Genomic DNA, 71353 nt, shown 5'->3' with positions numbered 1-71353 from the left:
TTCACCTGGTAGAGAACCAACAGTCCTCTCTGCTTACACTGGAAGAGTTGAGTTTTCTGTGAATGATTATTCTCTAAAAGTGAAGAATCTACAAGAGGCAGACAGTGGAGTTTATACTGCACGAGTGATAGGGAAAAAAGAGGAATCAACTGAATACAACGTCACAGTTCAAGGTAGGTTTGTGAACATTTCAGACACTAATAGAGAGTTTCTGCTGTCATGTTTCTAAAACATTTCACACAAACCTTCCATCCCCAGATGCAGTGTCTCCAGTTAAACTGAAGGTGGACTCTGTGTCCAACAGCTCAGACTCCTGTAACCTCACTGTGACCTGCAGTACACAGGACTCTCACATCAGCAGCACTTTTAGATGTGACACCAAAACCTGTAGTCAGGAGGGAGGAGAGCAATCAGAGGTCACAACATCTGGGGCTTCTCTCCATGTCTACCTGGTGAATCACTCAATCATCTGTAACCATAGCAACCAGGTCAGCTGGACCAAAGACATTGAAATGGCTGAACATTTCTGCCCCCAACATGCTGGTAAGACAAAAACAACCACTACTAAAAACTTTTCGTTTTTTACTAAAGTTTATTTTTTTTTTTTACTAATATGAATAAATATATTTGTTTTTATAAGTTGATTTAAAGCATTTCTGATTCTGATTTTGATTTTGCATTTGCTTTGGGAATTTGAACATCTGTTTCCCATGCCAATTAATACCATTTGAATTGAATTGAAAATTGATAACAACAATTAATAGACTCAGTTAAATGATGACCTGACACATTTCTTTTGACTAATACAGTGTTACTGTGTTTGCCAATGAATTTGCTATTTGTCTCTTTTACTAAATTACAGTAGAGCATATAAACCAATTTTGTTTCATAAAATTAACCTAAAACTATCATCATGGTGTTTAACAATAATGCACAAACAGTCCGTAAAAAACTGTACAGTAATGGAGTAAACTACAAAGTACACAAAATGTTATTTCAAATACAGTGAGAAGAATAACTGATTTGTTGCTTCCACTCCTGTTGTTGTAGTGTCACAGTGTAGATCAGTTTTGTAATGAAACTATGCTGTTTTGTTGTGTTTCAGGTTCAGAGTGTGTCTCTGCTGGTATCTCTGTGTGTCTGGTGAAGACTGTCGTGTTGTCTGTCGGTCTGATCATCATGGTGTCTGCCGTCATCAGTGTTCATATCATGGAGAAGCTCAAGAAGCACAAATAAACGATTCTCTACCAACCAATTCCTTAACTTTATTTTCACATCTCAAAATATACAAACCACGTAAACAAATACATTCACTGAAAATGTTGAGGATAACACAAAAAGGTTAGAAAAATAACTTTCCATGTCCATGTGGAGCAACATGTATCCCACATTCTTTAGTTAAAGGTACCCAGTGGAGTTTTTGACCTCTAGCAGCATTATGGAGCAGTTGTTTTATGAGTGAGTGAGTCTCTGTTTTGTTTGTATTGTGTATGTCCAAGTCTGCACATTCCTGCCACTGATTTCATGCTATTTCACTGACGGACAGTTGGTGGCTGTAACACACCAAGAAATGTAAGTAGAGGAAGTAGAAGTCTGCAAGCCAGCAAACGTGGATGTAACCAATACAGGATATACAATATTTGTAAAAATTGGCCGTTGCAAATGTTTTAGGAGGGAAATGAAAATAAAACAAATGCTGTTAATTTTTCTTTGATTACCCATTGATTCTACCCAATAATGACTGTGCTTCATTTGTAAATAAAATAATTGTACAGAGATGACCATGATAGAAAATGCTTTTATATTATATTGAAAAAAGAACAACAGCATACAATAAAAAGCCTCGATCAATACACTTTATGTAATACTGTGGTTCTAGTTACAATGTTCTCAGAAAGATTTATAAACATTTAATAAAATGCAATGTTAATGTGAGCAAAACACTGATAATTGACAATATTTAATCTTTTTCTTTAACTAAGCAAAGCACTTTCTGGAACATACACCATTATTGGACACAAGTTAAAGCTGTAAAATTATCTTTTATGAATTAATGAAGCCAAAAGATCTTGTGTCACTGATCTCTTTTTACTTACTTTATACTGTTAAACTACATTTCATTGTCTCAGTACCTGTACACAATGACAATGACAATAAAGTTTGAATCTAATAATGTGAGTTTTTTAGCAAGAAATCGATCAGAGCTTGTCAGAGTCAACAGAGGGACCATTGATACACTGAATGCACAACAACAATAAATAACAACTCTACAAGGATAAATCATTTGATTTTAAATGGGATTTTCAGTTGAAGTCTGTTTTTAGAAACAATAAATTATTCAAGTACCTATAACACCGTATATCCCTAACAGGAAATTATTTACGTTATTTTGCAACTCTCTGTATGTAAACTATGATAGATACTGTACAAGGTGTGAAGATGGTGAAAACTGTTTCAGGAGCTGGCAGGCTTTTCTATCTGAGAATACAGGCTCTCTGGTAGAGGGTCGACTTTAGTCTCAGTGGGTCCAGTGTGAGTTCCCACCATGGAGTACACTGTAGAAGGATCTGAAGCATCATTAGTTGGATTTGGAGGCTGGACCACAGCTTCCATCTGAAAAATACATAACATACAACATTTTTACAAAAAGTTACCATTTTTACTTTACACTGTATTTCTAATGGTGTTGACATACTGCATCAACATGTGAAGTAATCTCACTATTAACAGATATCCACCAAGAACTACAAAATTTTTAAAATGAGAGGAATGGTTTTCATAACATTATACTATTTTTTTAGGCATTTTTCATCAAGAGCAGTAAGGCACTGAACATTGTTTCACTGTGTCCAAAAAGAGGTGACAGTTAACAACACACTACAGCTAGAACTCAAGCAAATAAAGAAAGCATTCACACGGCTTTGACAACACATGCAGTACGTTGCATTTATAAAAAGATGGAAAATTACACAATTTCTCTTCTTGAGTGCAGATTTCACAAAAGAGTCTTCTGCTCACAATATTCTCACCATTCAGTGTGTAAGAATATGCAGAAGTACAACATTTGTGGCTCAGTATGAAGTCACGTTGCCTGTGTTGCCTAATGTGAGCCAACAAACAGAAGCAAACAGAGAAGAAAATACAGGACTTAAAGTAAAAGACATTGTTGCAGTATTGGCTCTTTGTTCTTAATTAATAATTGTATGAAGAGTTTTGAGAACACAACACCTTTTGGAACATGTATTTGCTGTTTTAGTGTTTGTGGCACTTACAGTATTCTCAGAAATTGAGCTTTTGTTTCTAAAACTGCATCAAAATGATGGAAAAACTATAATAAAACACAAGCAAACAACACGTGAGCAGAATAAAGAAACACATTGCAGATTGAGTGGATGGTGCATCATCAGGTTTATCTGGTCAGAAGCAGGACATTTGAGCACAAGGAAGCAGCACAACCAGTGACGTGTGCATGTGGGAGAAAGCAACACGACCTGGAACAGCAGGTAGATGCAGAAGTTAGTCGCGAGGAGTCACAGGTCACGTACAGTAAATATCACCACCTTGTCAGTAAAATGTATAGTGACTGGAGCGGACAGGGGTAGCCAATAGAAGTATGTGAGGCTCCAGCTTTTGATTTTGAAAACATTTCCAGTCTCAATTGGTAAATTGTTAAAAATCAGAAAAATTCTGTTCCCTGGTTTGTCTGGTTAGTTATGTGATGCTAAAAAAAACCTTGTCACTTACCTCACTTACCTCTGGAACTGCATATATCGTATTTTCTGTGTTCTCTTTTTTATCTGCAGGTCATAAAAAATACATGTTGCTTTACATGAGAGCTTTACTTCTACTACTTAACCACATTACATTTACATAACTTTAGCTGCACCTATACATTTTGGATGTGTCTAAATAACTCCACACAGCAGCACACTTTAAAGCTTCTATGTTTAGGATTTGTATTTATTGTGATGCCAGTGATTCCTAGAGCTGATGTTCCATTTCCTCCCCCCTGGGATCTCACCTGAGATCTGCCCAGGAGATGCTAAGGGTGAATGGGCAAAACCATAAAGATCGTACCAACTTTAAGATTGTCTCATTTTTTTACAGTGAAGAATCAGTTCTGGTAATTGACTAATTTGTAATATGCAATAATCACGTTAAAAAAACAACTACATATAGACTACATATAACAGCGGCTATGGTAAAGAATGAACAATGTTAATTATACAATTACTGTAATTGCATTTTCTAATAAATGGGGATTGTATAGTAGATGATGAACTTCACTAGGAGGCTGTACAGTAAACAAATAGGATTTAAAATGCACACCTGGACATGTTCTTCTCTTTCGACGATAACAAACTGCAGAGACAGCAAAAATGCAGAGAATTGTAATGGTAACAACCACAATGACAATGACAATGTGGCTGTTGCGGGGTGGTCCAGACTCTGTAAAGAAAAACAAAAGCCAGATTAGAAAATGCTGACTGGTTTAAGTCAAACAACATAAATACTGTTTACAGACTGCAGTTTTAATTATACAGGTTTATTGGTAAAATACCTCATCTGTAAGATAAATAATTTAATAATAATTAGGTCACTAAGGTCAATAAACAAGAAAAGGTAAATACCACCTGTCTCTTAGTTTTACGAGGCCACCCAGGTTAAGGTTAATAATGATAGCTCGTATATATTTATATTACAGCTGAACAGAAAATTCAACTGACCTTTTAGCTCAAAAACTAAATGATAAGGCTCATCATTTTTAATTTTACAAGTTTTCACTCAAATATAAAAAATCAGCTTGAAGTCGATTTTATATCCCTCCCCTACACAGTTGGGTAGGGAATATAAGTTCTTATATTTCCAGTCCAAGAAGTTCACAACACTTTACAGTGAAATAGGTAAATAGTTTTTGTAGTAAAATTTGCAACATTTAAAATTCCAGACTCATTATTGTTCAACACAGTGAGGTAATTTCCGCTACGATAACTCTCATGCTTTCTGTACTTTCTACTTTAGGTTTATTAGTAGTAGTATACAATTTAGGGGTTTATTTCAACCCTTTTCACCATACAGGGTTGATTAGCAGGTTCATAACTTATTGACTTGAATATATAAAAGTTTACTTAAAAAACAAAATGCTCACAGTCTCTAAGTTGAACCTAATTCCAAACTGTACATATTATCAGCAAGTGCTTTGTCTTTCAGTCTTACCAGCAAGTGAAGGGCAGAAATCTTCAGTCATTTTAATGTCTTTGGTCCAGTTGACCTGGTTGCTATGGTTACAAATGATTGAGTGATTCACCAGGTAGACATGGAGAGAAGCCCCAGATGTTGTGACCTCTGATTGCTCTCCTCCCTCCTGACTGCAGGTTTTGGTGTCACATCTAATAGTGCTGCTGATGTGAGAGTCCTGTGTACTGCAGGTCACAGTGAGGTTACAGGAGTCTGAGCTGTTGGACACAGAGTCCACCTTCAGTTTAACTGGAGACACTGCATCTGAGGATGGAAGGTTTGTGTGAAATGTTTTAGAAACATGACAGCAGAAACTCTCTATTAGTGTCTGAAATGTTCACAAACCTACCTTGAACTGTGACGTTGTATTCAGTTAGTTCCTCTATATCCCCTATCACTCGTGCAGTATAAACTCCACTGTCTGCCTCTTGTAGATTCTTCACTTTCAGAGAATAATCATTCACAGAAAACTCAACTCTTCCAGTGTAATTAGAGAGAGACTTTTGGTTCTCTACCAGGTGAAAATCTTACTAAAACGTCCTTTTTTTTGAAGGTCCACACAACAGAAAAAATTTCCTGAACAACATCAGCTTTCATGACATTCAGAAGAACATCATTTCCCTTCTGCACAAACACAGGAGTCTCAGCACTGGACCCTGTAAAACACACATAATACAATAAAGTTACACACAATATATGATTACTTAGTCAATACTGAATGTAACTCCATTCTTACTATATGTCTAACAAACTGGATCATCTGTTGAAATGAAGAAGCCCCTTCATCTTATCATGGTTCATCAAGGGTTGGAAAATGGATTGAATGGAATTGACTTTGACTTTAGACACAACTTACGATAGAGAGTTTAACAAAGGTCCAATGAGAGTAAGATGTTACTTACTTACTTACTTACTATTGTTCTTTTCAACATAACAGAGTCTTTCCATTCAGTCTCTTCTGGAAAACTGGAGATTTTATTTTACCCACATTATTGTTCACCCGTTCACATGCAATTTAACATATAAACTTAAAACTATGAGAAAAAGGTAAACATGCAAACTCCACACAGAAAGATGGATTTTAAATAAGGACCATGTGCCTGTTTATAGTCCTTTTAAATTATTCTAAAGGCAAATGTTTAGTTTAACCACTATCTTTCTCTAACCTTAGCAAAGCTGTTTTAGTCACCTAACACTAACCACAGAGGTACAAAATGTTGTTGCTGTCATATGAGTTCTCTTTAAAGGCACTGAAAGACTTTATATAGTTCCATTTGTGTTTAGAAAAGTCAGTTCTTCAAAATAACTCCAGAATGACACTGCTTGCTACAGGTAATGAAATAAATAATTGACACCGTGGCCAAAATTTCCAATTGGTGTGTGTGTGTGTGTGTGTGGGGGGGTGTGTGTGTGAGAAAAAAAATACCGAAACACCCCAACTCCCCCCCCCCAGATTACATAGGTCTAATAAACATCATACAGAAACTGTTCTTAATGTTTTAATCTGGATAGATAAAGGAATATAAAAAAATGCAGCACCTTCTGTTTCATAGGTATAGGATATTGCCAAGACTTATCTACATCTGGGATGTATGAGCATTTTCAGAATTTCAGTCCAACAACCGACGTTAGCTCACATTTGCCTGTCGCTGAGAGTTTGATTGACAGCCTGGTGGTAGCAACTGCGGTGATCACGTGGCGAATCAACACAAGGCTCATTTGAATATTAAAATGAGCCATGTGTTGATAGGTCACGAAAATGTAACCAATGAAATTACTTATTTTGACAGACATTTTTAGCCAATAAGTACTAAACTAACAGGTAATGTGTCAAAAGGCGACATTTTTAATTATTTTCTCAAAAGGAGGACAAACGAGTGTCCGGCTTAAGGCTGCAGCCGGACAGGGGGTTTAAAAGCCGGACTGTCCGGCCTAAAGCCGGACGAATGGCCACCCTAGTACTTCTGTAACTGCCTTAAATTCCTTATTGCTTTACATTCAGACTGCGTTGGAGGCTCCTGTCACAAAACCAAAGGCTGTATGGACACTTGAGTGGACTGAACCATCAAAATGGACTGATCTCCGGATTCAGCAGAATATTTTAACTTTTTAACTAATAAATTATGTGATTTTATATTTTACCCTTGGTCTGGGCCAGTGGTGTTTGGTGCAGCTGTTCCCCAACAGAATTCCCTGTGGTTCACACGGCCCGTGTCTTATCAATTTGTATTTAGCCGCCATGTTAACAAATTGAGAGGTGCGTCTCACACATGCTGCGGCTGCAGTGATGCTTGGAGAGCAGTAACTTTCCACTGCGTTTTCTGTTGCTCTCTCTTGGGTAAAAAAACAATATGTGTGTGCTTTCAGGTTATTACTTTTCACATTTATGTTTAAATTACATATACATATATGGCATTCGATTTTCATGAACATTATACAAAGAATAGTTTATGTGGGAACTGTGTGAACAAGCCCATGAACAGACCAAAGACAAAGGAAGTGGGTTAGCAGCAGTTATATTCCGTTCACCTGTGAGTTATAAGTGCAGCAACACTTCTACAAATATGGACAATGAGAGTCTCTCTTCTTCCACATTACAATGTAATATCAGTTTGCATTGTATGTTTCATTTCAATAACTGCTGTAATTACTGTAGCCTAATTCTTTGTTTGTGTATCTCTCTTGGTTATAAGGAGGTTTCAAGATGTACTGTAATCCATCATATACAGTAAAGCAAGGTTTAAACTGCTTGGTATTTTGTTTCTAATCTAATCTTTTTATGTTAAAGACACATACCTAGAATATACGTTCTATTTTTTAAATCGATTTTAACTGTAATGATTCCTGTTTACATTGGCTGTGAGGAAATCCCCTTCTGGTGTAACGTTTATGTAAAAAAAAAAGCTCTGTTCAATTATTTCCAAACTTCAAGGAAGCGGTAGTAACTCAAAGGCAAAACCTCATACAAAAAAGGCTATCTTTTCAGTTTCCACACAAGGCTGAGTCCTTGCTGCACTGGCCTAGGGAATCCGACCTGCAGCGTGTGTATCATCCTTCTCTCTCTCTCTCTCTCTCTCTCTCTCTCTCTCTCTCTCTCTCTCTCTCTCTCTCCACTTTCCTGTCACTCTTCAGCTGTTAATATCAATTAAAAGCGATAAAGCCCCCAAAAAATTTTAAAAGACTACCATTAGAAAATCCACTATTTAGCTACGTCAAACTGCTTAAATTTATCATATGCTATTGGTTGAATCAGAAACACTGAGAGGTAATGTGTGCAGTTGTTTTGGAGTTATGAGCCAAGTGATTACACCATTTGAGATGATAATGGTTAATTATCCTCACCCTCTGATCTATATTCCACTTCTCCCATACTTCACTGATTTAGTTTGACAGTACAAAAACCAGATTTTTAAAATAAAAGGAGGCAAAAGAGGGAATATTAATTAAATGGAAAAAGTGTGTTTTACCTTGCAGTTGACACAGATACACCAGGAAAACAGCACACACATACGAACTGGGCTCCATTCTGACATGTGGTAAATGAGGAAGTGCTCTGTTTGTTAAAGTAACTGCCAGCCATGGGGAGGGGGAACCACAGCAATCCGGATGTAAATGTGTTTATATATATATATATATATATATATATATATATATATATATGTATATTATATATTGCACAGCGCTTCACGTATACAATAGTACTAAGCATTAACGTACTGCAAATTAAGTATGTAGTTTGTTTAAACTTTTGTGTATGCAAGAAATGCCCGGACTTATATGATGAGTATACGGTGTAAGCTTACTGCACATACTCAACCGCCCCATAATGCATTGCGTCTCTTTTGACTGGACGGTTTTAGACACAGCCACAGACAAATGCTAAGATAGCAACCTTTTCCTCCTCCTCCTCCTCCTCCTCCTCCTCCTCCTGACATGCATTCGCCCCCTCAGCTCTGCAGCCTCCTCTTCTGCTTCACAGTAAAATTTACCAACGAGCTGCTGATACTGGCCGCTCCATCTGTGATAGTAATATTTACCTTCATACTTTACTCTACTTTTAATCAAGGATAAACAAACAATATCCTTTAGTGCCCATCTCACCTCCTTTTTACGTTAATTTGACTGAAAATAATATTTGAAACTATTACTTTGAGTGTAAGAGGTAATGTTGATAATAAGTAATAATAATACATTGTACAGTGTTTTTTTAGGAACTCAAAGACTCTTCAGATGAGTTAATTATTGATTTACATTGGTGATAAACTATTTTCATTCAGTGGTAGCTCGGACCATAATGTGGTGATTAGTCTGGAGTAATCAGTCACTAATACAGGGACGACTTATGTTATACTCCAATGTGAACAGTCGGCATACTTGTCCTATTTTCACATGGACATAATTTTTTTATTGAATCAATTTTTGCTTTTTCTTTAGTGTCATGGCTTGGAAATCTCTCTGTAGGCTGATTGGTGAATCACAGCTTAACCCAGAATCCCTGTACAGCAGATAACCAGCTCAATTTTTATTGACTCCCGCCCTTCGCCTAGGGCTCCAAAAAGACTAGGGACGGCTCTGATGATCAGGAAATCAACAATCAGGGGGCATTTTAAAAGAAACTTGTTCTCAAAAGTGTAACTACAACTGAGGAACTGGGTGGACTGTCAGTCCATGGGATCAAGGTAAACATTGCAGTCTGGTGGTACTAAGTAGAGAGTTAGCAAAAATTAGTATAAACGCATAAACTCCTGCCAATGATGCTTCTTGATCAGTATTCATTTAAATATAAGCGCAGTGGTTTCACAGACTCCCTCTAAAAGCAGACACTGGGGGAAGTGGGCTGTAGAGTAGATGTAGAGTATGTCAGCGTTGGGCTGAAAGGATCCAGAGTGATTTAAAACAGTAGAGGGAGTGTTGAGCCATTAGCAACCCACAGAATAAGATTTATTTTTCTTTCTGTTCTGATACTGGTCGATGAGAGAGCGAGTATGTGAGAACAAAAGGGAGAATTATGAGTCATGGTGTGACAGTTTCATTTAGGTTCACCCAGTTGCAGCACTTGTAGCCATATGTCTCAGATTTTATCATGACACTAGTAGGGTGGCCATTTCCTTCACATCAAAAAGGAGGACACTTTGCATACACAGGGACACGCAAGCAGATATTTGTTTGGTATGATCCGGTTTTACATTTTAATATGTTTTTCCACCAGATTACATAAAGGTGCATACACATACCACATAGCTAATAATAAATATACAAGATACAGCTCATGACAACGTGCCCTTCCAATTCAGATTACATAGGTCTAATAAACATCTTACAGAAACTGTTCTTAATGTTTTTATCTGGGGATAAAGGGATTTGCCTATACATCTGAGTATGAGCATTTTCAGAATTTCAGTCCAACAACCGACATTAGCTCACATTATGTTCTCTGTGCTGAGAGTTTGATGGACAGCCTGGTGGTAACTTAGCAACTGCGATCATGTGGCAAATCAACACATGGCTCATTTGAATATTAAAATTAGCCATGTGTTGAAAGGTCAATGAAATTACTTATTTTGACACACATTTTTAGCCAATAAGTATTAAACTAACGAGGTAATGTGTCAAAAGGCGGCCTTTTTAGTTATTTTCTCAAAAGGAGGACAAATGAGTGTCCCTCTTAAGGCTGCAGCCGGACAGGGGGTTTAAAAGCCGGACTGTCCGGCCCAAAGCCAGACGAATGGCCACCCTAGTACTTCTGTAACTGCCTTAAATTCCTTATTGCTTTACATTCAGACTGCGTTGGAGGCTCCTGTCACAAAACCAAAGGCCAGACGAATGGCCACCCTAGACACTAAAGCAGTTTCTTAGTCAGAAAACAGCCTACCTTATATTTATCCATAATGTTACAGGACACCATGCAGAACACATTCCTAAAATGATGGTATGAACAGTAGGGTTTTAAGACTTATGGAAAACATAAATTTGTTCATGCTGTGCTTTAAAGCTAGACAGGATTGCAAGAGGGTCCATCATCCCCTTTGTGCCAAGACCACTCTGGCCGGGCCAGAATACTGTGTTAGCATCCAACATGTACATGCCATGGTTAAGTTGTGTAAATACACAGCTAAACACCGTAATGCACAGTACATTATAGGATGACTTGGCGTTGGTGTTTCTGTTATGAAATGTGCCTATATAAATAACACTGCCTTGCCTTGTCTCCAATACACTCTCCCATGTTTTTCTTTAAAGATACTAAATCTGATGAATACTTTGTGAAACCATTCTTAACGATAAATGATTCTGTCACAATTAACCTGCCAATAAACATTTTCACTTCAGAAAAGAAAGCAGCCTCTGATATTTGTTCCTGAAGTTTGTTCTTGCAGCATGAAACCAATGTGTCTCACTGCTCTTATGTGACTGCTGTCTAGTCTGTAGTATTTTGAATGTAAGTGAGATTAGTAATGCAGCAGTGAATTATTGTTGTGAAGAGCTTATTTAAGTAAACACCATTAACCTAAAAACTAATAGGATAAAATGTATGTTACAGAAAAGTACCAATGTTAATAAAGTAAAACATTTTTTTTTCTGTTTTTGCCATTGGTATCTTTAAAATTTAAAATGTATTCTGGGACAGTGGGCTACTTTTAAGCATTCTACTAACAGCTGCTGGCCTTTTACTACTCCACCCAGACTTAAAGGTTTCCTGTTGATAGTTGTTAGGTCAGTTTCCATATGAGAGTAAAAGACAAAACCCTTTGGCCTACAGCACAGATCAACAATGATTTCAGACCAGACTTCTCAGTATAAAGTGCTGAAGAGGGACAGAGAGAAAAACCAATAATTATATTCTTGAGAGCAGGAAGGAGGTCATGTAAGATGTTTTTGGAGTTATTAAATATAAGGGCTTCATCAAAACTGTCTTTTGATTTGCAGTTTTCTTCTTTTAGCCACACAATGTCACAGTAAAAAAAGGTGTTAAATATAGAGCAGAAAACAGGAAGTGCAGTGAGCCACCAAGTGTTAAAGTGAAGCAAAAACTGAACTAATACAACAAAAACACAGTACAAACTACAGTCTTATCTTCTTCTTCATATTAACAGAAGTTAGCAATGCAATGCATGATCAGACTTCTTTATTGTGATTTATGAAATGAGACCACTACTTCGGATTTAATTTTATGATTAATCAATCAACACAAAGCCTGTATGTGCTGTCTGATCGGTGTCTCTCTTCACTTCCTCCACTTGCATCTCTGGTGGGAGGGACTAAGATGCCACGAGAGGAATAGAGGATGTACAAACTGGAAAATGAGAGAGGCCTACTGAATATATTGAAGTAAATCATAATGTGAAATCCAAAGTGACTTGCATGTTTCTCTCATATACAGAAAAATAACATTCCATATCCATTGTGGAGCAATATTACATGTACATGTATCTCACATTCTTCAGTTAAAGGTACCCAGTGGAGTTTTTGACCAATAGCAGAATTATGGAGCAGTTGTTTTATGAGTGAGTCTCTGTTTTATTCGAACTGTGCATGTCCAAGTCTGCAATCTTAAAAAATTGGCTGTTGCAAATGTTTTAGGAGGGAAATGAAATTATACAAATGCTGTTCATTTTTCTTGATTAGCCATTGATTATACCCAATAATGACTGTGCTTCATTTGTAAATAAAATTATTTTATAGAGACGACCATGATAGAAAATTCTTATATATTATATTGAAAAAAGAACAACAGCATACAATAAATAGCCTCGATCAATACACTATATGTAATACTGTGGTTCTATTTACAATGGTCTCAAAAATATTTAATATATGTACATTTAATAAAATGCAATGTTAATGTGAGCAAAACACTGATAATTGACAATATTTAATCTTTTTCTTTAACTAAGCAAAGCACTTTCTGGTACATACACCATTATTGGACACGAGTTAAAGCTGTAAAATTATCTTTTATGAATTTATGAAGCCAAAAGATCTTGTGTCACTGACCTCTTTTTACTTACTTTATATTGTTAAACTGCATTTCATTGTCTCAGTACTTGTACACAATGACAATGACAATAAAGTTTAATCCAATCTGAATCTAATATTTTGAGTTTTTCAGCAAGAAATCGATCAGAGTTCGTCAGAGTCATCGGAGGGACCACTGATACACTGAATGCACAACAACAATGAATAACAATTATGAACTGAACTTAATGGAACAATTATTGAAATGTTTTTCAACTCTACAAGGACAAATCATTTGATTTTAAATGTAGTAAAGTCAAATTTTCAGTTGAATATTTTAAGTCTGTTTTTAGAAACAAACTATTAAAGTACCTAACAGGAAATTATTTAAATTCTGTTCAGAGAGGCCAATTGTCTTTGGTTGCCACTATACAAGCTGCAAGCTAATCTACATAACACAAGATCATTAAGTATTGTAAACAATAACATACAATTTATAAAAAATATAGAACAAAAATAGAAATGTATACATAATATAATTTTTCTGAAGCTTTTAAATGATCTGCTGTGAGGTTCCTATGTGTGTTATAATGGCTGCAGTTCTTCGGGTTGCATTTTAACAGTAATGTAATGTGAACTTGTGTACAGGTGAAAAAGTAAATTAAAGGCTCAACTCCAGGAACCCAAGCTGAGGCCTCCTTCCATAATTGATAGTGAAACGGCTCTTCATGAGGTTTGAATTTATATAGGACCTAATGTGATGAATTTAAAGTGTGAAGGTGGGTGCATCCAGTGTCACCAGCATACAAACTGGAAACTGTTGCACCTGCAGTATGTGGACACTTCTTGATGAACTGTTTCAGGACCTGGCAGTATTTTCTACCTCAGCATACAGGCTGTCTGGTAGAGGGTCGACTCTAGCCTCAGTGGGTCCAGTGTGAGTTCCCACCAAGGAGTACATTGTAGAAGAATCTGAAGCATCATTAGTTGGATTTGGAGGCTGGGCCACAGTTTCCATCTGCAAAATACATAACATACAACATTTTTAGTAAAGGTTGCCATTTTTACTTTACACTGTATTTCTAATGGTGTTGTTATACTGTATAAACATGTGAAGTAATCACACTATTAACAGGAGCTCATATATATTCATCAATAACTACAATATTTTGTATCATTGGCTACAAAAGTGAGAAGAATGATTTTCATAACATTATAATCAATTTGTAATTTTATCTAAAATGCATAAAACAGCTGTAAAAACATTTTTAGGCATTTTTCATCAAGAGCAGTAAGACACTGAACATTGTTTCACTGTGTCCAAAAAGAGGTGACAGTTACAACACACTGCAACTAGAACTCAAGCAAATAAAGAAAGCATTCACACGGCTTTACAACACATGCAGTACGTTGCATTTATAAAAAGATAGAAATGTGTGTATATATATATATGGAATATATGAAAATATGGAAATTACACATTTTCTCTACAATATTCTCAACATTCACTGTGTAAGAATATGCAAGTACAACATTTGTGGCTCACTATGAAGTCACGTCGCCCGTCAACTTTTGGAACATGTATTTCCTGTTTTAGTGTTTGTGTCACTTACAGTATTCTCAGAAATGTTGCTTTTGTTTCTAAAACTGCATCAAAATGATGGAAAAACTATAATAAAACACAAGCTAACAACACTTGAGCAGAATAAAGAAACGCATTGCAGATTGAGTGGAGGGTGCATCATCAGGTTTATCTGGTCAGAAGCGATACATTTGAGCACAAGGAAGCAGAACCACCAGTGACGTGTGTATCTAGAAAGAAGTCACAGCCCTGTTTCCTCAAATCCAGTCTCAGTTGTTATGTGATGTTAAAAACTTACCTCTGGATCTGCATATACTATATTTTCGGTGTTCTCTCTTTTATCTGCAGGTCATAAAAAACACATGTTGCTTTAATTTACATTTCATTTTTAGCAGGCAAATTTTGGATTTGAAGCTTCATATTTAGCTTCCATATTTAGGATTTTTATTTATTGTGATGCAATATTGATACTGATTGATAGTTCTAGGAATAACTTGTATCAAAAAAGGTGCTTTGGCAAACAGCAATGTTCACTGATAACCCATTTCCTTCCTCTTGGGATCTCACCTGAGATCTGGCCTGGGGATGCTAAGAGTGAATGGGCTAAACCATTAAGATCACACCAACTTATAAGATCACTAGAAGGCTGTGCAGTAAACAAATAGGATTTTATAGATTTTATGTTGTAATTCTATGTTACAATGCACACTTGGACTTACATTTTCTTCTCTTTCGATGATAACAAACTGCAGAGACTGCAATAATGAAGATTGTAATGGTAACAAGCACAATGACAATGACAATGACATTGATGTCGTTGTGGTGTGGTCCAGAATCTGTAAAGAAAAACAAAAGCCAGATTAGAAAATGATGCCTGGTTTAAGTCAAACAACATAAATACTGTTTACAGACTGCAGTTTTAATTATACAGGTTTATTGGTAAAATACCTCATCTGTGAGATAAATAATTTAATAATAATGAATTCAATTAAAGACTACTGCCTGGAGCTAAACATCACTAGCCACTTTCGAAAGATCTCTAAACCAGCAAGTTTAAATACCACCTTTCTCTTAGTTTTACGAGGCCACCCAGGTAGAGGTTAATAATGATAGCTTGTTTATATTAATATGACAGCTGAACAGAAAATTCAACTGACTATTTAGCTCAAAAACTAACCGATAGATTAGGCTTATCATTTTTGATTTTACCAGTTTTCACTGAAATATAAAATTAAATTAAAACAATAATTAAAATTATGATTTTCTATCCCTCCTCTACGCACACATGTTATTATATTTCCTGTCAAAGAAACTGATGTTCAAAGCAGTTTACAGTAAAATAGGTAATCTTGAGATGAAAACAAAAATACTTTTGTTTTGCACCGAAACTGGAGCTTTTGAAATTCCACACTTAATTGTTCTCAAAGAGGTAATTCCTGCCACCAGAACTTTCTTTCTTTCTTTCTTTCTTTTTACTTTAGGTATATTAGTAGCAGTATAATATTTAGTATTCCAACCCTTGCGCAACACAGGGTTGATTAGATAGTTCAAAACTTATTGTCTTGGACATATAAAAGTTAATTTAAAAACAAAATGCTAACAGTCTCTAAGTTGAACCTAATCCAAATGTTCATACATTTAACTGGAGACACTGCATCTGGGAAGGGTTAGTGGGGAGGGGGTTAGAAACAGCAGAAACCCTCTATTAGTGTCTGAAACATTCACAAACCTACCTTGAACTGTGACATTGTATTCAGTTAGTTCCTCTATATCCCTTGTCACTCGTGCAGTATAAAATCCACTGTCTGCCTCTTGTAGATTCTTCACTTTCAGAGAATAATCATTCACTGAAAACTCAACTCTTCCAGTGTAAGCAGGGAGGACTGTTGGTTCTCTACCAGGTGAAAATCTTACTAAAACATCCTTTTTATTGAACTTCCACACAACAGAAAAAACGTCCTGAAGAACATCAGCTTTCGTGACATTCAGAAGAACATCATTTCCCTTCTGCACAAACACAGGAGTCACAGCACTGGACCCTGTAAAAACACACATAATACAATAAAAAAAATTATACACAACTTATGATGATTTGGTCAATACTGAATCTTACTCCATTCCTAACATACTGGATCATCTGTTGAAATGAAGAAGCACCTTCAGCTTATTCATCAAGGGTTGGAAAATGTCTTTAAAAGTGCCTTGAATTGATATAGAGGAGTTTAACAAAGGTCCAATGAAAGTAAGATGTTACATAAAGTTTTTATTTTTATTTTCAACATAACAGAGTCTTTCCATTCAGTCTCTCCTGGAAACTGGGGACTTTATTATTGTTAACCCACATGTGTCTGCTGCCTGGGACCAAAGCAGCTGAAAAATGTATAAATAAACAAATAAGAAAAATATATAACTACAAACACAGGGAAAACATGCAAACCCCACACAGAAAGATGGATTATAAATAAGGCAAATTATTCACTTATAGCATTTGCCTGATTATAGCGCTTTCAAATTATTCTAATGCAAAATGTTTCGTTTTAACTATAACCACTATCTTTCCCTAACTTTAGCAAAGCTGTTTTAGTCACCTAAAACTGACCGAACGTACGAAATGTTGTGTACATACATAACCATACCCAATCATACATACATAGGGAGCATATAAAAACAAATATATGGAAGATAGAACAAGACGGAAAGAAAAAATCAAAAGAGACACGACAGAGATAAGTAAACAAACAAAAAGATCTATAAGAAAGCTTGCCTATAGAGGTGGGTTTTGAGGAGCCGCTTAAAACAGTCCACGGATTCAGCAAATCCCAGTGAGTGGGGAAGACTATTCCACAATGTTGGGGCTAAAACAGCAAAGGCACAGTCACCTATAGTTTTGCAGTTAGAGCTGGGAATGGATAAAAGGCCTAGAGAAGTTGAATGAGGAACAAGGATATCTGAAATGTAACTGGGGTCATGAAGTGCCTTATATGTAATCAGTAAGAGCTTATAGTTCAATCTGACTTTTACAGGAAGCCAATGGAGGGATGTGAAAACACAAGTAATGTGGGACAGATGGCTGGTTCTGGTTTAAGGTTTTGGACTAACTGTAAACAATTTAAGGAAGCTTGACTGAGGCACGTATAGAGGGAATTGCAGTAATCTAGACGGTAGAAAATGAAGGTCTGAATTAATTGTTCAAGATCTCTGAAGGACAAAAAGCTTCTGATTTTTGCAATATTTCGACTGTGAAGTTTTGTAACATAATGGTCAAATGCCATATACTGGTCAAAGATGATACCCAGATTCCTAGCAGTGGATTTGATATTTGTGCATAATGACATCCAGTCTTTGGTGGCGGCTCAGCAATCATGGAGGGAGGACAGTTGATTGAGGTTATTGGGTTTCGCAGAGGAGTAGATCTGTGTATCATCGGCATAACAGTGATATGATTGGAAGCAGCTCAACAAATGACCCAGAGGAAGCATGTACAGGGAGAACAGAATTAAACTAAGAACCGACCCCTGAGGGACACCACAAAGCAGGGAAACAGAAGACATTAAAGTATCTGTTAGTCAAATAGAATTAAAAAAACAGTTTGAAGCTGTTCCAGAAATGCCAACCCAGTTCTATCAAGTAAAATGGCATGATCAATATTATCAAAGGTAGTAGTCAGATCGAGAAGAATAAGGATGGAGCTTTCACCTTTGTCAGCATGCATAAAAATGTCATTAGACACTAAGTAATGCTGTCTTGGTGCTATGTTTTTGACAAAAACCAGATTGAAATTTGTCAAAGATTTTTTTAAGGATTTCAGATAAAAAGGGAAGTTTGGAGCTCTATAGGTCTATAGCTTTCTAGTTGGTCTGGACTGAGAGAAGATATTTTAAGAAGTGGCTGAACACAATTTTAAAATGGTCAGGTACGGACCCAAATAGGGTTAGGGGTGCGTCCCACCCTGCCCCATTGTTAAGTATCTCTCCTACACCTTTTTCTTCTGTTCCATTGCTGCTTTACATTAGTTTGCCTTCCATGTTGTTCTCTCTTGGGTAAAAAAACAATATGTGTGTGCTTTCTGGTTACCACTTTTAACACTTATGTTTAAACTACAAGGCATTTAATTTTTCATGAACATTATACAAAGAAAAGTGTATGTTGAAACTGTGTGAACAAGCCGATGAACAGTCTAACACTGATCAAACAACAAAGGAAGTGGGTTAGCAGCAGTTATATTCCGTTCACCTGTGAGTTATAAGTGCAGCAGCAATTCTCCAACAAATATGGACAATGACAGTCCTTCTTCTTCCACATTACAATGTAATATCAGTTTGCATTGTATGTTTCATTTCAATAACTGCTGGAATTACTGTAGCCTAATTCTTTGTTTGTGTATCTCACTTGGTTATAAGGACTGTAATCCATCATATACAGTACAGCAAGGTTTAAACTGCTTTGTATTTTGTTTCTAATCTAATCTTTTTATGTTAAAGACACATACCTAAGATACAAGTTAAAACATTTTCAAACATATCTTAACTGTAATCCTTCCTGTTCACATTGGCTCTGAGGAAATCTCCTTCTAGTGTAACGTTTATGTAAAAAAAATACTTTTTTGATTTAGCTAACTCAAACTGCTTAAATTATCATATGCTATTGGTTGAATCACAAACACTTTATTGATCCCCGGGAGGTAACGTGTGCAGTTGTCCTGGAGTTATGAGCCAAGTGATTACACCATTTGAGATGATAATGGTCAATTATCCTCACCCTCTGAGCTATATTCCACTTCTCCCATACTTCACTGATTTAGTTCTACAGTACAAAAAACTAAATAGTAAATATTAATTAAATAGAAAAAGTGTGTTTTACCTTGCAGTTGACACAGACACACCAGGAAAACAGCACACACATACATGTGATCCATTCTGAGATGTGACAAATAAGGAAGTGCTTTGTCTTTTAAAATAACTTCCAGCCATGGGGAGGAGGATCGCAGTAATACCACAAGAGATTGCACAGCTCTTCACACATGCAAGTTAAACGGGACATATTATGCAAAAACCAACTTTTTAATCATTTTATTATGTACATTTGGGACTCTGGAGGGCCTATCAGCAGCAAAGTGTGGGAAAAAATGACTCAATCATGTTTTTGTGGGCTGCCTCAGTCAGAATATAGGAGAGAAATCACACAGGTTCAGAAGTGTGTAGTTTGTGACTCACATGCCCTCCCTGTTGCCACCCACCTCTCTTTACTTCCTGTTGACTATCGGAGCTCCGCCTTGTTACTATAAAAGGCAAGCTAGCGGAGAATGAGCAAGTCCAGCCTGCAGCCTGCAGACAAATGGAAAGCAGCCTAATGTCTGGGCAAAGGCCTCAGCAGACAAACTGTTCAGTCATTGGCTGCACAGCCCAACACTAATTTACATATGTAACTCTGTAACTGTTGTGGGTTTGTGTCGGGGGTAATTGGCTTTATGTTGGTCTGTATTTAGTTAAACGTGCTCAGTCAGTAATATGTTTGTGTCGCTGTTAGAAAGAGCAGAAAACCTCCGAGTGAACAAACTGTAGCTGCTCATCAGCTGTTAGCTCACTGAGCTAGCGCTAGCTTTGTTATTCTGGAGCCATTGTCCTGCTCCGCTCTTTGTGTGTGTGTGTGTGTTACCAGAGTGCACCAGAGTTAACAATAGAGCTACAGTGAGAGAGAAATAGTCAAACTGCAGGGATTCCTTAGTTTAGTATTACTGTGTAACTTTGATTAGCACCCAGCAGCTGGGGTTGCTCACTAGGCTTTTTGTGGAGTCAAACCGACGAATAAAAGTTTTCTGATCCATTTATTTAGCGTTACTGAAGTACTGCTTTTACTGACGATATAAGTGTAGGTCCAGTGTAACATCCTATACTCATATAATCTCCTATTGTATTATAAACACTGAGGCTCACTGCTGAATGTCTGTTATTGCACCGGGAACTTGTTACAACATCAGTTACAGTCAGTAAATGTCCTGTGTGTGTGTGTGTGTGTGTGTGTGTGTCTGCTGCCATTAGATAGACATTGTGTTGGTAGCCTCAGACTGTTTCAACAACACATCACTACAGTTAGCTGCAACAAGGAACCCACCAGAGACACTGCTTTATTATTTTAGTTTATAACTTAGGAATACTGTGAGCCACAATGAGCTGTTGTAACTTGTATTATATTATACTGTATTATATTATACTGTATATTATATTACACTGTATATTATGTGCTGCCTTACAAGTAACACTGAATCCTCCATGTTTTACAGGTGACCTGATGAAGCTCAGGTGTTCCTGGACCCATCAGAGGACAGAGACAGCTGCAGCATCAGGACAGTCTGGGTATCCAAAGGAAGACTGATGAAGATGAACACTGACTGCAGAGCTCACACTTCAATAAACTAGAAACCATAAACCTTGATGGAGAACAGGATCTGCACAGTTCACATAAAAGTTATAGCTTTGTTACTTACAACATGTGTAACTGGAATATGAATGAAATATAAATAAAGTGTTTTACTTTTAAGAAGAGTTTTGGTTGTTTTTAAATTCAGTAATAAGTGTGGTTTTATATAAATAACATGTTATTTCACAGAGGTTTTATGAAGATTTCCTGGATGTACAAGAGTTGAAAACCTGATTCGTGTAACATCTATCCATATGAAAATGTGAAATTTAAACCTGTATTAATGACTGTAAGCAACACAATACATTACTGTCTCACATTCAAACTTTATTACATTGGAAGATAAATGACATCATAATACAGTATATAATATAAATGATAGAATATTCAGTATACAGTATTTTTAATACTAGGGTTCAAACATAATTGCAGCTTTTACACATATCTGAAGGTGAACTTTGGTAATAATACTTTTAAGTTAAAATATCAGACTATGAAATATGATTTAAACCACATGAACAAGTTACTTTATTAGATGAGTGATTCCTTCAGTTATGTTGACATGTTGTACAGGATAAAGTATTCCAGGTTTCTGTTTCCATGGTCTCAGTAAACTAATGTGTATAAAGAATATAACAGATGGGAGGTTACAGTAATCATTATACTATTACTCTGATTACTTTGGTACATTTACTGGGTGTTTCTTCACTAGAAACAACTGCTTGACTAATGTTGTTAATATTATGTAATATATAATATGTTTAACTTCACTGGGCTGTGTAGACTGTAGGTCACTGCTCACTGCTGTACCTGTAAAGACAAGCATAAAACACAGTGTTGGTTCTCATAGTTAAGGTATAAACACTAACATTATGTGATAGATAGAGGTTAATATATATATTAGTTATATGTATGTATATGTAGTTAATATAGCAGTATTTACCTGAGGAAAACGTCACAGAAAGCTGTAATCCTGATTGTTGTTGTTGTTCATTTCTCCGTGATTTCAGGTCAGACTCCCGCTCTAACATGTCGGCTGGTGAAGTTTTTGCTTTAGAAGCAGTTATTGAATTAATATTGACGGTAGAAATGCAGATAAACTCAGTAACAGTGAGGAGCTACCTGCTGGCAACGTTAAATTAAGAATGTAAATTTTAACACCAGCTTTGATGGGTTTCATCACAGTAATGTTATATAATTTAGTTTAAAGCTCAAAAATCACATTTTTAGGGCGGAGTACTTCTACTTACTCTTTTGATCAAAAACATTGCTCCGAAACTTAATTCTCATCCTTGGATATAGTCTTTTTATGTAAATGTATGCCCCTTAAATTTTTAGATGGATGACGCAAACAAGATTTAGCTCTTGTGGCAGCAGTGGCTGAAGGAAGTGTAACTTTTAATAACCATAACAGCACAAATAATTCACATAAAAATATACAGTTTTTATTTATTTCATACATACACTAAATGTAAAACAAAATGGAGGCAAGAAAAACGGAAACTTCTGGGAACTTTCATCAACAGGCTTGAGAGTTCAGTTCACGTATGGTTCACTTCTATGTGAGAAAAACAGAATATATTTTACATGACTGTAGTCAACATGCTGTATGGAATCTCATATGGCCAATTCTAGGACTTCATGTAGTTCATCTCAACCCTCACAGCTATCCAGATGACTCAAAAAAAATTATCTCATTGTCTCCTGATAACAAGAGCACTGTAGTCTTGCTGTTATTTAACTTTTAACCAACCACTTAAACCACTAAACAGAAAAAATAACATATAGTCTCTCTACTGTATGTGCTGTCAGAAGGACTGGGGGAAGTACGTGTGTGGAAGAAGTCCCTTGTAGTTTCAGCTAATATATATCAGGAAGCACTTTGGCATCTTAGGCCTTGTTTAATATTCCGCATTATACCCACAGCTACTTTAAACATGTTTTAGGCGCACCTAGCGTGTGCTCCTGTCCCTGCAGCTTTATTGTAGAAGTTTTTAGACACACGTATAAAAGTTAAAATATTATAAACTTAAAGTTACACATCAATGTCACACTCAACCCAGGCAGCCAATCAAATCAAGTAAGATGTGGTCTTTATCTCTTCCTTCCTATTCTGATGCTGGTAGATGAAAGAGCAAGAATGTGTGAACGAAATGGGGAATTCATAAGTCATACTGTGATAGTTTCATTTAGGCTCGTTGTCTTTGAAAGAGACAGTTGCCGCACTTGTAGAAATGCGTCTGTGTCTGATCAGCCCTCAGATTTTTTCATGACACTAAACAGCCTACCTTACGTTTATCCATAATGTTACAGGACACCTAGCAGAACACATTCCAAAAATGATGATATAAACAGTAGGGTTTTGAGACTAATCGGAAAATATGGGAAAAAATTTGTTCATGCTGTGCTTTAAAGCTAGACAGAATCGCAAGAGGGTCCAACATCCCCTTTGTGCCAACATGTTAGAAGACCACTCTGGCTGAGTTATCCAACAAGTACCTGCCATGGTTTAGTTGTGTAAACACACCGATCAACCATAACATTATAACATTATAACCACCTGGGCCTGCGGGTGGTCGTAATGTTATGCAGCCCCATACACAACAAACTGTGATGCACTGTGTGTTCTGACACCTTTCTATCAGGACCAGCACTTTTTCAGCAATTTAAGCTACAGTAGCTCGTCTGTCCACGTCCAACCTTTGCTCCCCACGTGGATCAATGAGCCTGGGCCACCCATGAGCTTGTCTCCGGTTCACCGCTTTTCCTTCCTTGGTCCACTTTTGATAGGTACTGACCTCTGCAGACCGGGAACACCCCACAAGAGCTGCAGTCCTGGAGATGCTCTAACCCAGTCGTCTAGCCATCACATTTTGACCCGTGTCAAAGTCACTCAAATCCTCACACTGCCCATTTTTGCTTCTTCTAACAATTCAACTTTGAGGGCAAAATGTTCACTTGCTGCCTAATATATCCCACCCACAGGTGTCATGATGATGAGATAATCAGTGTTATTCACTCCACCCGTCAGTGGTCATAATGTTATGGCGGATCGGTGTATATCTTATCAGTGGCTTTCAGCTCTTGTGTTGGTTGTTGGGGGATTTGTATTTAGTTTTGGCAGATCTGTCAACCTGAGCGTACACAGTCTCTGGCAAAGAGGTGTCGCGTGTCGTAGATTCTCTTGGTCCAGGTCCAGTGTGAAATTGCACCAGGCAGTAGGTAGAGGTTGGAGAAAGACTTGAAGCATCTGGTGTAGGATTCTGATTCAGAAGTTGGGCCGGATTGATGTCCTATAAATGAATCAAATTGTTGTTAGGAAAATAAAATGCTTGCCACCATTGCTTTATTTTACTGTATATATCCAAACCAGCTGTTCAAAGAGAACTCATCCAACATGTTTGAATATATTCATCTGGGAGTTCTTCAGTTTACATCAAGACATTAGAACACAAGAAAGCAGCACAGAGAGTGACGTCTACATATAGCATGCAGCAGACTGGAGGCAGCAGCTGTTGTAGGAGGTAATTTAGATGGACTGCATGTAAAACAGTGTTAAGGGTGTTACATACTCGCCGTTCCCGACCTGTAGCGAGACAATGTGACGTCAAAATAACGTAGATCTCGCTGGCGCGCCAGGATTTAGGCCAGGTCGCGCCAAGTCGTGCACCACTCTATTTTTTTCAGCTGAGCGCGCCAAAGCAGAAACAGGAAGATGGACGAGTTCGAGGGCAAGCTTTCCAAGCAAGTGCGCCTCTACAGGCATCTGTACGATCCTTTAATGAAGGCACACAGAGATGCCCAGAGGTGCCAGAATTCATAGCGAGAAATCGCCATGAATGTTGGAAAAGAAGACGCCATATGCCGGAAAATTTGAAAGAATCCTCACGACCTCTTCTTCTTCTAGTGCGTAGAAATAGCAAAGTCGGTAGCCTTTCCTCAGTTGCGACACCTCTGTTCAGGAGAAGACTGCAACTAGTGTTGCGACCACCACGCGCAAGTATAAATAGTTACGGCGCTCCTGTGACGTCACATTGTCGCGCTACAGGTCGGGAACAGCGACTATGTAACAGCCTTTATATGCTTAGTTGGATTTCTTTTGTTAGTGTTATATTTAAATTTATTTTTAAGTATTTCTTTATTCCTTAAAATCATGCCTTTATTGTTAAACTACACACTGTGTAAAATTATGTTCCTCAGTTTGACTAGAAAAGTTTGGAAAGTGTGTTGTGTGGAAAAAACACTTGCCTGAGGAACTTCATATACTGTATTTCCGTTGTTCGGTTCTTCAAATTCTTTATTTCCGTTGCGCTTTTTTTTATCTGTAGGTCAATCATAAAAAATAAAAAATAAAAACCATTGATGATTTGAAATTTAAATTTTTCTTAATTTCTTTGTAAAATGTTACATTTTACATCTGTGTTTGAGTTATTATTATAGGTCAGAGTTATTGTTAGTTTTTATATTACAGTTGGGTTATTAGATTAAAACAAGCCTTTGTTGGGTGGTAAAACTTTTCAAAGCATTTTTTGTTTGTAATTTTACAAACTTCTGGGGTGGCAGGCCATAATATGTTTGACAAATGAGCTAGCAGCGTTTGTTAGTAGAGGTTGAGAACAAAAACAGCTACAATATGATGTTATCACATTCAAAATGTAAAATGACAGCTCGACAGCTCCCAACTCGTCAAATACTGCCGCTTGGTCAGTGTGTCGTGAACACCAACCTGATTATTCTGGAGGGTTGTGACTCCAAAAGGTTAAGATGCATACTCATTCTTGCTAACTTGATCGTGGAGCCCTGTGCCTCAAGAAGTGACACCAGAGGGATACTCATTGCGTTATATTGTAAAACATAGGGGGCAGTATTTAACGATTTGGGAGTGAGAACATGTTGAAAATAATGGTTCCTTACATTTGCTGGCAAGTTTTTTGAATTAGTACAGCCCACAAAATGATACAGTAGATACAGTATCTAGCAAAATTAATGATGATAGCAAATCTGCTTTTCCAAAAACAAGATTAGCAGGGACATTTTTTTGCAAATGAAGTTCAAAATAAAATGTTTTGAACAGTTGACTGCAAATAATTAGAGAGGGATTGCGGGAAGGGGCGACAAACATAGAGAAACAAAAGTTAAACCAGACATAATAAACAAACAAGTGCTCTAAAGCGTAATTCAGGTTCAACGTCTGTTCTACAGATGGGTGACAATTTAAAGGAAAAACCAACACAAACCTAGTTTCTCTCCATTCTCCTGTAGTTCAATTAATGTCATTTTTCTCATCCAACCATTCAATGACCCCTTGTGTCCTGTATGAAAAGTGTCTGAATTTGTAATGTTCCTCCACTCATTCATCAGGTTTTTCATTTAATTTGTCACCAGTCTTTAAAACCTCAGGTCATTTGCCTCAAAGTATTTTTTTTTTCCAGCTGTTCTGATGGTTTGCCTAGTCATACAAGGAAACTTCTCTTGTGGGTATAACGGGTTACGCTCGGCTGCAACTCTGTATTTCTATGTAATTGCAGCAATTATGAAGATTTTATTACATTGTTATTGTGGTGAAAAGCATGCTGGGACTTACATATTAAGAAAAGGCCAAGGCAAACCAAGGCCAATACAGTTGCAAGTCCTGTTGCAATCGAAATCGTGATGGCTGCATTCAAGGCTGTAAAGAAACAAAAGAACTTGATCAGAAATATTCACTTCAAGGTTGCACTTTTAATTTTACAAATATTTCTAAAAGGGCAGAACTGTTCTAGAAGTAGAAATAATCTCTCTGTCTGAGTTTAATCTTTTTTTTGTGACCAGTGTGTGTTTTTGGTATTTGGTGACATATCTATTGATGATGATCTGCATATGACAATTACAACACTTCCCCCACACAATGTAAGCCCTGCTGTTTAGAGCAGAGAGACAGTGGGATTGGCTGGCTGTATCAAATATATTCACAAGAAAAACATCATGTGAAAAACTTCATGAAAAGTTATTTTCATGAAGCTGCATTAGACAAAGGATAATATTGCTAAGTGGAAAAAAGGCACCCCAGCCACTCTATATTTCCACCTTTACCAAGGTCTATAAGACAAACATTAAGAGTACAAATGAGATCTGACATTTTTCAGAAGCTAAAAAAAAAGATGTTCAAAAATAAAAAATTTTTTTGCTGAATGAGTAGATTTAAACTATCAATCACTGTTTGTTATGATGTCTTTTAATCTTACCTGTTCCTGTTTGTTTCTCACAGAGAGGTTTAATCTCCAACGTGTCCTGTTCCCAGCTGACCTGGTTGCTATGGTTACAGATGATGAGGCCTTGCTGCAGGTAGACTTCGATAGAAGGATAGGTTGTGACCTCTGATCTCTCTCTTCCCTCTGGAGAGCAGGTTTGGTTGACACACCTGTAAGTGCTGCTGATGTGAGAGTCCGTTGTACTGCAGATCACAGTGAGGTTACAGGAGCTGCTGGGGTTCACCTCCAGCTTAACTGGAGACACTGGATCTGGAAGAAAAAACATTCAGTAGTTGTGAAGGGTTTTATAACAGGGTACTGCTGTATGTCAACATTTGAAATGTTAAGAAACTTACCCATAACTGTGACCTTGTATTCAGCTACAAGATGTTCTTGTTTACCAGAAACTTTTGCAATGTATTCTCCACTGTCTTTCTTTTGTACATTCTTCAAGACTAAAGTGTAATTTTCTTTATAAAATTCAGCTCTATCCTCAAAATTCAAAATTATCGCATTACCATTAGCTAATTTTACAATATTTATTTTGTCATTGAGTGTCCATTTAAAATCACTGCCTTTTACTTGTAGTAGTGGAGTTACAGGTTTGTTGACCTCCAGGAATAAATCTTTTCCTGTCTGCACAAACACAGGAGTCCCAGTGCTGGTACCTGCAGAAAGAACAGATATCAACATCATGTAGGTTTAAGGCATCTGTATCACTTGAAAAGTGTTTCTCATAGTCACCATCCAATACATTCATACACAAATACAACCCCAAATGAATGCTAGTGTTGCTATATCAAGAACAAGGTGACATAAAAAAAATATATAAATACAATTTGTTATTGTTATTGATTACTTCTGTTACTGTTTACTGGTTTACATCAATGTCCTGGTGTGACCACCTACTATGTAACCTACTAAATATAATAATCATGCTATTATCCCACTAATCATTATTTCTGACAGGCTAACTTCTGAAGCTTTATAGGCTCTCCTCGCTCTCCCAAACTGTATATTGTGTATCCTTATTATTTCAAACATACATTCTATACATAACAACTACAGAGGAAATCTTCTGTTCAGTGGTACAACATCCAGAGATAACTCAATTTAATGTAGTACTGAATTTAAAAAGTGGATGTAATCTTAATCATGATTAGCACTGTTGTGTGTGTGTGTGTGTGTGTGTGTGTGTGTGTGTGTGTGTGTGTGTGTGTGTGTGTGTGTGTGTCTTCACTGTTACATATATAAATATATACTTGACAAGACTGCATTAAGTTATGCAGGAAGTGAATTATGCGGAAGTCTGGTTTCTTCATGTTTCGTGGAAGAAGATAAAGATATTCATGTTTTTCATCTCTTTTCTCTAGAAAATACTCTGACACCCTCAGATGCTACAGGGACGATTTCAAGTTCTGTTTTGTCTTAGAGCTTTATTTTTAATTATTTTCAGTAACCTAGGGGTTAAAGTTGCGTGAAAGCTGACATCAGAGTTTTTAGAAAACTTTTTTTTATATATATATGTACCCAAGACTTCTGGGATAGAAGTATTGATACTGTATAGATTATCCTGGTGAAATAAAATAACTGTATTGATTAATGACTTCAGATGAACTCTACACTAGATAATTTTTTGTTCTGTATAATATAATCGTGCAGATTAACGGCAGGGTGGGGTTACTGAGTATACAGGGCACTCATGTGTGGAGGTGCCCATAGAGAACGTCTGTGTACAGGGTGAAAATGTTGTGCTATGTCTCTGCACTGAGATCACATCATTGGTATTTTTTAAGAGAATCTGGGGTTTTTAGAAAGAGTTTACATCATGCAGTTAAAAACTGCTATAACCTGTTTCCACACTTCTGAATTACTGCCTACATCTCTGGTTTTTCAGTCAATCAGTATATCAAGTATTTCAATATAAATAAACAGTTAAATCTTAAAACAGCTCATCTCAAGGTCAATCAGTCTACTGTTATCTGCTGGGTTAAAATAAGTTTTTTTTAAATCTGTCTGGATCGAATGGGTGGGGTAACTAATTTTACTGTATATCTCAATATATCTCACTAAAAAAGTTATAGTTTTACAGTTTACTGGCATCACTATTGAAATAATTCCCAAAGAGCACATTGCATACATTTCTCAGTATTACTGTATATAGTTCAGAAAAAAGTTTTTATCAAACATTTATTGCTTTAATAGTCATACACAGTACCAGAAAGGTCTCTCAACAATGGGAATATAAATAAAAAAGTTCTTACCTTGTGTTTCACACAAATGCAGCAGAGAAAGAGCAAAGAGAAGTACGACTATGGGCCCCATTCTTCTAAATGTGGGTAACGAGGAAGTGGTGAGGCTTTTGACGGAACGAACTCAGCAGCTTCTCGTAAATGTTTTTTGTCTGGACAACCCACTGTAAACTGGTTTTACTGCAAAAGTTTCTATGGAAGAAATAACCCCCTTTTCTAAATTAAATGTATATTTCTTTGAGAAACACAATTGACGATTGAGTATTTTCATGATATGTAGTGAAGTGTTGTGAATAGGGTGTGGTTTATAGTTTTACAAGCCATGGCTCTCATATTTGAATGTGAGTTGTATCGCACTGCGCATGTACTGTTATATTCTGTACACACATGAACATATATTGCATGTCTGTCCATCCTGGAAGAGAATCCCACCTGTGTTGATCTTCTTGGGGTTTCTTCCATTTTTATCAGGTTTTTTTAAAGGTTTTTTAGGGTGTAGTTTTCCTTATCTAAATTGAGGGTCTAAGGACAGAGGGTGTTGTATGCTGTAAGTTCCTTGAGGCAGAGTTGTGATATTGGACTACATAAAAAAAATGCCATAACTTGACTATCATTTAGGCTATGACTAATTAAACATCCGTCAGCTTCAAGTGCAGTTCATCAGGATCTACTGCACTTTGCCGGCCTGTACCTTAAGCAAAATACCATGTTACTACTATGTTATCTCATCGGATGAGATGACCTATGGCCACTGCAGCAAGGACTTGATACATGGGGCACCAGCTCTACCATGTGAGCTGTCAGGGCACCTCAAATGCCAGACTTTTTATGTGAAGATGAAAACTATATTATTTTCATCACTATCTTGTTACTGTTTACATTCTCCCAGACTCAAATTCAAAAATTGCACTGCATAATTATTTTCTGCCCTGAAGGGACAAATCAAACACTGGCTCTAGATTTTCACACGCTCCGGAGCCACAGTTTCTCCTTTGTGCTTGAAAGGAAAGGATGAAGCAACGGAGTTTCAATCTGCAACAGATGCCGCTAAATCCAACACACTGGACCTTTAAAGACACATTTATAAACAAAATGTGGCCTTTAGTAACCCAGCTTTATTAAATCACTTTTTAGAGAGAATTTATCTTGTTTGTTCTCTCTCCTAAACACTATTAACAGTCCAGAGTTTGATGTTAATTAAGGAAATGTCACAAAGTTACAATTTCCAACATATTTGTTTCATTCATCATGCCTAACCATCATTGTCACACATTTCTTGAGAGGACGAAGTCATTATCATTATCAGTGACTTACAACTTTACATTCTCATCTCTCAGCCATCAGGTGTAATCTGGTGTAATCATATTACAAGACTTCTTCATGTCCTTAAATAAAAGGGGCTTTGATAACTCTTTCATTTGACATAGTTAGTAGGACTAACTAAAATCCATGTATGTACAGTAGCTGTTAGTAATGAGTTACAGTTCAGTTTTCTTCAGGCCACTGGCACAGACAAACTGAAATTCCGATTAGCTTTGTAGGAAAGAAGCATCAGTTTGAAACATCAAATTCAATGATATTCAACATGTAAATGCTTTTAGTAGTATTAAAATCTCCTGTCTTAAGGTTCCAAACATAGGCAGCTAACCTTCCTAAGGTGCAAAGGTGCATGTACTTACATAAAGTGCTAACAGTAATAACAGTCATAGTATTTAACAGAAAACAAGAAAGAGATACAGAGCACCTTGAACACAACATATTCAATCTCACATTTGTCTAAATTCCAGTTGTAGTGCTACGTTAGTGTAACAGAATCTCCAAAGTGCGTAAACTAACATATTACAGTACATTGCCATGTACAATGCATATCATTTACACTGTGTCTGTGTCTTTTACTCCAGTACTGCTGTCAGTTTAACAGGAAATGTTAAAATAAAAGCTTGGGGGCGGGGATTTTGTGCGTTTGAGGTTAACCTTAGCATTACTCATTGGTGTTTTTACTGCAACAGAAGCAAACTAAGTTGAAACTCAAAGTCATACGACAATTCTCAACCTTTTTGGTGTCAAGGACCCCCAAACTGCCACACATTAGGCCACAGACCCGTATTTGACAAGATTTAAACTAAACTGTAGATGAACAGTGAAGAGTGTAAAACCTATGAACATACAGCCTCCCCCAACAGCAACCCTTCCCCGTACTCCTTCATGTACCCCTAACAGTGGAAAATACACATTCATACTCACTGACACTTTCACAAACCTTTCTGTGTGTGATTTCACATTGAGTACTCAGGGGGAGATCCCAACAAGCCCACCAAGTTTTCCGTACTCTCCACTGCTTCTTTTGTTTTCTATCTCTGATTTTTATGATTATTTTTTTCCTGTGTGAATAAATAAACCAAGCTGTTATTTTTGTGTCTACAGTATATGATCCAAAACACATACATTAGCTGCAGTTAGGCAGTGTGTTATGCCGACATATGAATACAGTCAAACCAGTGTAAAACATATGACAGTGACAAACTTGAAGTTGATACAACAGTAGTCTGCAGTCTTCCATATTTGCTTTCTGCGTGATTTTGGTGCTACTGGGACCCACATATCTTTCTGATACAAGTTCAAAACAGTCTAAAAAGACAGTCTCCCAAGTTGTGTTGATATGTTGTTTCATTGATTTGCTGTTGACACTGACAGCAAATCAGTCTTCTGTGCATTGCACTCTACGAAATGCTCCCTTCTGTTCACACGTTGCTGATGCGAACACTGAGAGGAGTCTCTCTGGCCCGGCCACGTTCGTCCCCTCTCTCCCTGTAGCTCTGCTCCAATCGAATCTTGTCCGGATCGCACACCTCAGGTACAGTCCCACCCCCGTTGCTCTGGTACACTTGCTGGGGGCTAGATGGTTTGAAGATGGGCGTGGTCTTGGTCTTGGCCACCTTGTCGAAGAAGGCGAAGTCTGCTACGTATTTGCCTGATGGGGAAAGGGAGACTACAGGGGGAAACTCATAGCCCCAGAGAATCTCATCCGGTAGGTAGGAAGTGCGAACCTGGCAAGTGGCGGAGGTCGGCTCAACTGTAGCGCTCATGATCACCAGCAGCTCAAAGTCTGCCAATTCTGGATCTGTCCAGCCTCCACCTAGTGGAGGTAAATGAGATGGGAGGAGATGATACATTACAGGGGGGTAAAGGAAGAAGAGGCAGAAGGTAAAAAGGAAAAATGGGAGAGGAAGGAGGAAACAATAACACATACTAAACTTAAAAGATACACATTGTAGTTTTTGACCACCAGTAGTGCACTGTCGTTATAAGCAGGTTCCCATGTTATACGTATCCCATGGATGCTCATGAGGATGCACATATGCACACGCATGTGAGAGACTCAAGCAAAATATAAAACTTTGTCATGCAAGTGGATAAAAATGGTTCACACCATCTGAACCAACCACTAAAAAGAGGAAATTTAGGTCAGAGATATGCAGTTTACCAGCCGTCACATGATTTCTTAGTAATGTAATAATTTCTAAAAAAAAAGTGAGGAAGTGTTGCTGTAGCTGGCAGAAAGCAACTTTATATTAACAGACTATAGTGTTGTAGAACTTATGTAACATAAGATTACCGTATAGGGTTATCTAGAGAGATTACCTTTTTCCTAGCTTTGTCTGAGGGGAGGCCAATAGTCCCAGACTTTGAAACCCCCTGGATTACTCTACAGTAAACAAAAATGTCCTTCTGAACACATGAAGTGAAAATATGCACTCTAGCTATCATGTTCCTTTTTTTTTTTTCTTTTTTGCACCCTTCATCCTTGTTGCCATTTTGGGCCACCACAATTACAGCTGTGGATCTCATTTTATAAAACCATATTGTTTGATTGACTCAGCATAAGTCAAAAGATTGCAAAGATAAAACACCTTGTACTTACGACACTACCACCACCCACCAAATCTCCTGCCCTCACCATCAAACTTACCCTTGGCTGCCCAGGCTCGCAGAGGGCTGTTGTCATCGATGAGGTGGTAAAACGTGAGGGGCAGGATGAGAAAGGGGCTATCACTGGATGTGTCAACTTGGAAAGGTACATTCCTCTGGTCTAGACGAACCGTCTCGCCTTCCTTGGTCAGGGACGTCTGGAGCAGTTTTCCAGTCACCTGGGAGGGAACAATGTGCACAGGTTGTTTTGGCTAAATTGGTTCCCAGTTTGAAACATTGCCCATACACCAACCATACCAACACATATTGTATTGTGGCCTTTTTTGATTTTATTCCATTATTTCCTATTTAACTGTCAATTCTTTTAGACAAACTAGTAGAATTTATAGAAATGGTGGAAATATCAGACGAATTATGTATATACACACTCACCTGACACCCAATCAGGAGACTCTTGCGCATGTTGGCCACCCTGATCATCAGGCAGGGTCGGCCTTCCTGGGTCGACACCACAGCATGTTGGCTAAACTTCACTGTTTCACCCCGCTTCTTTGGCCGAGCAACCTGAGCAGAGAAATCAGTACTGGTTTCAGTCTCATAATCTTTGAGAAGAGAGATATATACTTGCTGTTTAAGCACACATTCATTTCTGAGGACGTGCACAACCAACGGGCCAAATGGATTTATAGGATACGTCATCATGCGTTAAAAGCAAGTATCTCCAACCTAAGAGTCTTGCTCTCAGCATAAACACAGATGATTGCAAACTGCAAGGAATTGTATACAGTTGTGATTGAGTTATTTAAAGGTCCATTGTATAACATTTAAGAGGATCTATTGGCAAAAAAGGAATATAATATTCATAGGTTATCATAGTCTCCATGGAAGGCGACCAAAAATTTAACAATTTCTTTATTCAGGTGATTATATACTAATGAAAACATACCTATGAACATTATAGTACATTTCTGCCAATAGATCCTCCTAAATGTTACACAGTGGACCTCTAGGGAAGGATGTTCTGCTTTTCCTTGTAAATGCTTTTCACTGTATCTCACTTTGCAGCTCAGTGTGTTATGTTATGGCTACCTTGGCCAGGAAGGTACCAGTGATGAAGATCTCTAGCAGCATGGTGAGGACCAGCTGGATGATGAGTAGGATGATGGCAGCCGGACATTCCTCAGTGATGCAGCGAAAACCATAACCAATGGTTGTCTGGGACTCCAGAGAGAAGAGGAAAGCCCCTGTCAGTGTCTGCATCTGCAGCACACAGGGTGTGTGGTTTGACGGAGGGTCAAATTCTAGAGGAACATGGTTGAAAAGGCAACAAAAGCTCATTGACGTTATTCTATGTTATGTTAACATAACAGTTTGTGTGTCGTTTTTTTTCTTCTGCACACTTTATTATGGGAAGTTGGTCATTGTAATGTCTCAAAAGTGAAACATTTAAAGGGAAGAACATAAGTTTTTGGCACAACCTTCTATCTTTATGCAACATTATCAGTTGAGCAAACAGCATTAGAGGAAGTTGGAAGTTGAGAGCAGATGTTGTTAAAGATATGAAGGGTTATTTCCTGACACTAATGTTTAATTTTGTCAGGGTTAGTTCAACCTCAGGATTGGGTTCAGGAAATACAATATTAAATAAATGTTACAAAGTACTTTATGTTTATAAAATTGATAAAACAATAACACAAATTAGATTTTTTTTTAAAAAAGACAGATTAAATTGAAAGGGCATCTTGCTTTAAGACAGCAGTTCTTCACTTCCTAGCCACCACTCTAACACTTCATGCAGCAGGTAATCTGAGTTAAACATATGCTCAACTTTGTCAACTGTGTTCATGTGTTTCACAGTATTAGTGTGCATGCAATTGCTTTTTTTGCACAACTGCACACACACTTAATGCGTGAACATAACAAACCCTAACCCTAACCCAAACATAAAGATTTTACAGTTCACCCAAAATCCAAAAGACATTATTTGTTAAGGTATGTGACATAACTTTTTATAATAAGTTTTCAGAGAATTTAAGGGAAAAACAAATTAAAATATTTGCACATAGTGTGATGAATATGTCAATGGTATAAACCTAGGCTCAAGGAACCGTACGGGAACTGCAGGTCATGTGACACATACTATCCCAAATAGATTTTTCTGGATGTCACAAAAAATCCCACAATGACTCTTTGCATAATCAGAATTTTGTGTGGATTACGTTAATAAATTACCCTTTTTGGTTTCTATTAGCAGGGCTTTTTATGTCATCACCTGCCTCTTTATTCCTAGGGAAACTATTGTTTTGAACCATTTCCTGGAGTTGACTCATAATGACCAACACCCCAGAGAACAGGAACTGAAATATGTCTCTTTCAGTATGTTCTAGCTTGAATAGCGCCCTTTTTGCAACTTGTAAAGAAAAAAAAAAAACATGACAGCATGTCTCGATCACACTTCTTTCCAGTTGACTACTGTATTTGCATCTTGGGTGTGGATATTTTTACATTTTTATATACACATTAGAATTAGTAGATTTCCTCTGAGAAAACACTACAAAATATGACCAGGATAGATAGGCAGCCTAATAAAGTGCTTATACATGTAATATTTTAATTTTAAAAAAAATAGTAGATTTGGTATTTGGTATATGGATTTGGAGTATGTATTCCAGAAGCCTTTTTTTATTTTTATTTATTTTTTTGTTCTATTTATTTAAAATCCACGATAAACCCAGTTTATAATTTCATTCAGGCCATAACTCGTCCTCCAGCAGTAGTCAGGCCCGGTGTACTCATGTGTGCTGGGGGAGTGGCTATGGAAGGAGACATGTCATTGTGTGACCATCAACTCCAAACAGATTGTGAACACACCTTGTCAAGGAAGGTCCTCGAAAGATACATCAAAATAGCCATTAATCTACAATCCATGCTAACTCACCAAGCAGGTCTCCATGCACCAGTGCCACCAGATACCACAGGACCCCGAACAGGAACCAGGTGCCTGCAAATGTGGCCACAAAAAGGAAGAACTTGTAGCGCCACTGCATGTCCAGAAAAGTTGTCCAGAGGTCACGCATGTACAGAGCACTCCGCCCGCTGACATGTTCAATGCGCACGTTGCTACGGCCATCTTTGGACAGGACACGTCTCCTCTTCCTCAGAGTCCCGCCACCACCGGAAATGCCACCACCCAGTAAGGGTTTTAAAACATCTGTCTGGGTCTGTGAGTGGCAAACCTTCTGAGGCGAGGAGCTACGAGAGGAAGGAGGTGTGGCAGATGTCATCTGGTGAATAACACAAAGAAAGAGGAGTTAAATCATATGTTTGATTGACTTGTTTCCTGGTCAGTACTCTCAATGGGGTATTAGTTATAAAGAGATTATTGGGGTGGACTGGGAGGTCTTTAATTAAGCTTACTGAAAAGAAGCTGGATGCCAAAATAGGGGCCTCCTGGCCAATTCGGCCCACCAGATGTTGATAGTGAAACAAAAAGTAGCTGTTTATGCTGTTTTATTTTTGTGAGGTAAAAATTCTAATTTAAATATGTAATATGTCTAATTATGCATAATTTTTCATAATCTGATCACAGTGATCAGAATGACACTGCATACTACGTCAGTCAATTAAGGGAATTTGAGATAATTTAACAATACAATACAATAGGCATTTGTTATTGGCCTTTGGCCGACCATCAAGTTTTCGGGTATGGTCTTCCAAGAGAAAGTGAGAAAGTTTGGACACCCCAGTATCACAGTATTAACAACATCAGCAGGACCTTATTATCTGATTATGATAATGGTGATTTCCGTTGCCACCTATAAAAATGTAGAAACTTCCCCTGATGACTGTGGGTTTTGGTAACTTCCCCCTGCAACCACCTGCTCTCATATTCACGGAAATTTATCTCAAGGGAACCTAATAATGCTTGAAACCAAACCTGTCATTGATTATATTCAAAATATTTGGCAAAATAAATGAACTATTTAATGCTGCTGTAGTTAATAAAAGTTAACTACAGCAGACAAGTGAACATCAAACTGGAACTCTGAATTAACCACAGTTTTAATGAGCAAAACAAGTAAAAACCTGAAAGGCCAAGCTCGCCCACAAAGTGTTTTTGATTATTTGACTAAATTTTCATCTGAAATTTGGTGGAACTATAGTGGGAGTTTCCTGAGGTAACCACACTGCAAAATACCTATTTATAGTGTATTTAAATGCAGAGGTGTGGAAAAAAAACACCTGAGTGGGTTTACCGTGTGTTGTTCTCTATCTTTTGTCATCTTATCAGTAATTTATAACCAGAAAATAAAGTTCTGTGTCAAGTACAACCACCACAGCGGACACTAACAGCCAGAGACAACTGTCAATCAAGCCAGACCCAAAATATAGCCCCTTTAAGCATTAAGGTCTCTTTGCACTTAAAACAACCTACTTTGTACAAGGTTTTGTCTAAAGGCAAAACTCTGTATATATGCTCCAACACTCAAAGACAGGCCCAAAAAGCCTGCTGTCATATAGCACAAATAGAAAGGAAAAGTTCAAATCCTGGCCACCGTCTCACCTTTGTACACCACTGATTGAGTGCTTGTTGTATTGTTGGTGTTGGAAATTTACAATTGTCTTTGAACGGTGGTGGGGGGGTGTTTCAGATGCAATTAGTTTGAAGCATACTGAGGCCCTCAGTTTGCCTCGGTCATTAAAGATATAATAGTGGAAGAGACATTGGCTACCAAGAGACAATCTTGTCTTGAGGAAGAAGTTAGATTTCGAGAAGTGTTTTTTCAATTGAATTTCGTAAATTCTCTGTAACTTACAGCTGTTAGAGGAATAACTGTCCCTCTGGTTTCCCCATTAGTTTCCACACTGATTTCCACATCTTTACAATAAATATGAAGCAATTATAAACCACTCTTATGCATGACTAAAGATAAGGTTGTTTTTTTTAAAATAGGTTGGAAGCTAGAGTTACAACAGTCACAATGAAACACAGAGGTGAGACGGAAAAAGAAATAGTGTGTCAGACCTGAATTAAAACTGTGATCTGTCTGTTACAATATGTCATGAATACGTCATTAAAGAAGCGAAAGGTTTTTATTAGCATCATGGCCCCCTGTCAGTCAATTGGTCTACCATGTTGGTCCAGAGATATCTTTACAACTATCAGATGAATTGACATGAGGTTTTGTACCGATGTTTGGTCTACTGATGCTGAATTCTAATGACTCTAGCATACAGGTCAATATTTTAATTTGTCCAATATGACCAAGTATTAGCAAAATATTGAGATTCCCATCTCCCACCTATTCTATCAGCACTAAACACTACATGTAGAAGCGTGAACACCAACAAAAACCCTTCTGGTTTAGTTGCTATCTTCATGGTGCTATTTAAAATGACGTATTAGGGCTGACTGAGGAAGTGGTGTTACAGATGGAAACTATTTGTAGATAATTTTGATAGTGCACATGTGATATCTACAGGGCTGATTCAAGAAGAAAATCCCCATGTGTTATTGTCATGATGCAAAGAACGTGAACTGCAAATATTCCCAACCTGCATCTGTCACTTGTGAGTTACAGTAATATCTGTGTTTATAGTGCTTTACACTGTGGGATGTTAGTATGAATGTGTGCCCTTGTCAGAACATTCACGTGCAGTGACAGACAGTTACTGTATCTCCACACATTTGATACGCTGACTTACGTCCAACGAATCCAGTAGGGAGAGGATAACCCACAAAAGAAGACGATAAGGAAGAGGAAAGACAAAAGAAGGAAGAGTAGAATTAGGATGAAGATGTACTGCATTAACCAAACAAACTATTCACACAGAGTCTCATTTGTCAACTGAAGGAAAGAGGAGAAACTTGAATGAATCAATTAAGGTAAAAAAAATCTTTGTCCGAAACTCGGACGTTTATCTAGATAAAGTTTTTTTTAAAGGCTTCACTGTTGATTCTAGCTAGAGAGGCCTTTAGTGGACAAAGAGTGAACTTCTGACTCGTAACTGGAGCCTGTGGTAAAGGTTTGGTAGGAAAAGGGCCAAAGTTTGACTTTTCTCAGGTGTTTCTTGCTGCTTTATTCTCTGGACCCTCACAAGGTTTCTCTGTATTGATTCTTCATACACATTAATGCAAAACATACAATTACACCCGATAGACATGTTGTTAACAGTGCACTATATGGTCAAAAGTATATGGACACCGTAACATTACTCTTGTATGTGATTGCTGAATATCTTATTCCTCCTCTCCTCTGGTGTGAGGCTTTCAGGGATTTGCATTTCTGCCACTGATGATGGGTGTAACAAGTGATGGAAGAAGTACTCAAGAAGTACACAAAATGTACAGAACTTTGAGTATTAAAAGTACAGAAAAATGTCCCCTGTGACAGATTATTAATACTACTAATCAGTGTTTAAGTAGCATTTATATACAGTTATGTAGTAAAGTGCAGTGGTTGTGAGATGGTAAATGGGTTGGTAAAGAGGAAAAAGTTCAGTCACAAAAAATTATATCTAATAATATATATATTATATATTTTTGCACTTCTATAATCTTTGCATTTGTGAAATAGGCTACTGGATAATTTCAGCCTCTTTTGGCTTTAAATATTTTTTAAATGGAAACATCTGGGAAGATTCAAAAGGGAAAATTTCTCCTAATAACTCGCCAACATCTGAGGTGTGACAAGTGGCGCAAGGTCACAAGTCAAAATAAATGAGTAAATGCACTTTAAATTAAAATTATTTAAAATGACTTTACACCATGAAGGTCAGGCTCACAGTCTACATTTCAGTTCATCCCAAAGGTGTTGGATGGTGTTGAGGTCAGGGCTCTCTGCACACCAGTTCTTCCACACCAAATGTAAAAAATAAAAAATTCTTTATAGACTATTAAATAGTCTGTAAAGAATTTTTTCTTTTATGTGCACGGGGGCAAAAATATCATTCAGACTTCCCTTATTTGGACAGAAAGGAGCTAACTCAACCTATGGAAAGTACTTCTGGTCCAGGAGAAGTAAACAAACATATGACAACATGGGTGTCCATATACTTTTGGCCATATTGTGTAAATCAAAATAGCTTCGATGCAATGCTGATCACGGCTTGCATAACCAATCAGCTTTAATTACATCACACTTTTGTGATTATGCAAGGGTGAGCCCCTCAAAAGCTTCATAATTACAATGACGCCATTGAAAACCTTTACTCTTTCAACTCATGTTGCCCTCTCACCCAATTTCCTCTTCACACTCAAACACACTCACTTCCCAAATAAAAACCCACAAATTCCACCACAGGCATATATCAGATAACTAATAGAGCAAAATGGGAGTAAATGAGAGTGAAAGGAGGGAAATAGTTCTTGACCAACCTCTCCAGCAGGATGTATTCCATCTCCATGGCAGCACGACAACTTTACTGTACTGCCCTGCCTCAGTGAGCCGAATCCAAAAACTGAATCAAAACTTTTTCTTTTGCCCAACAAAGGAGCGCTGAATGTTTTCCTGATCTCCCTCTCTCTCTCTCTTTTTCTACTTTCCTCTTTCTCTCTCCTTCCTTCTCTCTCTCCTCTGTGTACACAGGAATGCTTTGTTTGGAGCTGAGATAAAAGAAACAAAAGACACCATTGACAAAAACGACTCTGTGTCCATCCATGTGTGTGCGTGTGTGTGTGATTATGTGAGAGTGGGAGATCGCAATTACATGCGTGTTTCTGTATTATGTGTGTGTGTGATTGTAGGCGTACATGTGTGATTTTGTATGCATGTATGTGCGTGTTTGTTTGCAATTATTTGAAAAAGATTGCACAATTATGTGTGTATTTGTCTGTATTTGTGTATGTGTGTATTTGTGTATCTGTGTGTGTATCCATGTGTGTATCCGTGTGTGTGTGTGTGTGTGTGTGTGTGTGTGTGTGAGAGAGAGAGAGAGAGAGAGATGAGTGAAAGGGAAAGCGAGAGAACGGAAGAGAGGAAGGGAAAGAGAAAGAGATCTGTGACAAAAGGCCCTCGTTAGTATTCTGGAGTGAGGAGTAATCCCCCTCCATCTCTCCCTCTCTTTCTCCCACTTACACTCACACACTTTTTCTTTCTCTCCCCCCTCAGTTTGCTTCGCTCTCACCTTCCTTTCTTTCTCTTTCTTTCCTTTTGTTTACTTTAAACACAACAGAGTTGCGTAAGGCACCTAAATAAGGTGGGATGTATTAGAAAAGAATAAAAGAATAACTTTCCAACAGAAAACAACTCTATCCTTCATCTCCATGTTTCCCTCTCTTTCTCCTTCTACTATTTCAATTTTATTTCTATTTTATTTGTTATCAGATTTCCTCAATACCTGCTAACATGTCTACTTACTTCACAATATCAAACTCTACTCTGGTAGTGATGGAGATGTAGTGAAGAAAATGTGTTCAATTGTCCATAAAGGAGACTAATATAAGTTAAAATGGTTTAGGGTTCTTAAGCAAGCATCATTCACTTCTTTATTGATTTAATTAGGAGGCTGAAGCACACTAACTGTGCACACAATCGTTTGGGATAAAAACACAATTAAGCCTAATGAGTTATTTCCATCATGCCTCTTGAACATCTAACAGCATAACTTCTGATCTGATTTCCCACTTTTTTACCTAGTATAGTGCAGTGAGTGCTCTGACTCATGTTGTGATCTGATATCAAGTAAAAAATGTTTATATATATATATCATTTTTAAGGTTTTATGGTTTGCAGAATACATACTCCATCTGTATTTCACAACTGCAGGATAAACAAACTGACACTGTTTGTCAGATCTGATGCTGTGAAATCTGCTGTGATCTGATTGGATGTGAACTCTGACTAGACATTTGAGTCTTCCATAAACTCAGTTTCATTCCTCTCTGATGGTCCTGTTGTTATTACATGAGGAACTTTACACCAAACTCTGCATCAAATAACGTCTGAAGATCAACTTTCTACAGTCCATAATGCAGCTGTACATAAACAGGTATCCTGATGAGAAAAACTTGCTCCATTACCTAAATTTCAGGTAGACATTATTGTGATGCTGTCATGTTATTTTCTTATTACATATTTTCATCAGCCAAGACAAAATCATCCCTCCACAGTAAATAGTTTATTTAATTTAAGATAATGTGGGTTGTGTGAGTCTATAGGCAATGAATTCATTTAAAATGTGGCCAATTTTGGCCAATTTAGAAATTCCTAATCAGATTTGTTTTTTATAACTAACCATTGTTTACCAGTGAAATATATCAATTAGCTGTGGAAATAATGCAATAAAAATACATTTGTAAATACATATTAGTTGACAATAAATGAAACATTATATAAATGAAAAAAATAGAGATTTGAATCTATCACAATATTCACTTCCTTTCTGGATATTGTCATTATCCAGGTAGGAACAAATGAGAAACTTACCTGAACTGTATTAGAAAGAATATTCACTTATTAAATCAAAAAACAAATATATTTTATCGCCATACAAAGATCTTTTTTATTCATATTTTCATTGCACTCTGCAGAGAAATTAGTTTGCTTACCTTTTCAGCTGGGATTGCAATCTAATTGATCCGTGCAGAGAGGAGTTTGGAGCCCGGAGCTTCAGCCTTTCGTCCACATGTCTGCTTTGTTGTCGTACGCATGCTCACACGACACAACTGAGACTGTAATTCTGCAGGAAGAGTAACTTCAGCAGCCCGCGTCCCACAACACTGAAACACCATTGAGGAGAGTTATGGAGACAGTCATTGGCTTATCGGGGTTGTCTTTCTGACCCAAACCCTGTCTCACTGCTCACAAATTATTCCCAAAGACACTGGACTAGTCTTTATAAAAGGCATCTCTCTCTCTCTCTCTCTCTCTCACACACACACACACACACACACACACACACTTTCCTCTTTTCCTCAGTCTCTCTCTCCTCTTCACTCCTGAATTCTTGTTGTGTCCAGCTCACGTCTGTGTAATTGCTGGAATAATTGATCGCCACTCCCCCCAGTCTCAATTCAGTATCAGATTAACACATAGGAGCACAAATACATCATACTGCCGCCTTGAAATTTGGCCTGAAAGAATCTGATTCAGAACATTACTTTTTCTTTCATCATATTTTGTTGCATCACCCCCCCAAACTAAATGTACAATGTCCACAACTGTGCACACAAACACACACAGATGGATGCACATGTTTGGGGCCTCACATGCACATTCTCCACAAATGCACACGGGCACACGCCAACAAGCGGCCCCAACAGACCACCCCCTGCAGCACACACATAGAAACACACAGTTCTTTTAGGGGGCATCACAGAGCCCCCTATTCATAACTTCAGCCCGCCGTTTGCTGTGTCCAAGAGCATCCGTACGGAGCGTCCTGGTAAGCTCAAACATAAAGAAGGACGTTCGTGAGGTGAATACAACCCCTTATTCTGCCTCAGGAGAGGGTGACAAAGCATTATTTAATTGAAAGAGGGAGAGGTGGATGGAGTTGATGAGGACCATTGGTCAAATGTGCAAATGTGTGTCCGTCTGATACAAAGTTGAGGAAAGGCCTTTTTGTAATATTTTGTGGTATTTCTTTGTTTTTAAATTGCCATGTACTTACACAGTAAAGGATGTTGGAAACGATTGAGGCACTTCTAGCATATAAGCATCATCGTTGGAGCTGGAAAGGATTCAGTTTCCTGCTCTAGAGCACCTCAGTGAAGTGGTTGTATAATTGCTTGTCAACATGGGGAACTTGAACTCAGGTGTCAGGGCTCTGATGCATCTACTACTACTTTGAGAACAAGATGATAACAAGGCTGTCACTTTGCATGACCTTATGTCGTCTCAGTTCATCTGTCGCATCTAAACCCTGCAAAGGCTGCTGCTAATTACAATGATTTCTGCATTTGCAGGAGAACAGAGCATTAGTGGGAAAGCAGTAGTATTACTCAAAAACGAAAGAAGAGAAGCGTCATTGAGACAGGAGGACAAACCCAACTAACCAAAGGTTTCTCACCACACAAAAATAAAAAAAGCAACTCCACAAACAGTGTAAAAGCTGTCGCACCGGGTTCAACAGCTTGTGAGATCTCTTTTCTCACTGATCACACATTGCTGTTATGGCAACTAAACTGTGGAATTAATATTTTGTTTTAAACATTTTATAAATGCTGGACGATATTATTTTATTTATCATTTTATCTGGTTTTACTTTTTACTGTTTCTCATATTGTATAACAGTGCTATACAAATCAAGTTATTACTATTACATATTAATTATGGTACGTGCCTTTACTGTAAGTCATTTTCTATGATTCCCTACGACTTTACTGTAAGTCATTTTCTATGATTCCCTACGACAGCAGTCAACTATGTTGGGTGATAGTTGGCTAAATGTCATTTAGTTTATGGCTTTATATGACTTTATTTCTTTAGTGGTGGAAAGAAAAAGTATATAGTCAACTCTATTATTTCCATTTTCTTTTACTTTATACTTCTACTCCACTACAATTCATTGGGAAATATTTTGCTTTTACTCACTACAATTATTTAATAAAATTAGATGCTTTGCGGATTCAGTTTAATAACACAGTGGTACATGCTGGACAGGTCGAGAGGCAACCACAGTGCTCAAGCTATAATCAACAAACAAATTATGATGTATTGTTGAAGGTTAAATGACCAGTGTAAAGGATTTAGTGGCATCTAGTGGTGAAGTTGCTGATTGTAACCAAGTGAGTGGCCATCCACTGAAGGAGTCTATCTGCAGTCGTGCAGACCCCCCAGAGTTAACTACCTGGATTAACGTACTTGTTTTAACCCAAAACATCATCTTTTCCTGAACCTAACCAAGTAGTCTTGGTGCCTAAACCTAACCAAACTGTGACCATTTTGAGGGGCTATGATGAAGCAGGTGTGTCCTACATTACTGTGCACCTACGGATACATAATTATGAATATTATATTCAATTTCTGCAAGTAGATTCCCCTAAATCTTACACACTTGTGCTTTAAGATAAGATCAGATAACTTTTTATTGATCTCTGAAGGGAAATTCAGAAGCTACCCAGCAGGTTAAGTGTATAAAGTAATTAAAATGAATCCCAGGTGCAGCATTAGAGTGATGATTTTTAAATGGACCATTATGCATAATGATTAATCATACTTTTATTACATTAAGTATATTTTGATGCTGATATTTTTGTATGTTTACTTGCACAAAAGTTTGAAGTAATGCATTAACTTGAAACACAGTATTTCTACACTGTGGTGTTGTTATTTCTACTTAAATAAAAGTGAAATCAAATCAAATTTGAGTACTTCATCCACCACTGCAGCACATTAAAACTTAATTTTATTTGAAAAAGGTTTTGGGGACTTTTGGGAGATGACATTTTGAGATAAATAACTACACAGCAGGTGCAGTGACAGTCAACTTATAATTTCAGTAAACATGTATAATGTCCTACAGTAAACACAAACTAGGCAACTTATTATCTGCATAATTTGCATTTTTAGATTAGTCATTAAGTGATCATCAAGTCAACACGTGCAGCTTGACATGAGACATGAGCATGATTATAGTGTGATTCTGATTCCGCTTTTGAAATAACCTCAAAAAGTTCCACTGAGTGTCTCTCTTGAGTTGTCACAGATTATATCTCACAGCACATCATTTCTGAACAGGAACGTGGGTTAATGACATGCACACACACACACACACACACACACAGCGGTAACTCGATGTGAGAAAAAAAGCAGCTGCTCACCCCACTTCCTTTCTGCAGAAAAAAAGATATAGCAAACAGAATGAAGGAGGAAAGAAACTGTTTGTGTGTGTTTGTGTGTGTGTGTGTGTGTGTGTGTGTGTGTGTGTGTGTGTGTGTGTGTGTGTGTGTGTGTGTGTGAGTGAGTGTGTGAGTGTGTATGCGTGCGTCAGGGTCAGTAAGTGCTTTTGGCTCAAGTCAGCAGTGGTGTTGGTGGACTTACCTCCGTTATATTCATCCTTAGAAGCTCTCTCTCTCCCTTCCCGAGCCTTTTGTCCAGCTCTTTATCCCCATCTCTTGCATATTTATTCACTGTTTTGCTCGCTGTCTCACTTCCTTCCTGTACTGGTCTTAGTGTCCCAACTGCGGTGTCCCAGTTGAGGTGAAAACACTGACACAGGGGTCACAGAGAGTTTAGAAACCTGCTGTGATTATCCATCCAGAGTCAAGTCAGTATTTTTTTCAAGAATCTATCTTCATTCTTTCAGTTTACCATCTATCAATATGTGATCAACTTATTAGGCCCTCTTCAACTGAGGCCAAACTGGTTCTGGATACGGCCTTTCGTGTTTTCCGCAAAGTTTCATGGCCACTGTGGTATCTCCTGTACGCTTGGAAGGCTGAGCTGTATTCAAATGGTTGCCATATGCAATTTCACTGCAATCTTACACACTGCTCTTTCAAAGTTAATGCAGCAGTGCAATACAAAAAGCTATTGCTAGAAAAAAAAGTGATTTCATGTTAATACAAATGTGAATACAAACATGAGGGTGCATGTAGATGTTGCTCAGGGATCTAATAACTAAAGGAAATAAAGGAAAGGCTGTTGTAGAAAATAGGGGGCAAAGAAAAACTCTCTTCCAGTTGTCCTTTTGCAATTTTGAGTTTAGCCAGCAGGTGGCACCAGATAACAAATTTTGTCCTGTCATTTGCAGGATGACTTCATCTGTGTGTATTTGTGTGTCTGTCTGCTTGTGTGTTTACTGAGACTTCCTAGGAATTCTCAGGACAGCTGCTCTTTCTCGTGGGGATAGGCACAATTATGGGGTCAGATTACAAATAACTAAACAAAAAAAACATAAAAAGTTACTGCTCAAAACAATAAAATGTGTAAGAAGATATGTAATAATCACATGAACACACTTCTGATCTCCACTTACTGTCTCTCTGAGCTTTCAAACATACTTTACAGTTTTATTCAGTGAACAAAACTAGTTCAGATGTCATCACATGACCTAACAGAAGAAGTCATATGGGTTTTGGGTTCAAATTTGCAGCTCTGAAAGAACATATATCTCTGATGAAGGCCACTAGGCCTTTATTTATTGATTTAATTTATTGGTGAAACAGAAATGTGTTGACTGAAGTGTGTGTGCTACCTTTTTACTTTAGTATATTTAACAGTAACATGAAATATATATCTGAAGGAATATATATGTTCACCAAAAACAAAAAAATAACTAAAGAAAATGGGTCAATGTCTGAATTAGTGGCACTGGAACTCCCCTCAATGAGTACAGGAAGCACCATTGACCATTTATGATATACAATATGTTACATCCTGGTTACAAGGTCACTGAAAAACCATGAAAGTGACAGAAACAGTCACGGTGCAATAATTCTGTTGAGTTATTAGTCTAATCAACAGGATTTATATGGGCCAATACTGAGCTGAACAGTTCAAACCAGCAACAGACTATAAACACTCAGAAGCACCAACCTATTGTGAATAGAGCTGTCATGACCTGATGATTCAAATGGTGACTACAAATCTTTGTACTGAACTGGATTAAATGATCAGTATCAGTAAAGTATGTTTATTTTCTATTTTCCACCTCTTAGCGATGACCTCATGTAATACACAATACAGAGAGGGTGTGGTGGATGTTGTCAGAATCCCTGCAGCACATTTAGGAACTATTCCCATCACGAGAGGCCGGTTCCTGTTTCAGAGCATACAAGGTTAGAGGGGCTTGCGGCGATGGTAGTGAGGATGCCACATGACTGTGTGAATTAAAATGCTGCAGAGAAGCACAGCACAGCCCTGGGCAACTGTACTTTTATTCTCTGTTCACTCTCCACAGATTGCTGTACAGACCAACAGCACACCCTTTTAAAGTTATATTTACACTATGTAGTATTTTGAAGCAAGTGCAGAGGAAACAGAAATTAATTTATACACTTTTTCCTTGAGTTCTCACTTAGATTCCTTAAATATCATAATTCCCATACTGACATATGAACATTTATTATGTCATAGGAACAGGCTCATGTTGAGCACTAAATGAAATGTCAGGGGATCATCAAAGTCATTCTGATTCATCCTCTGGGAGCCATTAATGTCTGTAGCAAACTTCATTATAATCTATCCAATAGTCCAAACACATTTTAATCTGCAGGCCGTCCCAACCAGCCAAACATCCCTGGAGCCACGGTGCCTAAAATAGATTCAAAAGTTCAGTTCATAGGCCTGTAGTCAGAGGGTCAGGTGGAGCAACACAAAAAGAGGACCCAGTTTGTTTCCTAACAATAAGGTTAAATTGCTGTTACATAATAACCATTGCATTTGTTTGCACACCTGCACAGAAACAAGTGATGTGCATGAAGCTGCAACACAAAAATAAGTTCAGTAGCCAGCAGTACAATGTGCAGGAGGCAGGCAGAGAAAAAGAAAACAAATAAAATGCATAAATAAGAAAGATTATGAGTAACTGAAAAAAAGGCTTTAAAGGTGCGTCGGGAGTTTTTGAATGATTCTATGGTTTTAGATGTTCTGTAGTGTGCAGTATGAGCTGAACATACTAAAGTAGCAGTAATAGTACAGTATGTTAGCAGGACAGCGGACCAGTGGAAACAAACATGGCAGTTTTTCCTGAAGGCAAAATGAGCTGATTGTGATTTCAAAAAGACAATCGACTCTCAAAGCAATGAAAGCTTGTATCTTTCCTGTTTTTTTTTTTTTGGTTTTTTTTTAGCGATGCAAAACCCTTCCCACTGATGAATCTTAATTTGTTTGGAGAATGGGAGCAGAGGGTTTTGGCTGGCACTCACGGTATAAAGGCCTGACAACTGTGTGAATACAGATTAGAAGTTACATAACAGTGAGTAACACTGGCTGCTCTGTGCGGCTCTCATAAGGTACATTAAACAAAACACGCAACACACACAAACACACACACACACACACACACACACACACACACACACACACACAGTATATTTACATACCAGTGGTGGAAAGTAACTAAGTACATTTATTCAAGTACTGTACCTAAATAACATTTTTAAAGATTCCTGTAAAATCCTACTACAGCATCCAACTACAACATTAAAGTGCCACTTACATGTAAATGCATCAATAATAATGACCACAATATAATGATATAATACTGACAGAGACCATTCTGCATGATATTGAAAGTGTATTTTGTATAGTGCTAATACTTCTGAAATTTTACTTATAAGCAACATTTTAACTTTGATTATTTTTACATTGTGGCATTACTTAAATTATCTGAATATATTTACACCACTGATACGTCCAGTGTCTGCTCATATACACTCACCGATACTTCAAAAGTATGCAGATTAATATCGTCTGGGCTCATTCTCTTTGGCTCTCTTTTCGTCACTAGTTTGACTGTATGTATGCATATTAATCGATCTGTCTTAGTATTCAAAGTTCAATCAAGGGCTTGACATCACATAAATATCGCCCTGATTGCCATTTAATCTGCTTTATCAAGGATTACTGGAGCTTCAACACCAATGGTCCTATTTCCCTGATCTGATGTTTGAGTGACTCTTTGTCTAACGCCACCTAAATCTACACAAAACCTTCTCCATTTCAGACAGTCTACAAGCTTTCCTCTAATTCCACCAATATCCAATAAGTCACAGTCTGTCTCATAAGCTAAGAGGTTGACTACACTCCCAAAGGAATTAAAGCTTTTAATTATAATGCAGCCGTGCCCTTCTTCCGTGCACCACCCTCAGACCAACTGTCTGTAAGAACTGCAAAGTCATCAGCTGAGCATAAAAAGTTCATTTGATCTTAGTAAAAACTAGTTTGGCAAAACAGCCTTAACTCAAAGTCAACCTACTACATTGTTTCCAGAGCTTTCGACTTTACAGTCAATTCCAATTTTGCACAACAATCAGTTTGTTGTTGTTGTTTTTGTCACTTTGGTGTTGTGATAGTGGGATAATTGCATGTCTGCTGTAAGTGTTAGTAGGGTTAAAGTCTGGTATGTCTTGTTGGCTCTTCTGTACTGCTGCCGCTCACACAATCCCGGGGAAATTCTTCTCTAGGGTTCAGTTTAATCCTGAATAGTGTTAGTGGTGGAATAACTATTCAGGTCCTGATACCACATTGTGAAAATACTCTACTACTACAAGGAAAAGTCCTGTGTACAAATCCTTAAAAGTAGTGAAGTATTATCAGCAAAATGTGCTTAAAGTATAAAAGTAAAAGTGCTTATTTAGCGGTAAGAAGTGCTTTTACTTCCCAGCACTGTTTCACTTTTATATTTGATGTTTTGGAATTAATATTATTGCTGCATTAATGTGTATCTTTGCATTTTACTGCTGTAGATGTTTAAGGTTGAGCGAAAGTTTACTACCATACTGATGGGAAGTTTAATCTACAGCCAATGCATCATCCTATAAGATCATCATGTCAACTTTTCATGAGGGCAGAAAGACAACCCACGAAGAAACACTTCATTTTATCAAAAATAGTAAAAAAGTAACTAAAGCTTTCAGACAAATGTAGTGAAGTAAAAATAGAAATTTGCCATTGAGATAAAGTAAAATAGAAGAAGGCTAGCATGAAATACAAATTCAGACACCTCAAATTTATGTTTAAGTACCATACTGTTACCACTGGATGTAAGTTAGTGTTTGTCAGCTCAATGAAACCAGATGATAACCAGATACTGCTTTTGAGAATATGAGCAGTGTCCTCTTTCTTCGGGCAGAGACTTTACCAACAGATATGAATGAATGTTGTATGGGAGAGTGATTTTCATCGTTTGAATGACTGTTCTTTCTGTAATGCCCTGAGATAGTAATACATTGATATTGAACAGTTATTTCTGTACTAATTTAATTGAATTTTATGTCATTGAGACTTGAAAAATCAACAGTAGTCTTCATTTGTCTTTCATTGGTCTTCAAATACATAAGGGGGTTCTTTAGTTGTTATTTACAGATTACAGTTATTGGCAGAAATAATAGTTAAATTTTTCATATTTAGTTGTTAGTAGAAAACTATAGTGAGCCATCAGATCTGAAAGTCAAATCTTTTTCTTTTTTTATGTCTCCAGCAAGTCGATTGCATCAGCACCAAAGGCAACACGACCACGTTGTGAGAAATGCTGTATGCTGCCTTAAAGTACGGTCGGAACTTTCACTGTTAGTACACTTAATTGGTCACGTAGGCGGAATAATGGGGAAATGGCTAACAAAGACTGGATTATAGCACACAATAATAGAAAAGCCAGGATTAATTATACTGAAGCTTTTCATACAAGCCAGTTTCCTCTTAATATGAACAAAGCAGCTTGGCTATATAGGCCTAATGATGTATATTGCCATAAAGGTTTTAAAAATAGATTACAATATCTGGTCTTCCTATTTCCTGCTCTAAGTAGCCTAACTCTGAAAATAAAATAACTCTCTTGACGGACAAATTTGACATTTTGATCATTTAAATTTGAGGCATAACCTGAAGCAGGCCTGCCCAAAGTGGGGTTCAGATGTTTCTAGCACAGAAAATAATGATAATAATTTTTCAGCTGAAATGATTTACTTACCTTTAAAACAGCATATTTGACATTTTTACAACATTTTACAGTATTTAAAAGATTAATGAGTTATGGTTATGAGACTGTTTTCCATCAGTTTCACAGTGACATAATAACCTGCTGTGATACTAATGTTTAATTCTACACTGTTTCTATTTCTGCCAATAGGAAGCTCTTCTGTTTACATTTAGACAACAGACACTGCCTTAAAAAAAAAAAAACTCCCTCGAGTTTGTCATCATTTCCGTGCAGACAAATTCTTGACTCTTGTTTTATGGGCAAGGAGCTCCTGAACGCATCATCGGTTGCTGCGCACCCGAACAACGCCCGCGCTTCTCCACCAATCACAGCCTCTGTCGGGGCTGTGACGTGCAGGGAGTGTGGCTTTTCTGGTGCAGAGAGAGGTCTGGGTTTAAACCTAAAACCGGTTCCACCATCAGGAGACCCGGATAAACTCTAACAAACGCACTTTAACGCGGAACGACCTTCCGACTCGATCACCCTTCATCCATCTCCATGTCAGAGTTTGTGTCTGGGTGAGTAAACTCCTATTTACTACATTATTCCAGAGCAAACCTGTGGTGATAATTATGTCATTTATACCGTAATATATAATAATCACATCATATTTTAATATATTATGTCTCATTTTAGTTGTTATGTTGCCGGTTTATCGGTCTTGAAGTCATTACCGGGTTTCCATCGCTCATTTCACACGGGAAGTTACGTGTGGAGGCTGTAATACTGCCTTAAACTGTAGCTACATCTCCCCCCAACCCACCCACACACCCGAATCCCCGGAGAAATAGATCCACTCAGGTTAATTAAACCGATAATTAAAAACAGGCGCGCGTTATTCCGCGTGAGGATGGCACGCTCCCGAGGATGCTGCCCACCCAGTTCCTTTTACCTGAATTCACCACACAGCAGAGACAAGTGTTCGCCCCCGGGGTGATGTTACTATTAAGAAAGGAAAAAACGTGCTCTTTTGAAATCCGTGAATAGCGCAATAGAAGCGCGCAACAGACTCCCGGTATGACTGAAGGGAAAAAACCCACACTTAGCACATGAACTCCGCCGTGACGTCATCTCCCCCCCAGCCACCACCTCTGTATGAAACAGAAACTCCACTGAGTCACTGACTGGGTGGTATCCGTTCTGCTGCTGCGGGTCGTGTTGGACCACATGTGCGCACAGCATCACTCTGGTGAACCGGGTTAAGTTTGGCACACGTTTCCACATGATGGCACACAATGAGGATTAAATGAAAATAACCTGCTGATATGAAACAGAAATTAGTTTTTAGTTGTGGTGGAATGTAACTAGTTCAGTTTCTTGAGTACAATTTTGACACACGCACACACACACACACACACACACACACACACACACACACACACACACACACACACACACACACACACACAAACAAAGGTACTCTACCTGTGATGAGATAGCTGATAAGTAACCCAAATGTGTTCATACTGTTTCAGTTTTAGGTCTGATTTTACTCGACCAGACAATATGCCAGTGTTAACTTATTCTAGGGTTGCAATGAATTACTTTCATGATCAATCACTCTGAAGATTATTGTCTCGATTAATCATTGAGTCTGATTCTTGAAGCTCCAGGTAATGTGTCTGGATGTTTTACCGGTTCTGGGTGCAGCATTTATGATTCACACGGTACTAATTGATACATTGTATTTATATTGTGTTTCCTCTTTAAGTTAGTGGTTAGTGGTCTTCTGAGCTACATTAATATTCTCTTTAAAAATATGTGTTTGTGTGGGTGTATGCTGTCTGTGGTGACTGTGAGCTGTCTAACTGGTGTCTCATTTGTTTTTACTGTGCATTAGCGAACAAGCCAGTTCGGCCTCAGAGGATTAATACAGTTATATATAAAGAAAGGGCTGAGCTTGGTGTGTGTGTGGAGAAATACTGTAGACGGTGAAGGTGTGTTAATGTCTCATCACTCTTCACCACCTGAATATCACACATTGTTTACACAATAAAGCCGCTTTTAACCTTTTAACACCAGAAACAAACAGGATATAATGTGTGTGTGTGTGTGCGCGCACTAAATATTAGTCAAAGCCAGGAAAAAATGATCATTTCAGCTCAGTGACTGTACAGGATGCCTTCTGTGCAATCAGATGATCCTGATATATTTCCTGGTAACTGAATGCAGCATGACTGTGTACGCGAAGAGGAGAAATGAGGACTTCACATTGTGTGGGGCCACTGAAAAGAGCTTTATGTGTTGACAGAGCTTTGGTGTTAATGATATTGTTAAGGAATTTGTAGTGTGTTTACAGAAAGTAATCTTTGTTGACACAAGCGTTTTTTTTATTTAAGGGACTAATCTTTGTTTTTTGTCTGACTCTCTCAGTGGCCGCTATGAGGAGTGTCGGGTCACTACTGACTGGCTGCTGTCCAAGACACAGGTGCGGCCAACTGTGGGAATCGTGTGCGGTTCAGGTCTGGGGGGACTGGCTAAGATGATCAAGGACCCTCAGGTCTTCAAATACAGTGACATTCCCAACTTCCCCAAGAGCACAGGTATGCACAAGAGGTGGAAAACACAGCTGTTAATGTAAGTGTCTGCATGTTTGTGGCCTCTAATTAAATGCACTGGGTGTGGGTGTGTTTGCAGTGCATGGTCATGCAGGCCAGCTGGTGTTTGGAACACTAAAAGGGAAGCCGTGTGTTTGCATGCAGGGCAGGTTCCACCTGTACGAGGGCTACCCGATCCAGAAGGTGAGTAGAGGTTAAAAACAGAACCAGTTTAGCTTGTTAAAGGCTTGCAGCGGTGGAAGAAGTACTCAGGTCTTTTACTTAAAGTAAACGTACCAACCACATGTACAAGTACTCTGTTACAAGTAAAAGTAATTCTCTTAAAATCTTACTTAAAGGTCCAGTGTGTAACATTTAAAAGGCTCTATTGGAAGAAATATAATAGTCATACTGCCATGTTAAACCCCATGTTTCTACAATAGGTCCATCCTGCAACTAACTGAACACCACTTGGGCGACAATTTGGGAATGAGAACAGGTTGTGAAGTGTGTAGCAGAAACTACAGTGGCTGCAAAAGTTGTGAAAAACGTGAAAGCCTCCATTTGATTTATCTGTTCTGGGCTAGCGTAGAAACATGGTGGTTCAACATGGCCATCGAAGGCGATCCGCAGCATCTGTACATAAAAAACATCTCATTCTAAGGTCACAAAACACAACAATTCTTATACTAAGGTGATTACACACTAATGAAAACACAACCTATGAATATTATATTCCATTTCTGCCAATAGATCCTCCTAAATGTTTCACACTGTAAGTATTCTAATCAAAATATACACATCCAAAGTAGAGGTACTTGTTCTGTTAGTATTTAATTATATTAAATATTATTATATTGTAAATATCTGTAGTTTGTGGAGAGAAGAAAAAAGTATTTTGGACTTGGATTTTAAGTTCCAGTAAAATTGGATAATTTGATCTCTTTAGGATTCCAACAGTTTTAAATGAAACTATCTAAACAAATCTAGAAGGAAAAAGTTCCATCAACAACTCACAACAAGATCTGAGACATGATGGCGTGGCAAAACTAGACCACCCATTGGTTTAATCTCAATCTCAAATATAATAAGCTGATCAAATATTTGGTTTTTTTATGAAAAAACTTCACTTGAAATTTAACTAGTAACTATATCAGCCAGTTAAATGTAGTGGAGTAAAAAGTATAATATTTCCCTCCCAAGTACCTCCAAAACTGTACTTAAGTACCACCACTGAAGGCTTGTGCAGACTACATAACTTTGCCAGCCTTTTATGTCTCATTCCATATCTGAGACAGAAATCTAGTCTGCGTGAACTCTTTTGCCATGAATGCTTTTCTAGTTTAAGCTATTCAAGCTTGTTGTGAGACGTCCCAGACACGACATTTTAAACATGTTTGATTTTATCACAGCCAAAAACAAGATCCACTGTATGAAGAGCGCCTTAGAGATAAGTGAGAGACGGCACGCAACATTACATGCAATAAAAACGATAAGGGATACAAAGATATGTAATGTATGTGTGTGTCTTTGTGTTCATATATCCTTTTCTAATTACTAAAATGTGCTTCTCTTATGCATGTTGTTTCTCTAAGCAGTCCTTTTTACATGAAAGGGATTGTACAGTTTTCTAGCATTCGCCTTGAAAAGTGACATTTAAAAACTCTGCTCAACAGTTGCCAACTTCCAGAAACATTGTCCCCGTTTCTCACAACAATCCACACACCTCACTGTGCACAGTTTTCAGCTGGACAATTCCTCTGGTGGAAGGTTGTTCCCATGAAAACTGCTGACAGAGAGCTTTGTGGAGTCGCACTGTTTCTGGCGAGAGACGCAACTGTTTTGTGTTTCAAATGTAAATGTAAGATTTCTGGCACATTTCTCAGGCACAAACTTCAGATAAAGAGTTCTCAAAACCCCCTGGACATTCCCAAAACTATTTAGTAGTAGGTGTGTTTTGGGGCGAACCAACCCTTTTAAATTTTGTTGCTCATTCTCTAGATTTGTATTTATTCAGCTGATGTCTGTACTCTGTCACAGTGAGCAGAGCTGGAGATGAGAAAACAACCTGAGGCAGATTAACCAATGCAGTAAACATAGAAATACCTTTTTATAAAGTATTATCATATCAGCAGAATACTGTCAATCACTCCAAGTGCAGATTAAGAAACATGTCCATAATACTCCTTTTTCATGATATTATTATTATTATTGTGCTGATATTACCTTGTGTTCTCCAGATCACGCTGCCCATGCGTGTCTTCAAGCTGATGGGCGTGGAGACGATGATCATGACCAACGCAGCTGGAGGCCTCAACCAGGACTACAAAGTGGGGGACATCATGATCATCAAGGACCACATCAACATGCCGGGGTTCGCTGGAATCAACCCGCTGGCTGGACCGAATGATGACAAGTGGGTAGCGGAGTGGGAGGGATGCATTGTTGTTTGAATGTTTTAATGAGAGCAGATACGGTTGACATAGTTTTTGGTCTTGTAGCTTTTTTTAATACTCAAAATAACCAGTATTTCCTGTCAAAAGCATCATTTTGTCACAGTTAACAGCAGTAGACCATCATGTTACACTACTACAGAGACTAATCAGTCTTTTAAGTGGGGGTTTTGACACACTAAGTGGTTGGTTCACCAGAATTATAACACTGTTTTTCTTAGTAATTGGCCTGAAAGAAAAATGGACTTTTCTCAACAGCTCAAATAGTCTTTGTCATTTGTATCTTGCCTCTGGAGATCAATACAGTTTAATCTTATTTTTCTAGCAATTTCACTTTCCATTCACTGTTCAAATGACTCAGCTGTACCCCGTTTCCCCTCCTCCACCAGTTTTTATTCTTGTGCCCTTTTTCAGTCACAAAACTGCCACATTTCAGCCCCGGAGAAACAATGTCACTGTCAACAAAAGCGCCTATTGTTCTGAACGGCTGCAGGCTAGAGGCACTAAAACACTTTAACATAACTTGTAGCTTCAGAGCAGAGCTGAGTAATGTCACAGCATCAATACAGGAAAACAGACCACTTATACACTGTGTTTTCTTCCCCATGGTGTTCTCAAGAGAACATGAATCAATCTCAGAAACATGGTGCATTACTTACCGTTACCTGAGTCATTTAGGGGAGTTTCAGTATTGATTTTAAACATGACTCAAAACCGTTCTTCTTTCTTCAGGTTTGGTGTCCGCTTCCCCTGCATGTCTGATGCCTATGACCGCAAGCTGCGGCAGCTGGCCCACGACGTGGCAACAGAGCTGGGCTACAGCGAATTCCTGCAGGAGGGAGTGTACTGTGTCCTGGGAGGTCCATCCTTCGAAACCATCGCCGAGTGTCGCATGCTGAACAGGCTAGGTGCTGACGCTGTTGGTGAGTGTCACGTCTCCCTCTCACGCTCTGTCCTTAACCATCACAACTACAAACCTTACCCTAACTCTAACTTTAACCTTAACCTGAACCTGATTTTAATCTTTAATGTCCTTAATCTCAAGGTTCCCCTTCAGGTCATCACAAAAACAGAAGTACAAGAGCACACGCACACACCACACGTACACACAAGGTCTAACACAGTGAGTCACAGGACTAGTCATTCAAAACTTCCATTTTAAGCAATAGTGTTTTTGTAGTGCTTCATGTTCTAATAACAAAATAACCCAGGAATTGCATCACACCAAATACTATTCATACCACCAAATTACAGACTCACACACTTTCTTACAATGTCTAATGTCTGATTATAACCAAAAGAAATGCCTTTATGATAAGGATATGGATATGAGATAAGATATGGGTAATATATATGAGATATGGATAATCAAGTGAATAATAACACAAACCCAATATTGGCATAAAGTAGTTCTGCTCATTGATTTGTAACATTGTCCAATCCGTCCTAATACACCCAGGAATGTTAAAGGGATCGCAACCTTGTCACATGCTGTACGGCAAAGATCTCGGCTGCATAGCGTCTCACCTCCTCTCTGTCTCTTTGCTGCAGGGATGAGCACTGTCCACGAGGTCATTGTCGCCCGCCACGCCAAGATGCGTTGCTTCGCCCTGTCGCTGATCAGCAACCGGGCAGTGATGGACTACGACAGCCAGGAGAAGGCCAACCACGAGGAAGTCCTGGAGACGGGCAGGCTGAGGGCCGAGCAACTGGAGAAGTTGGTGTCCACCATGGTGGCTCGGCTGGAGCACAACAACAACTCCTACTGATTATGAGACTAACCGCCGTACCTGTTGTCCTGCTTTATCTCTGCGTCACATAGAGGGTTTTTTTTCTTGTTAGAACGCTAAAAAAAAACAACTTTTGTTTTAAACTGCCAGGCTAGGTTTACTACTCGATAAACTAGTTTCTTAGCTAAACTTAATTTTGTTCTTTACTAGTCTCAAAATCCTGGAAACTGGTCCACTTTTTTTATACACTCCTCTATCAGCAATGTTTACATTTTTGAGTTGTACAGATAAATGATCTTACTGTACCTTTTAGTACTGCTGTGATACATTATTACCGTATTAAGCCAACTGGTGTTTCAGTGAAACAGCACCATATTTTCTAACTTAATAACTTTTAATTTAATAAAATCGAAATATTTATTCTTTCAGTTACATTCCCTGATATCCATTAACAACTAATATAAAGAAAGCAATATTCACATTTTTAATGTGGAAGACCAAGTCATCAGAAATCACTGTTAAACTGTGGAAATAATAATCTCACATGATGTTTAAGATGTGTAAAATGTTCTAAGATATTTATACTGAATGTATTTAAGTAGCGTTTTTATTGGGTTTGATAATATATCGAGTGTTTGATGGACAGAGTTGAAGCAAGGGATTATATTGTGCATGAGACAAAGTATTTATATGATCAAAATCTCTTTCCATGTCTTATCACTGTGTTAACAAACTGTGGATCTACTTTTACAATAAAATGACTTGAATAATCTTTCTGTGTTCCTCTGTAGTTTTGTCAGTGTGTATCTTCAGTATGAGATCTTTCTCCTATAGACGAGTGGTCTTGAGTCAGTCTTAAAATGAAAAATCCACCCTCAGCTCTTATACTGTAGTTTCATTCTTCTTGTACAAACTTCAATCATATCAAGTTAAAGGTTTCCTATGTCCCACAATGCCATTGTTTTTAAAAGCACCCGTGGAACCAAGGGCAACTGCACCTAGGGCATCCCAGTATCCCAGGTAATTGCACATTTGTTTGATAATACACAGCAATATAGGAGATGTGAACTGACACAAAGACCTTAAAGACTACTAGATGTTCACGGCCCTGTCTCACTGCAAGTGGTGGCATCACATTTCACCAACGATTCCCACTTGTAAGTTGCAGATACATTTGCAAGCCGTGCAGGGCTCTTACACGGGTTTGCCAGTATGCCATTTGTTATGATTGGTGAAATGTGTTGACATTTGTTCAAAAGGAAATCTCATGTTGCAAGCTTTCAGCTTTAATGTTGCAAATTTGGTGAAACCTGGGGCAAGATAGTAATGGAGCAAGAGGAACACTGGTTGATTAAAATATAATGAAAGAGGGAGCACCCTGGTAGCTCACCTGGTAGAGTTGGCTCCCTGTGTGCTGAGTCCACACTGCACGGCCATGGGCTTGACTCTGACCTGTGGCTCCTTGCTGCATGTCATATATGCAGCAATATATATATATATATATATATAAAAAAAAAAAAAAAAAAAAAAAAAAAAAAAAAGTATATGTATATATATGTATATGTATATAGCCGAATTAAGTATAGGCACACTTATAAACTCTGCAAAGAACAGACCTGAATTTTTTAGGCACTTGGTTTTAGTGTAGTAGTGTAGTTGGACAGCTGCAGTGGATTGTTGTCTATTAATGTCGCATTAAGGCTTTTGTTTGATGGATTTCTTCCTGCATCATGAAGGGCAAAATTATTGAAAAAAATCTTCTCTCAAGCTCCTGTGTAGCTGCTGCAAATGCTCTGAAGAAGTATGTGGAAACCCAAAACAATACACAGCGACGTGGTTGTTGAACATGGGCCCTAATCTGCTGCCACAAAGCTCTAAGCACTCTGAAATATAGCTGTAGGGCCCCACCCAAACCATGAAAAACTACAACTGGCCAAAGGCACAAGAGATAAGGGTGTCCAGATACTTTTGGCCATATAAAGGAAAAGGAAAAATACACAAAAAAATCCATCAAAGTGGGCCAGAAAGACAAACTGTACCACTGATCTGTCTCCTAACAGCGCCCGAAGGCAGATATCCCCATCAAAGGCACAACCTGCAAAATCAATGTAAGCTTCCCACGGTAAGAATGCCAACCAATACATCTAGCTGGATCCCACAGCTGCCCTCTGTGAGAGAGAACACCGTCATGATGATGGTTGACATTTTTACTGTTTGTCCTCCATCTTATCAGCCATGTTTACCCTCCTCTTTCTTTACTGTCTATTCTCTCTGATACTCCAGTGTACACTCTGCCTCTTCCCACTTTCTTACCAAAAATACATCCACTGCCACTTGTCCCCTTCCTCCTCCTCCTCCTCCTCCTCCAAAAAAGAAAATAAAAACATTTTCCATGACGCAGGCACCACTCCGTATGGCCATACAAGGTCCTGAGATTTTTATGAGCTGTCTGTTTTACTGCAGCAAATGAGCAGGTCCAGGTGTCCGCACGAACTGTACAGATTTACTGCAGTGAAAGGAAGCAAAGCAAGGTACAGGCAGTGCACACAGTCTCAGCACACATTGCCATAAGTAAGTTCATCTTCTAGTTTGACAGGTTGGGTTTATGGTCACACACACACACAGAGAGAGAGAGAGATATTTAACCTGCTAAACTTACTCAGGATAACTGGTTTGAAAGTATGCACATTATGCTTAACATAAGCTGTGGAATTGTAAGTTGTTTGTTTTAGCTGCTGGTTGTTATTTCAGTGTCTTCTTGGGACAATAAAGTCAAAAGGCACTCACCTGTTTGACAGTTTGCCTTTTACAGCTTCTGATGAGTGTGCAAATACACTTATCTAACACAACTACTACATCAAATGTTAAATTTAAGTCCTGTATTTTTTTAAATTATGCTTAAAAACATTGATTTGACAAAAGTTGGAGGATGACACAGCAGGTATGTTTTCATTACAGCAATATTTAGCAAAAACACCTCCTGTATTTGATAAGCGGAAGCCCCTGAAAGTATCCTCTGTGTTCATAAGGGGAAATCATTAACTTTAACACACCAACCTCTTCCTCTAACACCTTTAAATAACTGTGCGTGTTTGCAGTGAAGCTCAACAAACAAAAACACAGTTACAGTATGATGGCTGCTGAATTAAGCAGGAGAACCATCGTCTGTGGCACGGACCACTACTGTAGGACATACTGTTCTACATGAGTGTTTATACTTGACTTCACTACCTGGGTAACCCACACCAAACGAAACTCATGTTGACCATTTACAATGTGGGAAACAATAGAAATGTATTTTCACACAGACCAGAACACAAAAACAACAGAGGAGCCAACATTTCCTATTAGACATGTATGGATAATGAATCCAGATGAACCAAACCCAGCATAGCATCACTGACACTTTTTAACCATAAGGAGAAACTGGATCTTTAGGCTACAACCTCTACACATCTTAAACCAACATCTTCATTTTACAGGGTTTCTGTTCTGCATGGAGAGGCAGAGGGTGGCAAGAAAAAAAAAAAAAGCAACCGCAAAAAGCAGAAGGCAACATGTAGAATTGAAATGAAGCAGGGATGATGTGCAAGAATGTAGTAGTTGTAAATCAATATATGAAAGGCAGCAGGTCAGGTAGCTACTTTCATGTTTGACAGTAAATAGGATGTGTGAAGTTCCTGTTTCTGTTCAGGCAGCAGCACTGCAGTCATAGTTCCTTTTCTGCACTGAGACGCTTTAAAGGATGAGTTACGCTGCCCTCTGGTGCCGTTTCATCCCACCACAGTGACAAAAATACAGGCCTGAATTAAACCGTTATTTGAATACTCGATGGATTAATTACTTAATGCCTCCACTGTTTTGAGTCGCCCCCTCCCCTAAATATCAAACAGTCCCTAATTTAACCTGCTGGTCGGGTTTGGACAGCAAATAATGTTTAACTGACCTTATATAGCAACTGATATAGGACAAAAACCTAGACGTCAGGGCAGAGCAGGTTAATGAGTGGATTCATAGTAAATTCAATTAATGACAGTTTTGATAAACAATTAATTATCATTTACAAAGCAAGAATGCGAATCCTTCACTGGATCTAGCTGGGAGTGTATCCCGCAAGTACAAACAAAGTGTGACGTCCAAAACTAGAAATATTCAGACCAGCTGCTGATTTGAACGATCCTTTAATATAAATCATAACAAAGGGCAATGGGTTTTTGGGCATACATTTTATGGAAATAAAATCAACTCAGAACAATAGTCAGGTCAGGTTTTTACCAATGTTGACATCCAAACATAAACCTGAGAGGTGCTTCACTGGCTCTGAATGGAAAGCCCTCTTTTGACTGTGAAGGAGAGTTTATGGGGGTAAAGAGCGTCTTGTGCTTCTACAGTTTCCGTGCTGAGATGAAGTAAGGCAAATTTCTAAATGAGAAGCTGAAACAAACTGTGTCTATGTGTGAAGATCAGTATGCAGGTAACTTTAAGAGGAAATCTGCAGGATCTTTTTGTAATGACTCCACATTTTAGACCTTGTCTTTTTGTTTTGTTTTTTGGATTTCTAGCTTTGGAGATGTCTTAAAAATACTGTCTTGTGTGAATTCTGTTGCAATTCAGTTTCAGGTTTTCATAATTACAAGTATGTAAAAAAAAAAAAAAAAAGAAGCAAACATCTTAAAATTGGATGGGTTTTGCATAGTAAAATATGCATTAATATACAAAGTCTGGAAGCAATGCCACAAGGTCCCAAACAAAAAAGCTGCCGCTCACTGGCTTTCTGATTTGGTTTTGGGGGTCATTTGTGTCTTTTCACCTGAGCAACGTCCCTTTAAACATCTCCACCTCTAAACATCTCCACCTCAGCTGTACGTGTGAATGATTCTGTGCCGCTTCAAGTGGTGCATCAGGATGAAGGTTTTTCCGCACAGCGAGCAGCTGTAGGGCCGCTCCCCGCTGTGTGTGCGCTGGTGGACCCTCAGACTGCTCTGCTGCGTGAACCTCTTCCCGCACTGCCCGCAACCGTACGGCTTCTCGCCCGTGTGTGTCCGGTGGTGTATGCTGAGGTGGGACGAACACTGGAAGTTCTTCCCGCACACCGTGCACCAGAACGCCCGCTTTCTCTTGTGGCTTTGCTGGTGCAGCTTGAATTGGTGCAGACGGCCGAACGTCTTCCCGCACTGCGAGCAAACGTAGCCCCGTGCCATGCCGGAGAGAGGTTTGTGGTGGGTGTGAGAGGGAAAGCTGCTCGGTGTTAAAGTGTTGTGCGAGGGAGTTACGGCCGGTCTATCTCCGGCTGCAGTCTCCCTCTCAGGGTGTTCATCTGGCTGCCTCAGATGATGCGAGGGGTTTCTCTGCGCGTACATTTGTTCCTTCTGCCTGTCTTGCTCTGACTGGGCGCCCTGAGGTCTGGGTTGAAAGTTGGACGACTGTGGAACATCCTTTTGATACTCACTGTTGTAGATCCCATTACACGGCCTCTGAGAGGACACCTGCTGGACACCAGCCGACTTGGAAGTGTTGGAAACCACGTGAGCATCAGAATGATCCGGGAATGTGTTGGAATACTCCTCTACCACACTGGAAAAGTCAGGAAAACCAGCATCAATGTCATTACCTTCAATTATGGATGACCACAGTTGATTCTCTCGTTCATCCATGGAAAAGTCAGCAGCAAGTTGAGTCTGCTTCCCTGCACCGTGCTGGCATCCTCCCTGACTGAATCCAGATCGGTTCTCCTCCTTCTCCGTCTTGACAGTGAACTGAAGGCCACTGATGTCTCCTGCAAGCTGACCAGAGTTGTACAAGTCACCGAACTCTGAGGCTTTTTGCCTGGCGACCTCTGAATGGTTCAGCTGACGGCTCTCTCCAAGCTGCTGGCTCTCCGGGGCATTAACTGGATTGGGATATTGTACAGCAGAACCTGCAAGTGACAGGTGTTAGGAAAAGTCAGCAGGAGGCCAATGTAGTTCATTTCAACCAAAAAAACCTTTATTGGGTTTAATTCTTGTTCTTTAACTCACCAATTGGTCCAGAAGAATCACTGATCCACAGCGTCTCGTCTGGACTTTCTTCTTTAATCGTGAATGAAACAGTTGCATCTTCAATCTCCGGAAACTAGACGAAGAGAGGATGTAAAAACAGGAGACCACTATTACAAATACAACAGCCACATTGTGCTATCACACTAGTGCCTGAAACCCAGATTTCTTCAGTAAACTAGATTTTTTTGGGGTCAACTTGAGACATCGCAAACTTAAGACACAACCTGGCTCTCAATTGTGTGCATCTGGGCAGGTAGTGTACCGATGTTTTTCTGTTTTTGTTGCTGAAAATAGGCCAAAAGACACTGAAACGCCCCGTAGAGCTGACAGGGAAGTGTAGAGTGAGGTGACAATTCTCTGTGGATTTGTCATTAAAGGCACCACCACAAGCAAAAGTCAGCTTTAATTAATTATAAACATGTTCCACACCAGAGTCGGCGCTAATTAGACAACATTTCTGGGCTTCCTAATTAACAGCCTCTATGCTGCTTGGCCTTTATTACCCCTGTTTATACCCTTCTCTGAGCATTGGGTTTAAATATTACCACCAACTCATTTGGGGCTTTTTGGGGTCCCTTTGGTGGTCTTGGGGCCCTGGGGACAGTTGCCCACGTTACCCGGTTGGTACTCCAGCCTTTATTCAGGCATGTTGAGGGATGCTGCTGACATAAATAAAAGATTTTGAGTTATAAAAACAACGCAGACCTTCATTTCTCCTGTGGGATGCGGACAGTTACTCCCCACATCAGGTCCTCGGTCCATGTAGTTTTCTGGTGCACAAAAGGGAAAGAAAACAATTAAAAGTTACATTAAATATCTTTAAAAAAGGAGGAAATGTGCCCAATTGCATGTATTGCATTATAACCAATAATAATTTATATAAAATACATTCATTTATGTAAGAATGTGCAGCCTTCCCACAGTGCTGCCTTTTAACTAATTGCAAATGTAATCAGATGTCCACATGATGCCACATTAATATGCACAATACATCAATTGACTCCAGTCGTCAATTAGGAGCCCAGATAAAGGCAGTAGAGGGTCCTCACCGAAGCCACGCTGCAGCTGTGCATTTTTGTTCTCCATCATCAGTAGTTTCCTCTTCAGCATTTCATTCTCGCCTTGCTTTCGGGATATTTCGAGGTGCAGAAACGCACATTTGTCATCGACTAGTTTGGATATCTCTGTCACTGCTGCTTTAACCAAAACCTCCATTATTGAGGATAGCTGGGTTTGAAAGGGAATGCACGTCGCCATGTTAATTCATGCAGAAGTAAAGTGTGCGAGGAGGAGGGGGAAAAAATAGAATAAAAATGGTCCTTCCACTGAGAGGTTTCGTTATAGAAAATGCGAAAACAACCGACGCACTACAACATTTTTTTTACATCCCTGTGTTTCTAGCTAGCTGGAACCTTTTTCTTCCGTGTAGCTGAGGCGTCTACCGTAAAGCCACGAGCAGACGCGCAGAGAAATTACAGCCAACAAGGAAGAAAGGCCTTCACCTTCGTTTGGTAACACAAGGTGGGTGTTTCAGGTAAAAGTAAAGGTGACTTACCTTTTTTTAATGGTCTGTCAGACGACTGTGCAGTTGTATGTGTTGATGTTTTGTGTAAAAAGTGTATTTTAAAATACAATTTACACTTTTTTTACATGTTTTTTACTCTCCAATACTCTAATTTCTGCACCGATAGATATATGCATTTGTCATGCCAGTTCATTTTTTTTATCCCCCCATCTATATATCCCCTTCTGCAGAGGTAGCCTATATTAACTCCTACAATACAAATAAAATCTAAAATACCTAGAAACTTGATTCTGAAGGCCTGTGATTTGTGTCCATTTGATGAAATTTGATCTAAATTAGGGGTCTCTCAAGGATCCATATTGGGTCCTCTTACATCTAACGAATATCTAAAATGTTTACACCTTTTCCAATTATTTGGAAACCCTGGAAGAAGGAGGCAAGGTGAGAGAAGCAACAAAAGAGTGATGGTGTAGGAAGCAGTGCAATGATTTATTTCCATTAATCAATATAAGAATAAGCAGTGCCAGACTCCACAATCCTTAGTTTTGAATTTATTTGAAAATACAAAAAAGCTTCATTATATTCATCTTTTCAAACATAACTCTAACATCTTGTAGAATAATGTGATCACTGTAAAAGGTCATGTGATGCCTGTGAATCATGCTACAACTGGGTGTCAGATTTATTGATCAGTGATCTACTGAATCAAAGCCAGACTGAAAACACTAGAAATAAGGAAGAGAACAAATAATAGGAAGTTGACTCTGTTACACTGTTTTTAAAAAAGGCAACAACACCGCAGTGGCAGGGTTAGGAATTTAATTCCCATGTGAAAAAATGTAGGCACTCATCACACTCAAAGGGTTTTGTGTCACCCTGATGACCGTAGAGAAGCTCTTTCTGTGGGATTACCTGGAGTTTTGTCAAACTATTTTAACGACCTCTTCAAGCGCAGCCGCCTGCTACAAAACAAATGCAAATTGAACCATTCAAAACAACTTACTCAACCAGTTTAATGCCTTTTTAATAGAACAGTTTTCCATGTGCAACACTGAACACTGGCTGTGTTATCTGCTCCATCTGTCATTAACCCTTCATAAAAAATAAACATCAGCCAAATGAAACACTTTTCCAAATTCTCAAGGACTACGGTGACCCTGTGTATCACTGAGGTATTTCAAGTTTCTTTAATTAAACATAATGCACACGTTTCCTACATATGATTTAGTATTAACATACTGTAGTCCCCTTTCTATTCTCTAAGTAAAAAAAAAAAAAAAACAACCTTGTTGCCATGTTTGGTTACAGGGAGGGCTGCTATATTTGAAATGTTGCCCTGACCCCAAAATAATTTGCTTTAAATATGACTTTTAAAGACCGAACCAACAGAATATAACAATATCAAGACATACTTACATGCAGCTTTGAAGGCAATAGTAATTTGAGGTATACAGTGCATTGTTGTATGAGGGTCCGTTCGGTTCAACTTAAAAGGAAGACACTACTGTCCGAATGATTTATCAACAATAAACATCTCTATGAATATCTTTTAACAATGGCTTCAAATCACTGCTTAGAAAAAAAACAGTAGTACCCTCACTGCATCCTCTTAAAATAGGCATTATTCCATATTTTAACATACAGAATATTTGTGTAGTGTTATAGAAACGTCTTATTAAAGCTTTGATGGAACTGACTGATTTATGAAGTATGGCACAGTAGAACTGAATGGAGAAGAAACCCGTCCTATATCTCTAGTTGATATGTTAAAGCCATGAGATTGGCACCCTATAAGTTTGTTCTAATTCGGCCAAATTCCACCTAATACTGTATTTTTAACTTATCATCAAACTCTACCTCACACTAAAGAACATAATAATATGCTGACAGTATATCATGGACGATAACAAGCATGTTGAACTGCAAAATTCTTCCTCATTAGTTGAAATGTAAGGACTCATTTCACCCACTGTATGAGGGGGAGGATTTCTGATTTTAGTTTAACTGAAAAAGACTGTACTCGTGATGAGTCTGAGTAACAGGACGGTTTCAATTGCCACTTAAAAACACTCAACATTGTTGGCCACTGTGTTCAATGTCTACGCCAACAATGCTGAAATAATCTTTAAAAAAAAAAAAAAGGGTCAAAGTGGCAGGAAAACATTTTTTGCAAAGTATTTGAAATGTCAATGTCAAATCAGAAACCTACTGCTCTTTGTTCCTCTTCCTTTGAAAGTTTTGGGACATTTGGGATTTTGTCAAGCGTGAGAAAGTAACTTGTGCACTTGGCCGTGTGACTGACTGCGATGAAGCCTGGTGGAGAAACGTGTCCGGTACAGTATTTTTTCCTTGTTGTGTCCATTACAAATGATTTTATTTTACATGCAGTTTAAGGTGCAATTTCAGGATGCTCATCTGATTAAACATCTTGCCGCATATCTCACAGCCGAAGGATTGCTCCGTGATATTTTTACACTGGTGCCTCTGAAATAGACTGAAACTATCAAAACTTTGCCCACAAGTTGAACATATAAAGCAATTTTGCCTGGTGGTGTCCTCGCTGCAGTTGTCTTCAGGGTCGCCTGTCAGATTAAATTCAAACACTCCTCCCTCGTGAGTCCTTTCACTCACTTCGGTGTACTCAGTCACAGCTACCTCTTGTGGAATATGTGGGTCCTGCAGCTCGGGAGCTAGAGTCATATCGGAGCTTCTCGGCTGCATCCCCATCACTGAATACCGATCACTGAGCATCATTTCTTCCTTCTCCTTGTGGTCTAGAAAAGGGAGATCCTTGATTGGCGAGGTATATCCCTGCTGCTCATTGGCGGTTTCACCAGCAGGACTGAGGTGATACTTGACATCGTGTAAAAGTAGACAGACATTTTGTTCAGTGACATCACCGCTCTTCTCCATCCCAGAGGCCCACAGCTGGCTTTGGTCTGGTGCTCCTGTGTCATTATCAGTCCCTGCCTGGCTTAGAGTCTGAAAATCCTCCCCATTTGGCTCCAGCTTTACCATTACTGTTTGCTCACCAGCTGGCTCGCTGTAGGTGGATCCTGGTAGCTGTTCTCCCAAAGCTGCCAGTCCGGTCTTGGGTTCTGCCAGGTTCTTCAACGGTTGATCATCAGGCATTGTAAACATCAGCTGATGTGCTTCCAGCACATCCGAGTTCTCTCCTTTTTGGAAGAAAAAGGGAACAGAATTAAATGAGTAAATTGCTAAAAGATTGACTTTTCTTGTGCTTTTTATATGCCAGAGTGCTGCTTGTGGGCGAGTTAAAAATGTATCATTTACGATTATAAACTGGCTTAATTCTATAGTTATATTATTGTTTTCTCTTAAAGAGCTCTACTTAAAGACATATACATTTAGAAAACATTTCTATATTTACGAGAACCCACTTTTTTTGTAACATTTTGTAAAATCATCTGTGTGTCACCTGTAGTAAATGCTCTGGTTATTTATTAATTGTATACATCTGTTTTTGACAGTTTTTTAGCTAAAATGCTGAATAAATTCCAGCATCCCAAATGTAAATATCTGCTGGTTTTCTTGGTTTTCAATGATAACAAACTAAAGATTTGGAGTTTGTACTATAACACAAACAAACTGAATATGACCACTTGGACTTAAAGGTGAGGTCCGTCATTCTGGAGAAATATAGTTGATTGTCGAGCCTCATTTCCAGGTCGTCAAATACCAACCATTAACAAAACGTTGATATTTGACGACCCGGGAATAAGATTTAACAATAAACTTTTAAATCTTTCTCCAGAATGACGGACCTCACCTTTTTAAGTAAAATGTTATGTGCCTTTTTATTTCCCAAACAATCATTACTTGCAGCTGCATCAATATCTTATCTGGGAATGACGCCGTTTGTCTCGTACCATTTCTGTGCGTCCTCATGTGGCCCTTGAGGCTGCTCTTCTGATTGAAGCACCTCCCGCAGATGTGGCAGCCGTACGGCTTCTCCCCTGTATGAATTCGTAAATGTCTTTCGAGGTGGCCAGCGCGCTCGAAGACCTTGCCACAGTACGAGCAGACGAAGCATTTCTTTGGTTTGATCACCTTAAAAGACCTGCTCGCTCTCTGGTGGTGGTGATTCAGCGTGGGTCCCGCCATACCGTGCAGTCCCGCTTCACTTGATATCATCAGTGTGTCTGAGGATCCATAGGGCGTTTGGGAGATCATGCTGTTTTTGAGTTCCCCGTATGGTTTCCCCGGAAAGGAGAATGTGCTACAAGAAGCTTCGACCGGTGGCGGGAGCAACTGCGCCATCCCCGGGAAGGACGCCATACTCTGCGCTGTGCTGTTGAGAAACTCTGTGCTGCTGATCTCTGCGCTGTTTTGTCCCTGTAATCTGGACATCCACTGCTGGCTGTCTCTCTCAAATGATGCAAAGTTCTCACTGAGGTTGTCTACTCCTTCCATTGTCTGCTCGCTTCCTCCATGAAACAGTGGTTGTGCTATATTCTCCTCCGTAGGCTCAGATTTTACATGTACGGGTGTTGTCACAATGTCCTCATTCTTAGGTAGGCCATCCTCAGCGTTCATCTGGCTCTCTTCCTCCGGGCGATGAGTTTCAGTACACGGATTCACCTCGGGAATCTGCTTCTGTTCGCCCACGTGGATCTCAACTGGTCTGGTCTGAATGCCTGTTTAAGTAGAAAGAATCATATAGCATCATAAGCATTCTTACCACCCACATCTACAGTAAGAGGTCAACTTTTACACATATGGTGTGGTCATATATGGAAGGTCAGGTCCAAACTAAACGTTCTTCACTTAAACAACCTCATATTCAACCGACAGCTTCTCCATAGCCTTTTAATTTATAGCCAAACCAATCAGTCCATCTGTTTCCCAAACAACCT

General features: G+C 38.5%; 6 protein-coding genes across 16 annotated transcripts in view; 2 read left to right on the top strand and 4 right to left on the bottom strand.

The window, feature by feature from the left end:
- LOC127365593 (CD48 antigen-like) overlaps positions 1-1251 on the top strand; it is a 4258-nt gene extending 3007 nt beyond the window's left edge. For 2 of the 5 annotated variants that reach the window (XM_051403843.1, XM_051403860.1), the window contains 3 exons: positions 1-173; positions 259-543; positions 1106-1251. The exon at positions 1-173 is cut by the window's left edge and continues 133 nt beyond it. In XM_051403843.1, the coding sequence (XP_051259803.1) occupies positions 1-173; positions 259-543; positions 1106-1236 (589 nt within the window). In that variant the 3' untranslated portion in view covers positions 1237-1251. The remainder of the gene's footprint in view (positions 174-258; positions 544-1105) is intronic. The other 3 variants (XM_051403852.1, XM_051403877.1, XM_051403868.1) reach the window with 2 other exon arrangements.
- Positions 1252-1778: 527 nt separating this feature from the next.
- On the bottom strand, positions 1779-19767 carry LOC127365616 (CD48 antigen). 5 transcript variants are annotated; one of them, XR_007885236.1, is made up of 7 exons: positions 19637-19767; positions 16510-16815; positions 5218-5502; positions 4330-4449; positions 3754-3797; positions 2970-3100; positions 2444-2613 (listed from the first exon to the last, which is right to left on the bottom strand). XR_007885236.1 is itself a non-coding variant. In XM_051403902.1 (6 exons), exons 1-6 carry the CDS (start codon positions 19689-19691, stop codon positions 2455-2457), a joined length of 978 nt encoding a protein of 325 aa, XP_051259862.1. In that variant the 5' UTR covers positions 19692-19767; the 3' UTR covers positions 1779-2454. The 5 variants fall into 5 exon arrangements, 3 of the variants coding, with proteins under 3 accessions (XP_051259862.1, XP_051259872.1, XP_051259852.1); XR_007885237.1 differs by having other exon boundaries at positions 3030-3100; XM_051403902.1 differs by lacking the exon at positions 2970-3100 and having other exon boundaries at positions 1779-2613; positions 3745-3797.
- Positions 19768-22616: 2849 nt separating this feature from the next.
- On the bottom strand, positions 22617-29975 carry LOC127363798 (uncharacterized). Its single transcript, XM_051400718.1, has 6 exons — positions 29688-29975; positions 27780-28091; positions 27428-27693; positions 26778-26865; positions 25442-25515; positions 22617-24486 (listed from the first exon to the last, which is right to left on the bottom strand). The coding sequence occupies exons 1-6, from the start codon at positions 29746-29748 to the stop codon at positions 24271-24273; spliced, it is 1017 nt and encodes a 338-aa protein (XP_051256678.1). The 5' UTR covers positions 29749-29975; the 3' UTR covers positions 22617-24270.
- Positions 29976-30770: 795 nt separating this feature from the next.
- Positions 30771-43429, bottom strand: LOC127363790 (ATP-sensitive inward rectifier potassium channel 10-like). 3 transcript variants are annotated; one of them, XM_051400685.1, is made up of 6 exons: positions 43156-43429; positions 36544-36889; positions 34695-34906; positions 34038-34169; positions 33646-33823; positions 30771-32811 (listed from the first exon to the last, which is right to left on the bottom strand). In XM_051400685.1, the coding sequence occupies exons 2-6, from the start codon at positions 36887-36889 to the stop codon at positions 32417-32419; spliced, it is 1263 nt and encodes a 420-aa protein (XP_051256645.1). In that variant the 5' UTR covers positions 43156-43429; the 3' UTR covers positions 30771-32416. The 3 variants fall into 3 exon arrangements, with proteins under 3 accessions (XP_051256645.1, XP_051256666.1, XP_051256656.1); XM_051400706.1 differs by lacking the exon at positions 43156-43429 and adding an exon at positions 40984-41071; XM_051400696.1 differs by lacking the exon at positions 43156-43429 and adding an exon at positions 40984-41068 and having other exon boundaries at positions 36544-36857.
- Positions 43430-52547: 9118 nt separating this feature from the next.
- On the top strand, positions 52548-59685 carry LOC127365697 (purine nucleoside phosphorylase). Its single transcript, XM_051404071.1, has 6 exons — positions 52548-52711; positions 54567-54736; positions 54831-54934; positions 56971-57146; positions 57916-58106; positions 58735-59685. The coding sequence occupies exons 1-6, from the start codon at positions 52692-52694 to the stop codon at positions 58950-58952; spliced, it is 879 nt and encodes a 292-aa protein (XP_051260031.1). The 5' UTR covers positions 52548-52691; the 3' UTR covers positions 58953-59685.
- Positions 59686-63078: 3393 nt separating this feature from the next.
- LOC127368617 (uncharacterized) overlaps positions 63079-71353 on the bottom strand; it is a 12209-nt gene continuing 3934 nt past the window's right edge. The window contains exons 3-8 of the mRNA XM_051409612.1: positions 70367-71134; positions 68859-69652; positions 66001-66214; positions 65657-65721; positions 64931-65024; positions 63079-64830 (exon numbers count right to left, since the gene is read on the bottom strand). Of these exons, the coding sequence (XP_051265572.1) occupies positions 63770-64830; positions 64931-65024; positions 65657-65721; positions 66001-66214; positions 68859-69652; positions 70367-71134 (2996 nt within the window). The 3' untranslated portion in view covers positions 63079-63769. The remainder of the gene's footprint in view (positions 64831-64930; positions 65025-65656; positions 65722-66000; positions 66215-68858; positions 69653-70366; positions 71135-71353) is intronic.

The sequence above is a fragment of the Dicentrarchus labrax genome, unplaced genomic scaffold, assembly GCF_905237075.1.
Source record: "Dicentrarchus labrax unplaced genomic scaffold, dlabrax2021, whole genome shotgun sequence".
Lineage (NCBI taxonomy): Eukaryota > Metazoa > Chordata > Actinopteri > Moronidae > Dicentrarchus > Dicentrarchus labrax.
Note: the sequence above shows the minus strand (reverse complement) of the source record. Positions and strands in the feature narration are given on the sequence as shown.

Bases quoted from the DNA above. Each gene is read 5' to 3' on its own strand.
- LOC127363790 (XM_051400685.1), bottom strand. From the start codon at position 36,889: ATGACATCTGCCACACCTCCTTCCTCTCGTAGCTCCTCGCCTCAGAAG. The intron at 34,907-36,543 runs GTGAGTTAGCAT...ATGTTCCTCTAG, and splicing joins GGTGCATGGAGACCTGCTTG to AATTTGACCCTCCGTCAAAC. The intron at 32,812-33,645 runs GTAAGTTTGATG...TACCTCCACTAG, and splicing joins GCGAGCCTGGGCAGCCAAGG to GTGGAGGCTGGACAGATCCA.
- LOC127365697 (XM_051404071.1), top strand. From the start codon at position 52,692: ATGTCAGAGTTTGTGTCTGG. The intron at 54,935-56,970 runs GTGAGTAGAGGT...TGTGTTCTCCAG, and splicing joins AGGGCTACCCGATCCAGAAG to ATCACGCTGCCCATGCGTGT. The intron at 57,147-57,915 runs GTGGGTAGCGGA...TTCTTTCTTCAG, and splicing joins GCTGGACCGAATGATGACAA to GTTTGGTGTCCGCTTCCCCT.
- LOC127365616 (XM_051403892.1), bottom strand. From the start codon at position 19,691: ATGGATCACATGTATGTGTGTGCTGTTTTCCTGGTGTGTCTGTGTCAA. The intron at 5,503-16,509 runs GTAGGTTTGTGA...TTCCATCCTCAG, and splicing joins ATACAATGTCACAGTTCAAG to ATGCAGTGTCTCCAGTTAAA. The intron at 4,450-5,217 runs GTAAGACTGAAA...TTTTCTTTACAG, and splicing joins TTTCTGCCCTTCACTTGCTG to AGTCTGGACCACCCCGCAAC.
- LOC127363798 (XM_051400718.1), bottom strand. From the start codon at position 29,748: ATGGGGCCCATAGTCGTACTTCTCTTTGCTCTTTCTCTGCTGCATTTG. The intron at 28,092-29,687 runs GTAAGAACTTTT...TTCTTTCTGCAG, and splicing joins GCATTTGTGTGAAACACAAG to GTACCAGCACTGGGACTCCT. The intron at 26,866-27,427 runs ACAGGAACAGGT...TTTTGTTTCTTT, and splicing joins AACCTCTCTGTGAGAAACAA to ACAGCCTTGAATGCAGCCAT.